A 72,089-nucleotide genomic window follows, 5' to 3' on the forward strand; every position below is an offset into this window, starting at 1 on the left:
GCACCCACACACATATAACATACATTCACATAGAGACAAATTTACACAAATAAAAATAAAAACTTGAAAATAAATATAAATACTGACTTTGACAGTCCCACCTTGTCTTCACAGACTGAAGTAAAGCAATTTTCATATCTAAAACCTTTGGGCAGACTCCAAAATAGCTTAAAAGCCTGAAGAACTGCATGAGTGGCCGAGACCCAAATCCCTTCCTTCCTAGGATCTAGTCATCAGAGGGATTGTCAGGCATATCGCTGGACTGAGAGTCACTAAAGTATGAGTTCTGTTAAGAATTAACTTACTTTACAGTTTCAGAAATTTCTGTGTGAAGGACAACCATCTAGATTGATTTAATGAGATGCGAGAGGAAACTAACAGCCTGTGGCAAAATCAAAGGGAACGCCTGAAAATCTGCCCACCCATTGCCCAACATTCATAACATACAAAAAAGATGCTCAGAGATGTCCACCATTAGTGACCCCAAAACTCAGAAATACCTGAGTAACCATCAGAAGGCAGCAGATGACTTAAGGGCAAACACATCAATACTACCACCATTCAGCCACTAGAAAATAAAGACTTGTATTTACTAGAGTGAAAACATTTGAAAGAAAAACTGTGGAGTGGACATAATTTTGAAAGCAATATGAACCCAAGTTAATCACATAAAAGGTTCATATTGGTTTCCTATGAAATTACTATACATACTCTATAAACACATATAACACATGCAATTGCATAGAATAAAAAAATTGAACAGTAGTATCCTATGTTTTAAGGAGAACTGAACCTTAATTATTCAAGGAGAGGTCATGAAAGCAGCCATTCAAGTGTACTTTATATGTTTTGTATTGTCTGTATCTTTTTATTAGTTGTATTTTTTGTATTAGTTGTGTTTTTTTTTAATTATATACAAATAATACCCAAAGCCGGAGCACATGGCATACGTCACTGGGGTAGCTCCAGGTGTGAGCATAAGTCTTACTCTCCGTTAGGACTTGGCAAGTCTGAGCATGTTTATATGGATGAGTTGCTTGGAATCTGTTTTTGTTAAAGACACAGAGCCCCTGTGAAACACTTTTGTCCCAGGGACCTTTTGAGTTCTAGGATTATAAACTCTAGATTTCACATACTTTGTTTATGTGGTGATAGGAGTTGAAGCCAGGACCCAATATGTGCTAAGCAATCATTCTACCAACTGAACTGTGCCCTAAGCCCTTGGTAGTTCTTTTAAGAAGAGAAGAAAAACAAAACCGAAGATTATCTATCTATCTATCTATCTATCTATCTATCTATCTATCTATCTATCTATCTATCTATCTATCTTATGGTGATTTATTTTAATACAAAGAAAAATAAGAGAACTGGAGGCACAATAAACAAAGAAAGTTTTTGCATATGAAATTTTGCATATGTTAATTTGCATAGGCTAGTTTTGGTTCAGAAGGGCCCCTCTGAGAAAGTGGTTTTTAGAAACCAGAGCAAGTGAGTGTCTAGAGGGAGGAATGGGTGTAGGGGAGGAGGAGAAGAAACAGCTGGTGCTTGGGATGTCCAGAGCATAGGTAGCAGGTAAGTCTGGCTGGAGTCACAAAAAGTGCACAAAGAGCATTTGAAGGGTAAGGAAGGGGAGGGACAGGGCCTGTGGGCTGTAGGAGTCTGGGCTGTCTTCTGAGAGTTGATGGAGTGATTAGACAAAGATGTAATGTTCAGCAAGGTCATCTTGGCTACTGTTTGAAACAGGCAGCATGGGATGGGTGCTAGAGAAGGAGAATCAGGTAGAAGGCTCCTCTACAATCCCCACCAGAGAAGGTGGTGGCCTGGTGACACTCAAGAGTATTGACAAATGTGAGCTATTTATTTAGCGTGGTATATTGTCCAGCTGAGACTGTGGCAAATGCAAAAGCCAAAGAGTAGCATGGCTTACCTGACAAAGAAACTGGGTGACAGAAAATGACTTAACATGTCTTCTCATACACATCCTCTTCATATGCTGCTTAACACGTGGTAGTTGTTCAAGTGATGTTCGTTAAGATCTGTAAGGTTTCCTGACTTTCTTGTCAGTGTGGTCACGAGTGTGCCACCTTCACGACGGTGTCGTGACTGCTTTTCCCTTCACACTTCTGTCTGTCTGTCTGTCTGTCTGTCTGTTTCTTTGTTAGCTTATGAGACAGGATCTCACTATGTAATCTGGATGACCTGGAAGGAGCTATCTAAACCAGGCTGGTCTTAAACCAGGCCACCTCTGCTTCAGGAGAGCTGCAGTTAAGAGAGTGTACCACTGTGCCTGGCGGCACACAGGATCTTAAATCTGGAATCTGGTGCTAGCTTATCCCCTATGTTAGGGGTGTGCAAGTGTTGAGTGCCAGGTTGTGTCTGTGCATGCACACATGTATCTGTTGTTTTATTGGTACAGAGACTGGAAGGAAAGTCATCACCCTATGTTGGTTGTACTTGGTATTTGGGTTCTTTACAGTATTTTAGTGTTTATTTATTTAAATTTTTATGTATATAGTTGTATTAATTATTGTTCTATTGCTGTGAAGAGATACAATGACCAAGGCAAGTTATAAAAGAAAGTGGTTGAAGATATGGGTACAGGGGAAAAATTCCTGAATAGAACAGCAATGGCTTGTGCTGTAAGATCCAGAATTGATAAATGGGGCCTCATAAAGTTGCAAAGCTTCTGCAAGGCAAAAGACACCTTCAATAAGACAAAAAGACCACCAACAGATTGGGAAAGGAACTTTACCTATCCTAAATCAGATAGGGGACTAATATCCAATATATACAAAGAACTCAAGAAGGTGGACCCCAGAAAATCAAATAACCCCATTAAAAAATGGGGCTCAGAGCTGAACAAAGAATTCTCACCTGAGGAATACTGAATGGCAGAGAAGCACCTGAAAAAATGTTCAACATCCTTAATCATCAGGGAAATGCAAATCAAAACAACCCTGAGATTCCACCTCACACCAGTCAGAATGGCTAAGATCAAAAATTCAGGTGACAGCAGATGCTGGCTAGGATGTGGAGAAAGAGGAACACTCCTCCATTGTTGGTGGGATTGCAAGCTTGTACAACCACTCTGGAAATCAGTTTGGTGGTTCCTCAGAAAATTGGACATAATACTACCAGAGGATCCAGCAATACCTCTCCTGGGCATATATCCAGAAGATGTTCCAACCGGTAAGAAGGACACATGCTCCACTATGTTCATAGCAGCCTTATTTATAATAGCCAGAAGCTGGAAAGAACCCAGATGCCCCTCAACAGAGGAGTGGATATAGAAAATGTGGTATATTTACACAGTGGAGTACTACTCACCTATTAAAAGGAATGAATTTATGAAATTCCTAGGTGTATTAGTCAGGGTTCTCTAGAGTCACAGAACTTATGGATAGTCTCTAGATAGTAAAGGAATTTATTGATGACTTACAGTCGGCAGCCCAATTCCCAACAATGGTTCAGTCGCAGCTGTGAATGGAAGTCCAAGGATCTAGCAGTTACTCGTTCTCACGCAGCAAGCAGGCGAAGGAGCAAGAGCTAGACTCCCTTCTTCCAATGTCCTTATATTGTCTCCAGCAGAAGGTGTAGCCCAGATTAAAGGTGTGTTCCACCACACCCTTAATCCCAGATGAAAAGGTGTAGCCCAGATTAAAGGTGTGTTCCTTAAACTCGGAGATTTAATCTTCTGGAATCCATAGCCACTATGGCTCAAGATCTCCATACCAAGATCCAGATAAGGATCTCCAAGCCTCCAGATAAGGGTCACTGGTGAGCCTTCCAATTCTGGATTGTAGTTCATTCCAAATATAGTCAAGTTGACAACCAGGAATAGCCACTACACTAGGCAAATGGATGGACCTGGAGGGCATCATCCTGAGTGAGGTAACCCAATCACAAAGGAACTCACACAATATGTACTCACTGATAAGTGGATATTAGCCCAAAAACTTAGGATACCCAATATATAAGATACAATTTGTTAAATGCATGAAACTCAAGAAGAACGAAGACCAAAGTGTGGACACTTTGCCCCTTCTTAGAATTGGGAACAAAACACCCATGGAAAGAGTTACAGAGATAAAGTTTGGCGCTGTGAAGAAAGGATGGGCCATCTAAAGACTGCCATATCCAGGGATCCATCCCATAATCAGCGTCCAAATGCTGACACCATTGCATACACTAGCAAGATTTTGCTGAAAGGACCCAGATATAGTTGTCTTTTGTGAGACAATGCCAGGGCCTAGCAAACACAGAAGTGGATGCTCACAGTCAGCTATTGGATGGATCACGGGGCCCCCAATGGAGGAGCTAGAGAAAGTACCCAAGGAGCTAAAGGGATCTGCAACCCTACAGGTGGAACAACATTATGAACTAACCAGTACCCCAGAGCTCTTGACTCTAGCTGCATATGTATCAAAAGATGGCCTAGTTGGCCATCACTGGAAAGAGAGGCCCATTGGACTTGCAAACTTTATATGCCCCAGTACAGGGGAATGCCAGGACCAAAAAGTGGGAGTGGGTGGGTAGGGGAGTGTGTGTGTTGGGGGAGTGTATTGGGGACTTTTTGTATAGCATTGGAAATGTAAATGAGGAAAATACCTAATAAAAATTTAAAAAAAATAAAAGAAAGTGGCTAATTGGTGGTTTGCTTACAGTTTCAGAGGGTTAGTCCACGATCATCATGGCAGAGTATGGCATTAGATCATCGCCAATGACATACTACCTCTAACAAGGCCACACCTCCTAATTCTTCCTAAACAGTTCCATTGAGGACTACACATTCAAACATATGAGCCTATGGATGCCAATCTTATTTTAAACACCACAAGGTAGTTTTGTCTACATGCTTGTCTGTGTACCACATGTGGCACTGCTACCCACAGAGGCCAGAAGAGGGCAGTAGATTTCCTAGACTGGAGTTAGAGATGGTTGTAAGCCTCCATGTGGGTGATGTAAATTGAATCTGGATCTTCTGAAAAAGTAGAAAGTATTCTTAACTGCTAAGCCATATCTCCAGGGCCCTATTCTTCTGTTTTTAAAACTATCTGAGAAATGGGTAATGAGAATATTAGGAGGTGTGGAAAGAATTCAGAAGAGCTCTTGGCTGGAAATCTCAGCCAGGTATATACACACACACTCACACACACTTGTTCATCACACATGCACATGTACACACACACACATGCTTCTTCATATACATACACAAACACACATACATATGTGCACACACACACACACACACTATCCCTCCCTACTTTGCTACCTGATTATTACCTGAGAATTTGGGGGTCAGAAGCAGGAGGATCATGAATCACCACCTAGCTTGAGATACATAACAAATTCCAGGACAGCCTGAACACAGAGACCCTATTTCATCTTTGTTTTCTAAAAGACAAGTTGCATTCATGTAGCCGTTAGCTGATAGAGTTAAATTCATTTAGCAACAATCCCTCTCCAGGCTGGGAAATCTGTGGAAGCCTTAGAGTTACCACGCTCAGTCTGAGGGCAGGGAGTGGAGAATTGCCAGCCATCTTGCATGCCCTCACTGACACAGTGGAACCCTCCTCGAAGAAACAGAGCAAGGCAGTCTTCATTGACTTAGCACTCACTCTCAACTTAAAGTGACACAGAAGAACTTTGCATTTAATTACCCTCCTAAACTTCAAGTCCATAGCTCTTTACTCGAGGCCTGACAGGTACAGAGAGCTGAGAGCTGGGCTTGGAAGAGCACTGCACATACAAGGAGACCCATCTTATACTATTAACACTCAGCGCCTCCTTATCTGCGGTGCTAGAAAAATTCTACGATTCGAGAGTGGTCATACTTGCTTTGTGGGTAAGAGTCATGCTACAGTTGTGTTTTAAAAGATTTTTAAAGCTACCCTTCTATGAACAGGTCCATTGATGGGTACATGGGAACCAGAGAGAAGTGTGGGGGGGGGGAGCCCGGGGGATACGTATAAGAAACATGTGATGTTTCTGCAGTGGTTTGAAGGCTAAGTTTGGTCATTATACTCTTGAATGTGAAAATCCTTGTGGCATAATGAAAAACACACCTCTGTTGTGCCTCCAAAATGAATTTCAAATACTGAACTGTCTTCCCAGGGCTGAATGAGCTCCACAGAGTGTGGATTTGCTCCACTTCACATTTCCCCAAGAACACAGGGACAAAAATAAGGGAGCAGAGGGATCTGTGCTGCTTTGTCCCTTCTGTTCCTATAAACCCTTCCCTTCTGCAGCATCACCTATCACAGTCTACTTCCTGAACCCACACATAGAACTTATCTGCAGAGAAAAGAAATATTCGTCATAATTACAAGTCTTATGAAGCAGTGAGAAGACTGTCAATCACCCAGGAGAAAATGATGAGAGACTGGAGTGATTTGAATGAAAATGGTGCCCAGAGACTCATATAGGGAGAGGCACTATTAGGAGGTGTGGCCTTGTTGGAGAAAGTGTTTCACTGGGGGGTGTGTAGAAGTTATTTCCTGTTCTCCCAGAAGTAAGGCTCAGACTCAAAACATATTTACAAATACCTTAGCCGTATGGCTAGGCTCTTCTCTTACTAAATCATAACAAAGGTAACCTAATTATTTTAATCTACATTCTGTACATGGCTGGTTACCTATACTCAGGTACCATGCATCTGTTTCCTTACATCTACCTGGGTGAATTTTCTGCCTGGCTCTATCCCAGAATTCTTTCTGCTTCCCAGATGTTCTACCTTTTATTTCTAGCCTAATCCATACAGGGCATAGACTTTTTAATTGACAAGTGATTCATCCATACAGTACACAAGATATTCTCTCTACAGGGGTAAGCTCTGAGGTCTCAGAAGCTCAAGTCAACTCTCTCCTCCTGCTGCCTGACAATCTATATGGAGAACTCTCAGCTCCTCCTGCACCATGTCTGCCTGCATGCTGCCACACTTCTTGACACCATGACAATGGACTACACCTCTGAAACTGTGAGCTGGACATAATTAAATATTCTCTTTTAGAAGAGTTCCTATAGTCATGGTGTCTCTTCACAGCAATAGAAATCCTAAGACAGAGACATCCCACAAAGGTTGAGAGATGGCTCAGAGGTTAAAAGCACTGGTTGCTTTGGCAGAGTACCTGAGTTTAGTTCCCACCACACATATGGCAACTCACAGCCGTTTCTAACTCCATCTCAGGAGATTCAATGCTCTTTTTGGTCTCTGCAGTCACCAGACACACACTTGGTATGCGTACGTACATTCAGTCAAACATATAAAACAAAAATAAGCAAATCTTTAAAAATACAAGATATTCTATAGAAAATGTAAATACTTAAAAATAGGAAAGCAGTTGTTTTCTGTTGCTGTGATAAATACAGACCTAAAGTAACCTAAGGAGGAAAGGAAAGGACTTAAGTTTATCATCTAGGGAAGCCAAGACAGAAACCTAACGGCTGGAATAAAACAGACTACCAGGGAAACCCTGCTGTATTGGCGAGCTTCCTGTCAGCTCTACACAAGCTAGAGTCATCAGAGAGAAGAAAGCTTCAATTAAGAAAATGTCTCCAGGGGCTAGAGAGTTGATGGCTCAACAGTTGAGAACAAGGGCTGTGCTTTCAGAGGTGCTGAGTTCAATTCCCAGCAACTTCACGGGACAACCACCTGTAATGGGATCTGATGCCCTCTTCTGGTAGACAGCTACCGTGTACTCATACACATAAAATAAAAATCTTTTTTTTTTTTTTAAATAAAACACCTCCTTAAGATCCAGCTGTAAGGTATTTTCTTAATTAGGGATCAATGTAGAAGGATCCACCTGTTGTCGGTGGAGCCATCCCTGGGCTGCTGGTCCTGGAATCTTTAAGAAAGCAGGCTGAGCAAGCCAGGAGGAGCAAGCCAGTAAGTAGTATCCTCCGTGGCCTCAGTATCAGCTCCTGCCCTGCTTGAGTTCCTACCCACAGTGCTCTTGATGATGAACTATGAACTGTGTAGTGAAATAAGCCCTTTCCTCCCCAGGTTGCTTTTGGTCAGAGTATTTCATCACAGCAGTTACAACCCTAGCTAAGCTCTGCTTACTGGCTTGTTTTCCCTGGTTTGCTCATTTTGATCTGCTGTAATTTATTAAAATTTTTTAAATAAATAGATGTTGATTATTTCCCTTCCCCCAAGTCCTCCTGTTTACTCCATATTTCTCCATTTAGCCACCTTTATGTTCTCTCTCTCTCTTAAAAAAAAAAAACACCCAAAACCAAACCAACCCCCCAAACCCCCCCAAAACATTTCCTACATCCATCAAAAATAAAAATAACGATACAAAATCGCTCACACAGATTTTCCTATAGGTAAATTGATGGAGGCGATTCCTCAGATGAGATTTCCTCTTCTCAGTGGTATCTAGATTTGTGTCAAGTTGACAAAAACTCTGACGATGCTATAAGATGCAAACTACAAATCAAAACTATACTAAGAGTTTTTCCTTTACAGGCTGTCAAACATCAAAGTTTAGAAAATGGATCAGAAACTGTCAAACTACCACTGACTTCACCTCTACCCATGCCATGTCGGACTTCCAAGGATGGCCTGGATGCTTGGAAGATGCCCATTCATTCTCGCCCAGTCTGGTATGTCTCCTGCTTCTACTCTGCCCATACCCTCACCAACCCTCAGATCTAGGCCTGTCCCACAGATCTGCTGCTGGGCTTCCAACCTCCAGGCTTGGGCCAGGCTGCAGAGCCTCTGCATCAGCCCACCCCCCTGTATGCCCTCCTGATTTAACCCTGCCTATGGCATGGCCAACATCCAGGGAACATGGCTGGGGAAGAGGAGGCAGAAAGATTGCAAGAACCAGAGGATGAAAAAGTCTGCAGTGAGATTGTATCTCCTAGAAATGACTGGGAAGCCACATCTGTCAAACGTCAACAGAATGGCTACCTAACTAACACCCGACAAAGATAACACTAAAGGACATGCTAACTGGAAGGAAGAGATCTCATAGTGCTTCACTTGAGACTAGATGGACAGGCAATTAATGAGTGCTGAGAGACAAAGAATTACTTTTTCTCACGGACAAGCCTCTAATCTGTTACCTAGTACCAAGTGCCCAGCCCTGAAACTATGCACAAGAGAGCAACAGCAGTTGAAGGCAGCTGGCTGTAGTTCTCTATGTTCATATACATAAAACTGACAATTAAAGAAAATAGGAATGGATTTGAAATGGGGACACAGGAGAGTTAAAGGAAGGAGAAGGAAGAAATGATATAATCATAATTATTATAATTATGAACTTTAATATTTGATTTTAAAAATAAAACACCAAACAAAACAATCTTAACAGTCACACATGTGGCAAATCAATAGTGTAATCCAAATATCATTCCAATAAAAAATTCATTAAGTATCCTGTATTGTTATAAAAAGCATTGTTTGTCTTGAGTGGGAATAACACCCTTTCAAGGAATTACTGAGTTCAGTGTGTAAAATCATTTTCTTCTTTAGCTGCAAAAATTCATATCTAAGTGTTCTCTAAAATACTGAGTATATATATATATATATATATATATATATATATATATGGATATTTGTAACTTACAAGGTATACTTGTGTGAAAATGCCCTTAGTGATGCAGTACATGTGCAATGAATATACATGACAAAATTATGAAAGAGGGAGAAAAAAAGAGGGGAAGAACAAAGAAGAAGGAAGGATGGAAGGAGGGAAGGAAGGAAGGGAAGAAGGGAGGGAGGAAGGAAGGAAGGGATGGAGGAAGGGAGGAAGGGAGGAAGGAAGGAAGGAAGGAAGGAACCCAGAAATATTTAAGCACAGAAATTCAATAGAAACAAAACTGCCATATGTATTTTGAACCCCAAGGTCTGGACACTTACACAACCTCCAAGTTTCTTGAATTAATAGGCTTTACTAATCACACTTTCAATCCTTTTTATATTCAGAAAAGTGGGTGAGATTGTTGACTACCTGAAGCTACTCATAGTCAAAACTGAGTGTGATGTGACAGCCTTGATAGCTGTGTCTGTGTGGAGTATTATCCTCACAAGGAGAAAGTTCTCTTCTATCTTAGAACAAGGGGTGCCTGCCATCATCACAAATAGAAATTATGAAAGTTTTTTTCTTCCTTCTACTGTATGTATGTATGTATGTATGTATGTATGTATGCATACCCTAAATGAAGCCAAACAACAACAAAACTGTATTTCACCATATTTAAGATATTTTAGACATTCCAACAACTCAGACAAATTATATTATCTAGTATTTTGCTCATCAGTTTATGTGTCTGCACTCCTCACTGTATTTTAAGCCATTTAAAGACAAAAGGACTTGTTGCCTCTATATTGTACCTGTTTCTAGACTGGAAGGTAATGTCTAAAAAGTTGTTGTTTGAAATAATCAGTACATTTACAGTGTTAGTTGAAAACAACACATAAGATAGAAGTTGAAAAACAATTACCCACGACTTCATCTAAAACAAAAAAATGACCAAGAAAATAAAGAAAAATGAAAAGGAATCATCGCTTACTGATGGTAGAGTACCGTGGGAGGTGGAGTTGTAGAGAGCCCGCCCAGCAAGTATGAAGCCCTGGCTTTAGTCCCCGGAACACCATAAACCTTGACATGGCGGCAAACATCTGTAATGTGGGGAATGAAAGCAGGACGATCTGAAGTTCAAATTTCTTCTTTGGTCACATAGTGAGTTCGAGTTCTCACTCAATCAGTCTATTGATCAATAAGCAAACCATCCAGAAATCTCAGCCATAGAAGTGGTGCAGAGACTGCGCAGGGGTGGAAAAGAACCGGAAGTTACACCTATGCCTGAGCTCCAGGGAGCTGCTCCACAGGTCAGGAGCCAGCTGTCAGTTGGACGCCCTGTCTTTCAGCAGCACCAAGCTTCAGAAAAGGACTGGGAAAAAGCTGTACAAGGACGGCCATGATGGGGCGGAGCTGAGAAGCCACCTAGAACTGCAGTTTGGGACCTAAGTTTGAGATACTCAAATAAAGCGTTGAGAAGAGGGAAAGAGGCTTAGAAAGAACTGGCCAGTTTTCAGAGCACGAGGAGATGTCTAATGCCTTTGCCAGCATCCGCTAAAGCCCAATGTGCTCTTCAGCGCTTTTGGAACAAGGAAGAGTTTTTGTGGTTAGCTTATATTAGTAATCAATGATGACTCATGAGACAGAGATTAATGTGATAGGAAGGTCCAATATTACCCAGATTACAGAGGATTAAGGGTTTGATAATGTTGGTCTTTAAATCAAATGATTGAGGAAAGTGATATTGGGACAGAGACCATTTATCTCTGCTGCATTAGACACAAGTGAATTGTCCTGTCGGTGCCACAACACTTTTTTGAATTGTAAATGTACGTTTTGATCACTGTGTCCACACTTTTTTGTTTTGTTTGTTTGTTTGTTTGTTTTTCAAGACAGGGTTTCTCTGTAGCCCTGGCTGTCCTGGAACTCACTTTGTAGACCAGGCTGGCCTCTGCCTCCCAAGTGCTAGGATTAAAGTCGTGCGCCACCAGGCCTGGCTAAAAAGCTTTGTTCCTTTTATCTTTTCTTTCTTTCTTTCTTTCTTTCTTTTTTTTTTTTAGTATTATTTATTTATTATATGTAAGTACACTGTAGCTGCCTTCAGACACACCAGAAGAGGGCATCAGATCTCATTATGGATGGTTGTGAGCCACCATGTGGTTGCTGGGATTTGAACTCAGGACCTTCAGAAGAGCAGTCAGTGCTCTTAACCACTGAACCATATCTCCAGCCCCATGTCCACACTTTTATTGCAAGCAAGACACTAGTGGAGCCGGTTATTTTCTCTCATCTGTAGTTGGCTGAAATTTTTATCATACATTAAAATTAATTTTTGTCAAATAAGATTTTGATATCAGTTGAAACAATCCTTTGGACATTCCCTTTAATTCTGCAAACAGTGAAATCTGTTAGTTGATATTTTCAATTTCTTTTGAGATTTTATTTCTTTTTATTTTATGAGTATCAATCTTCGCCAGAACTTATGTCCATATGTCTCATTGCCTGAATGTATGTTCATGTACCACATGTATGTATACAGTGCTCACCATGTGGGTGCTGGGAATCAAACCTGACACTCCTAAATACTGAGCCATCTCTTCAGCTCCTGTTGATTGAAATTTTAAAGCATGAAGTCATCCTTGCATTCTTTAAAATTTATTTGACCATGATATTCCATCCTTTTTACATTTTGCTAGATTTAAACTGTTAGCATTTTGCTTAAGAGGAATCAGCTCATATCTCACGTTTGTTTCTTGTTTGTTTGTTTGTTTGTTTGTTTTTGTTTGGTAATGGCTGCAGAACACATAGATAACCCATTCCCTCCAGTGACAGCAGTCACTTCTCACAACCTTCAAAAGGAAATGCTGCTCAAACCAAACGAAGGTACACATTTCCAAATTTTAAGAGAATAAATAAGACAAAATCAGAAAAAAAAATCCACAAACATCAAATGCCATGTGTATTTAAAGCTATAGATGTTAAGATCTGTGTACTTAAAACAAATTTCTGCATTAACTGAAATTCCAACCAAAGGGGGGCGGGGAACTGGAGGAGTCTAGTATATTACATTTTAAAACTAAATGTTGAAGTTGCAAATTAGAAATGAGTTGGCTAAATGACCACACATTCTTGGAATGGCTCTTAGAAAACTCTAACAACATCAAATACTAAATTTGGACCAGCATGGTGACACAGTCAGCAAAACCACTTGCTGCTCAAGACTCGTGACCTGAGTTTGATCCTTGAAATGCACAGAAAGGTGGGAGGAGAAAACTCTATAGAGGTGTCCTGTGTGTACCTTATACATGCTATGGCACACACACCATTCTGTCACACACACACATACATACAAAACATTAAAAGTGAATACACGTTCCTTAAAAATTCAATAGGCTAATATTGTCTCTATTGTCCTCTGTGCTTGCTCACTTTCTTCCTCTGCACATCTTGATAGAATTAATGTTCATCCAAACCCATATCCCTCTCTCACACCTCTCTGACCTCACAATATTCATTTCTAAGATTCCTTGTAACTAGGAAGCATTGTTGCCATGTCGCACTTTAAGATTAATGGGTGATAAAAAAAAGAGAAAGAATTACAATGTAGAAACAATTCTGTTAACCTGTGTCTTGAAAGTTAAATTAAAAATCCAGAAGGAAAGTGTATGAACAAGTAGTTGACTAGAAAGAGAATCAGGGTCTGGGGAGATGGGTCAGTGGTTAGAGCACTCTTGAAGAGGACTTGGGCTCAGTTCCCAGCACCCACATGGTGGCTCCAGGGGACCTGACACCATCTGCTAACTTTCACAGGCACTAAGCACACACATGGTGCACATGCAAACATGCAGGTAAGGCACTCAGACATATATAATAACATAAACCTTTAAAACAAAAACAATGAATGATGAAAGTATTTAATTGTGTAGTTACAGATAAATATAAATGAAGACTATTGAACATTTTTAATAACAGACTGCGAAAAATTAGAATTACAAAACCTGATGGGAATGAAATTGAATCGTTTTGGAAATAAAACTTAATAGTTGTTATGGATAGCCCTGGGGTTGCTTGTATTTTGATGCTAATTCCTCTCTCCTGGGAAGGGTTGTGAATAAGGAATGAGCCACACACTGAGGTGACATCTTGTGAACCAGCTCCTAGTGAATAAAGGAGCCAATCACTGCTGAGTAGGTGGGACTTCTGGGTTGGATAGGGAAGAGAGGAAGCAGGAGAGAGAGAGGGTCTTTTTGGATGGGGATCACATGAGGACAAAATGTAATTACAAATGTCTCCTAGTTTCAATGGCGTCGCCACTAGAGGATTTAGATTTAATAAGGCTTACAAAATTAGAAGTTTGGTTGTTACGCCCAGCGATTGAGTTACCATTGTTTCTGAACTAAGTTTGTATTGTGTTTTGTTTACCTGGCATCAGAATGATCATGCATGTCATTAAACACATGTGAGACTGACATTATTAGCAAGTTGTATTTGATCAGATCTTTCAAGTATGTTCATACAAGATTTTGCTTAAGTAGTAAACTTCTGTACTCAAGTTCGACAGTTGGTGGAGGCAATAGTCTCTAGTGTTTTAGTCAAATAAGATCTCATTGAATGTAATCACATAATAATAGATACATCCTTGGTTTATTTTTCTGAAAAGAAACTATTGGATTTATGCCAAAAGCAAAAATGTATACATTGTCCCTTCAAGATATAGTTTATTTGAGTGCACATCTAGTAGAATAGCTTTGTATCACATATAAGAAATGCTATGTAATTCCAGAACTTGTAATTAAATAATATATTATTTATATTATATAAAATAATTTATATTATATGAAATATAATACATATAAATATATAAAAAAGAGATAGGTATGTGGAAACAAAGATTTAGTTGCTACCACAATTTAAACATTTTTTTGCTTTCTTGCATCTTGGGTATTTTATCCTCAAAATCAGTTTTTGAATTTGAATATATAATTATGGTCTTGGAAGAATTCGATATATATTTATTTCTTGGAATCTACTACACAGAATTTTTAGCTGTTGTGAAAAAATTATATTTCTTCTTTGTATAATAGTCTCAAGTTTTTGTTTGACTATGATTTAATAAAATGTGGGGGGGTGAGTTGAAGATCTACTCTGCTGAAGACAGTATGTGTCTTATGATAGGAAGAATAATTAATGAAATATTTTGGAACCTGTGGCTGTAAATCTTTGAAGTGCATAACCATCACATTCAACATATGAAAGTGGCCCAGTAAATATATATTGAATAAATGATTATGCATAGTGTCCTATCTCTGCCTCAGATGTTTATGTAGCTGATCAAACCTGTCAACTCTGTCAATTTCTTTTCTTTTCCCTTATTAAGTTATAATCTCAAAGTGCAGAATCATAATAAGAAAAAGGATAGGAATGTTTCTACTGTTGGGTTATAGAGGAAAGAGGACACGAAACACTTCATTGAGTCTGACTGCATTTGAGAGTGAGACACAAGATTCACAGGACTGTGAAAAGTAAGCTTAAAATACAGCAGGCTTTGGGATCCTTGAATAGCAATGGGTGCTGGGCGGAAACTTTGAAGACAATAATTTTAAAACAAAACAAACTAGTCCTTTAATTATAGCATAATTATCCAGATTTTGAACTGTGAATTCACTTTTACTTTGGTCTTTTAAATAAATTATGCATGTTTTCCATATGGAGCCCCACACCAAAACTCCTTTTTAATCTGGGAAAGCATTTCCAAATCTGAGTTTTTAACCAGGCTCTGGGATATTAATTTGACTTCAGATTCCTCCATAAACTCCACGCTTAGAAATCTTTTTGAACTGTCCCTTGGGACACACATGTTTGTGCTGCACATATTCTGTCTTTTAATAGTAACATTTAGAAATTCAGTAGGAAAAAAAATAATGCCCTTGTAAATATGATCTCTTTTGCAAATATTCAAACATAAAATGTCCTCTGCCTTACCCCCCACCAGGTTTACATTAATAAGCCACCAATTGTAGCCTAGTCATCCAATTCGAAAGAACCTTCTGACTCCAGTATTGTGCACTATTTATTCTGTTGTGCATTTACAAAGGATTAAGGCATAATGCAGTTTTAATTAACTGAAATATTAATGGCAAAAAGCTTTTAAGAGAAAAAATTTTTAAAGAGTTACTCATCACAAACATGGTTTCAATAAAAAATTATTTATAAAGCTGCATAGGGAACCAGGAGTGGGTAATTAAAACAAAAAATAAAATCAACATTTTTTCCTTTTCTATAAAATCATTAGCTCAAAAAACTTCATAGATAACAGGAAAAAATGTGGGTACACTCTTTGGGGGGGTTATGAGTTAATTAACAAAAGTTGAGAGGGATTTTTTTTGGTTGGTTGGTTGGTTGGTTGGTTTTGGCTTGTTTGTTTGACTGCTTGCTTGCTGCTTGCTGAGTTCTGGTCAGACTTCTTATGGTAAGTGTGTAGACCCCGAAGGAGATCTGTATTCAGCCACCCAGAATCCTTAATGGGTCCACACTCTGTGATCGTTAATGCCTTTCTCAGTAACCACTCAGCATCCAGGAACGCGAGCTAATGAGAGGAGGAAGAGTAACGAGGCCAGACCCGCAGCACTGCTTTGCCATCAACTCTACTGCCCAAGCACACACAGCAAAGTCATGATGTTATAATTTATCCCTTAACAGCGTTTCAGTACTGACAATGAGCCAGTTTTGGTGGCTTTTGATTCCATTGGAGTTGCTTTTAGCTTCATTTAATAGAAAGCCACTAATAGTGGCTTAAGTAAAGTCTTGTGTTTTTTCAAATAAAGAAAGCCCTGTAGCCATTAGAGTGATCACCATGGATTGTACTTCCTCCCCGTTTTCTGTTCAACATTATGCCATGTTAGATTTTCATCCTTGCAAGAAGGATGTTCCACCTTTAAACACCACACCTATAGTTTTACTTTGGAAAAATAAACACGTGAATAAGACTCACACATGACAGCTGACTCTAGCCTTTTGTCAACAAGGGAAAAACAGATTTTTTAAAGAAAAATTTATATATATATATATACATATATATATATATATGTATACACACACACACACACACACACACACACACACATATATATATATATATATATATATATATATACTTTTTTGGTTAAAGATTTCTTTATTTATTTTATGTATATGAGTACTGTTACTGTCTTCAGACATAACAGAAGTGGGCATTGAATCCCAATACAGATGGTTGTGAACCACCATGTAGTTGCTGGGAATTGAACTCAGAACCTCTGAAAGATCTTGTAGCTGCTTGTTTTCAAATGCTATTTGGGTTCCCCCCAAAACCTGTTTGTATCAGAGGGTCTGCACATAGCTTCTGAGAACCTGCCCTCAGTTGGTTCTGACTGGTAAATAAAGATACCAGCAGCCAATATCTGGGGAGGACAGATATGGGATTTTAGGATTCCTGGACTTAGGACTGGGAGTAGGAGGAAGAGGAGATCTGGCATGTGGGGAGAGTGTGGAGAGAGGAGAGACACAGAGGCCACCAAGCAGTAGAGAAGCGAAGAGAACACCCTGGGCTCTGGGCCATAAAACATCCCAGAAGGCTGACTAATTGGAGTTCAGAGCAGCCAAGATGGAACATAGAAATTAGTAAGTCGTAACTCAGAATTATTGGTGGGAGGTAGATTCCAAAAGCATGGAGGTTAGACAGCTAACTAGCTTTTGTGCTGCATAAGGCATATTAAAGCATAAAGGAGTGTGTGTGTGTGTGTGCTAAATTTGGGAACATAAAGCATTGAGGCAGGTAGCAACCCTGCACTGGGATTTACTAAAATAATGCTACTACAAGATCTCTCTAACCCGTTTATTTACTTTTGAGGCAGAGTCTTATCACGTTAACTCTGGCTGGACTAGAATTTACTACATAGACCATAGAGTACTTGGCCTTGTACTCATAGAAATCCACCTGCCTCTGCCTCCTGAATGCTGGGATTTGACACGGCACATGCCTTCTTTGTTTTGAATAACTAGTAGACTTCTATTTATATCTCATTGACCAGAATTAGTTCATGTGGGCTATTTCTACTTGGAAGATTATTCTGAGAAACTGCAAACTTTTTGTTTGTACATTTTGCTTAGCTCCATAAAATCAGACTTCCACTGAGAAAGAAAGCAAGGGTTGAGATCAGAGTGGCCTTCATAGCAGACTATTGGCTGGTTTTGTTGGCCCAGTAAACAATCTCCATTCTATTTTATTTCAAGATATGCTGATGTCCGTAGTTGTGTTCTCTTGTGATAGCAGATCTAAATAGTTCTTATCACAAGAAAACCTTCATTTAATCTTACCTTCTTTCCCACAGGTCTATACAGAGCTTCAGAGATTTCTAAATATTCTCAGTGTGGTGCAGTTAGTCACAACAATGATACATCCATCGAATTTAGTTATGACACAGCCCCACCTCACATTGGCACAAAGATTTCAATGCTGAAAACCACCTATTCATAGGCTCTGTCTTAGATTTCTCTTACTATGTCAACCATCTAAGAATATCAACTTCAAGTGAGAGAACATTTATTTTGACATCCAGTTTTAGATTTATCAGTCCATAAAACATGGTAATATCATGTGGAGTGTGGAGCATACCAAACTCTCTGCTTTCTGGCCAGGAAGTGAACAAGAGAAAGAGGAAATGGGTGGAGTCTCTCTGTCCCTGTCCCCATCCCCTCCCCCTTTCCCCTCCCCCTCCAGACTTGCCCCCAATGGCTTAATGACCTCAGACCTCTTAAAGGTTTCCTACCTGTGGGAATTCCTTTTATCATTGCTGTGGCCAAATACCCAATGAGAAGTGACTTAACAAAAGAAGGATACAGCACACACAGTGGGAAGCCCTGTTGGCAGAAGCAATAAGCAGCTAGTCTCATTGTGTTTGCTGTCAGCAGGCAGAGACTGGGGGGGGGGGGGGGGGGGGGGGAGGCACAGGGAGAGGGGGAGGGGGAGGGGGAGGGGGAGGGAGAGGATTGATGGCCCTCATCTGGATTTCTATTTTTCTCTCTTTTTTTTCATCCTGGGTTCTCAACCCATGGGGTGTTACCACCCATGTTCAGGGTACATCTTTTTCTTCTCCTTTTAGTCCTTTCCAGAACAACCTCAGAGACACATCTTATGTCTCCTAGGTGAATCCTTTTCTTTTTTTTCTTTTTTTTTTCTTTTTCTTTTTCTTTTTCCTTTTCTTTTTCTTTTTCTTTTTCCTTTTCCTTTTCCTTTTCTTTTTCTTTTTCTTTTACTTTTTCCTTTTCCTTTTCTTTTTCTTTTTCTTTTTCTTTTTCTTTTGTAGGACATGATTTTAAGATTTTCAACTGTTAATATTCAACAAACAGAATAATTATTTTAAGATACATGTTGTTGTTATGTCTCCTTTTTCATTTCTGATTTTATTAATTTAGATACTGTATCTTCTGTGCCCTCTGGTTAGTCTGGCTAAGCGTTTATCTGTCTTGTTGACATTCTCAAAGAGCCAGCTCCAAGTTTTGTTGATTCTTTGTATAGTTCTTTTTGTTTCTATTTGGTTGATTTCAGCCCTGAGTTTGATTATTTCCTTCTCTCTACTCTTCTTGGCTGTATTTGCTTCTTTTTGTTCTAGAGCTTTCAGGTGTGCTAGTGTAAGCTCAGTTTCTTTTTGGAGGTAGTTAGAGCTATGTGTTTTCCTCTTATTAATGCTTTCTTTGTGTCCCATAAGTTTGGATATGATGTGTCTTCATTTTCATTAAATTCTAAAACGTCTTTAATTTCTTTCTTTAAGTTATGATTGAGTAGAACGTTGTTCAGCTTCCATGTGTATGTGTGCTTTTCATTGTTTTTGTTGGTATTTAAGACCAGCCTTAGTCCGTGGTGATCTGATAGAGTGCATGGGATTATTTCAATCTTCTTGTATCTGTTGAGGCCTGTTTTGTGACCAATTATATGGTCAGTTTTGGAGAAGGTACATGAGGTGCTAAGAAGAAGGTATATTCTTTTGCTTTAGGATGAAAAATGTTCTATAAATATTTGGTTCATCCATTTGGTTCATAACTTCTGTTAGTTTCACTTTGTCTCTGTTTAGTTTCTGTTTCCAGGATCTATCCATTGCTGAGAGTGGGGTGTTGAAGTCTTCCACTATTATTGTGTGGGGTACAATGTGTGCTTTGAGCTTTAGTAAAGTTTCTTTTATGAATGTCAGTGCCTCCCCACCCCCTCCCACCCCCCGCCCTGCAGAGCTCCCTGGGACTAAACCATGATCCAAAGAAAACACATGGTGGGACTCATGGCTCTAGCTGCATATGTAGCAGAGGTTGGCCTAGTTGGTCATCAATGGGAGAAGAGGCCCTTGGTCCTGTGAAGGTTATATGCCCCAGTATAGGGGAATACCAGGGCCAGGAAGTGGGAGTGGGTAAGTTGGTGAGCAGGGGGTGGAGGGAGGGGATAAGGGGTTTTCAGAGGGGAAAATAGGAAAGGGAACATCATTTGGAGTGTAAATAAAGAAAATATCTTAAAAAAAAAAAAAGAATGTGGGTGCCCTTGCATTTGGAGCATAGTTGTTCAGAACTGAGAGTTCATCTTGGTAGATTTTTCCTTTGACCAGTATGAAGTGTCCTTCCTTTTTTGATAACTTTTGGTTGAAAGCTGATTTTATTCGGTATTAGAATGGCTATTCCAGCTTTTCTCTTGGGACCATTTGCTTGGAAAAAGGTTTTCCAACCTTTTACTCTGAGGTAGTGTCTGTCTTTGTCACTGAGGTGTGTTTCCTGTATGCAGCAAAATACTGGGTCCTGTTATGTATCCAGTCTTTTTTGGGGGAACTGAGTCCATTGATGTTAAGAGATATTAAGGAAAAGTGATTGTTACTTCCTGTTGTTTTTGTTGTTAGAGGTGGAATTATGTTTGTGGGGCTATCTTCTTTTGGGGTTGTTGAAAGATTATTTTTTACTGTTTCTAGAATGTAGTTTCCCTCCTTGTATTGGTGTTTTCCCTTTATTATCCTTTGAAGGGCTGGATTTGTGGAAAGATATTGTGTGAATTTGGTGTTGTTATGGAATACTTTGGTTTCTCCATATATGGTAGTTGGGCATTTTGCTGGGTATAGTAGCTTGGGCTATCATTTGTGTTCTCTTAGGATCTGTATGACATCTGCCCAGAATCTTCCAACTTTCATAGTCTCTGATGAGAAGTCTGGTGTAATTCTGATAGGTCTGCCTTTATATGTTACTTGACCTTTTTCCTTTACTGCTTTTAATATTCTTTGATTAGTGCATTTGGTGTTTTGATTATTATGTGACCAGAGGAATTTCTTTTCTGGTCAAGTCTATTTGGAGTTTTGTAGGCTTCTTGTATATTCATGGGAATCTCTTTCTTTAGGTTAGGGACATTTTCTTCTATAATTTTCTTGAAGATATTTACTGGACCTTTAAGTTGGGAATCTTCACTATTTTCTATACCTACTATCCTTAGAGTTGGTCTTCTTAGTGTATTCTGGATTTCCTGAATGTTTTAGGTTAGGAGCTTTTTTGCTTTTTGCATTTTCTTTGACTGTTGTGTCAATGTTTTCTATGCTATCTTCTGCTCCTGAGATTGTCTCCTCTATCTCTTATATTCTGATGGTGATGCTTGCATCTATGACTCCTATCCCTTTCCTAGGTTTTCTAACTCCGGAGTTGTCTCTCTTTGTGGTTTCTTTATTGTTTCTATTTCCATTTTTAGATCTGGGATGGTTTTGTTCATTTCCTTCGCTTGTTTGATTGTATTTTCTTAGAGTTAAGAGTCTCTTAACTCTTTAAGAGACTTTTGTGTTTTCTCTTTAAGGGATTCTGGCTGTTTACCTGTGTACTCCCATATTTCTTTAAGGGAGTTATTTATGTCTTTCTTAAGTCCTCTATCACCATCATGAGAAGTGATTTTAGATCTGAATCTTGCATTTCCGTTGTGATGGTGTATCCAGGACTTGCTATGGTGGGAAGAGTTAGGTTCTGATGATGCCAAGTAACCTTGGTTTCTGTTGCTTATGTTTTTGTGCTTGTCTCCCACCATCTGATTATCTCTAGTGCTACCTGCCCTCTCTACATCTGATTGGATATAGCCTCTCCTTTCTAAGATCCTGGTTGTGTCAGAATTCCTCAGAGTCCAGCTGTCTCTGTGATGCTGTGATTCTGGGATCCTGTGATCCTGAGATCCTGGGTGTAATAGAGCTCTGGCAGTAATAGAGCTCTGGTGTAAACTGCCTCTAGGACCCTGAGGTCCTGGTGTGACCAAGATCCTGGGATCCTGGGATCCTGGGATCCTGGAATCCTGTGGTTCTGGGTCTGTTAGAGCTCCTGGGAGTGGATCTTCCTTAGGGTGTTGTGGGACTGGCTGTGGAGTTTGAGCCCAAGGTCTGCTCTGGGCACTGGCTCAGACCGGAAGGAAGCTTCTAGGTGATTCCTAATTTAGTTAAGTTGCTAAGAAAGAATAACTATTTTACCTTTCAAAATAACAGGATTTGGGGGGTTAGTATTTAATACATGGAGGACATTACACATTCAAACTATGGTACTGAGCTAATTAGATATCTGCATTAAATTAGAAAATGCCTCATCCCTTAGTGTTTCTGCAGCAGGTAATTCAACAACATTAATTCAAAAATAAATGATTGAGAGACAGACTAATGGCAAACCAGCTAGAGTCCATATGCAGTTTTGCAAGTAATTGTTTTTCTCAAAACAAAGTTATATCCATTGCTTCATGCATTTCTGGCTTCTTTAACACATGAGAGACAGAGTTGGGTAAGACTGTTCTACAAGACCCAAAATACCTATTTTCTGGTCTGTGATCTAAAGATGGGAGGATCACTTCTCTTTTTAAATGATTTATTTATTTTTGTTTCACGTGCATTGGTGTTTTGTCTGCATGTTTGTCTATGTGAACGTGTTGGATCCCTTGGAACTTGAATTATAGACAGTTGTAAGCTGCCATATGTGTGCTGGGAATAGAACCTGGGTCCTCTGGAAGAGCAGCCAGTGCTCTTAAGCACTGAGCCAATCTCCACAGACTATCATGAGGGTCACTTCTAAACATGTAGCAAGTTCATTATTTTTTCACTTTATATTTGAGACTTGTCTAAGCAAAGGTACATAAAACTTTGAAGGGCTTGATAAACACAATGGGAGTTAAGCACGGGGATTAGTGAAGAAGGTAGTTTTGAATGGGTAACAAGGTGAGCTTTGAAACATCTGGACTATCTTCATCAATCAACAAGGTACTACTATCAGTTCCCATTCATAAATCAGTAATGTAATTCCTATCTAGGCCATTTGTTCAAGATTGAAATAGCTAGCTCTTAAAATAATAGCATGACATTTTTTTCCTGAGTCAAGGAAGTTATTATACCCCCATAATTGCAAACAAAATTAAAGCTTTACCCCATTGTGTTCTAAGAATATTTTAATTCATGTTACTATAATTATTTGTCTAAATATTTTGTCTCTTACTTAACCTGAAGCATTGGCTTACCGAGATTTTCATTTTCACTTCCTGGCAGAATGTATGAATCACAGCAAGTGCTCAAAGCACAAGTAACAGAAGAGCTAATTAGTAACAGATTAGGGTTCTAAAATCTATTTTACTAGTTAATAGAAAAGAGAAAAAAGTGGTTGCTTATTACTAATGTTCAGTAAAGGGTTAACGTTCCCCTAAGAGGTTGGCCTTTACCCTTGTCTCCTCAGAGGCAACCTTTAAACTCCTGAAATGTCTTTCCTGACAAGATTTTTTTGTTTGTTTGTTTGTTTACCTGGGACCCTGTGCCATGCCAAGTCTATGTTAGTGAAATGATTGATGGTGGGAGAAGCCATTCTTCAGCCAAGCATTATTAGCTTGATCTTTAGAGGGGTTGAAGGCTGAGGTCAGTATTACATCCAGTCAACCATGTGGATGTGGCTGAGTCTTAATAAAACCACTGGACAAAGGTCCCTGGCTGATGCTGTTACCACACATAGTCCTTAGAAGACTGAATGAAGTACACAAACCCTCTGTGTGAGGAAAACAGAAGGTTCCCAGTAAACTTGCCAAGATCCTGTTCAATGTGCATTTCTTCTTAGAATCTATAGTTTTTTGCTCTGATAAACTGTAATTCTGAAGCTTAGAGCTTTTATGAGTCCTATCGAACTACTAAACTCTCAGGTAGAGATGCCCCAACCAACAACAAATGTCAATATTAGGGCAGTGTTGAGGATGTCAGCTGGGACTTCAACACATTCTCTATATGCAAGGGATCGAAATAAGAATGTCTTTATTAAGCTTTCAGAATAAAAATGTGAGCTTGCTAACATTTAATAATCATTTTAATGATAAACAAGTAGAGAACAAATACTCCATCTAAACATCTAGAGAAGAAAATAATTAAGGGGACCTTAAGGTCATCAAGTCTAGAGCTCACCACTCATTCACCATGACAATACTATAATCTCTCCACCATGCTGTGGATCAAAGTAGCTATTGCTAACTTCCAGTCAAGGTCTTCATACCGTCATACTTGAGCCTCTGGGGAGATTTAATTTTTCGTCTCTTTGACACCTCTACTTCTTTGATCTTCAGAACTTCTGTGGAAGTGAGATATCAGTTGCTAAAGAATTGTCTTTAATATGTACTTTTGCAAAAAAGTTTAGCTATTTAGCAAGCTGGTCCCATTCTTCTAAATAAACATTCCCAAATATGAAATGTATAATTGGTCTATACATTAGGATTCTGAGAACTACACAGTGTGTCAGGGTAGGAGAGCTTAATAAAAAGAGATGGTTATTTTCTTTATCCTTTAGAACTTTAAGATAACAGGGCATGAGGAAGAAATACTTCAACAAGGTCTTTAGTGCAGCAGTGTAGAGACAGTGTTGATCACCTGTCACAGGTAAGACATGGATCCAACCCATGAACCACAGGGTAAGCAACATGGTCCAGAATCCAGGTAGACTGCAGGCACAGCACCAGCTACCCCAGCACTCAGTTTCGAGGAGTGATTGCTTCACAGATACTCTGTGATCCTCCCAGCTCTTATTTTCCCTTGAGTGTTAAACTCAGTGACTTTCATAAGACTTGAGTTTCAAAGTGAAGCCAGGAGGACATACCAACTACTGTTCACACTAGAGCAAAACTTGGAGATCCTGACTTTCACCTGCCTTTGAGGACAGAATTCCTCATTTAGATTTGATTCTCCTCTGTCTCCCTATAAGTCAAATATAGGTTACTGTATAAACCCAAGGGGTCAATTTTCAACATCAGTCTAAGTGGAAATTTTATATTTGGTCTTTGCAGTTCCCAGAATGATTTTTTTCTCTAACGATTGGAGGTGGGGTGGGGAAGAAATCTTTGATTTGACTTATTATAATTGGGGAAAGAAAAACAGCAACCACCATAGACGCAGGCTCAGTGAATACCCAAGACGATCGGCAAGTTGAGGAGTTCAGAAGTTAGCATTATTTATTTATTTATTTATATGACAAATATCATTATGAATTAAATTCTAAAGTGCTGAAAGGACTTATTAAATCTTATCTTTCTGTCCCTTAGTTTTGTTTTGTTTAGTGGTGGTGGCTATTCATTATGCATTTTTCTAGTAACCCAACTACAGAAACACCATTCTGGTAGACCTTTGCAAATGTCCTGGAACAGTTTCAATACAAGACTCTACCATGTCTCTGAAACAAACATCTGATTTCATACTGGTTTTGGTATTTTAACTCATGTACATATCTCAAAAATATTATAACTTAATCAAGAACCATTTGAGAGTATAATGACCATTTGGAGAAGTTTTAACAACAGAAAAAAGAGAAACAGAGTTTAGCCATTGCTCTTTAGTTTTAAATTGATAACAGAAAACTTCCCTATGTAGTTTGAATTCTAAATTTACCTCCCCAAAAGATTTGTCAGTAGCTAGAATTTTTAAAGAAAAAAATTAAAAGGTAGACTTATGATGGACCTCCCTTAACAAGAGAGATGGAACAGAAGAAGCAGGAGAAGTAGGGAAAGGGAGACTGACACAGAGGGGCTTCAGGTAGACCACAACACCCAGCTTTCAAGGCTTGTAGATCAGTAAAGAGAATTGTCTGCAAACCATTTGAACAGGTCCAAGCACTGCAGTTGCCTCAGTGTGCCTATATTTGAACATTAGGAAGATTGTTTAAGTGTCTGGGGTGGTTCACCCAATCTGTAATTTCACTTTTGCCCTTAGCTGCCTTCCTTCTTCTCATTTCATTTCCCCCCATCTCTTTCGGAGTTTTTAAAAAGTTAATCAAGAAGGCTGTTAATTAGAAGATGCATCCAGGTTGAACAGTGAACCTGAAGAGTCTAGACAACAAAACAGGCGTATTCCAAAGATAGAAAGAGTGAGCAGGCTTGGAAGCCACAGAGAGTGTAATAGGTCAGGGAAGTGAGGAGAATCAGCTGAAGGGCTGCTCCAGCAGCAGACTCCATAGTGTGGGAGGAGAAGCAGAAACCTCATTCCAAACACTGGAGTTCTTGGTGAGAGAGACAAGGAGTCAGACCCACAGGTCTCGCCTGCGGCTCTTGGGCCTTCTATGTAGTTGCAGGTTTCTAAAGATAGGAGTTGATAGGCCAGCAGTGGGAAGCAATTCCCTGGCTCAAACAGCTCTGGCCAGGCACCATTTTGAGAGAAAACTGTCATTTAAAACTAAGCAAACGGGGCTGGCGAGATGGCTCAGTGGATAAGAGTACTGACTGGTCTTCCAAAGGTCCTGAGTTCAAATCCCAGCAACCACATGGTGGCTCACACCCATCCGTAATGAGATCTGATATTCTCTTCTGGTGTGTCTGAGACATTATCTGTCAGATCCCTGAGATCTACATGGTGAAAGGGAAGAAGATTCCTGTCAATTATCCCCTGACGTACCACCCCATCCCATCCACTCACAAATTTAAAAAAAAGTAATACCCCCACCCCCAGAAATGTAGACTCAATCTGCCCCTGAGGCTGTGGAATGCAGAGCAAGGGGAGGTCAAGCTAAGTTCAGACAATGGGCTCAGATTGGGCAGTGCCAACAACATGAATAGCCTTCATTTGGTGACTATACGCTGACCAAATCACCTGAAGATAAAGCAAGAGCCTTTGGTGTGATCAGTACAGAGACTGAAGTGGGGGTGCACACTTGGTACTGATTTGCATCCGCACACCCTTGGGGGACACCCAATGGTTAGCTATTTAGCCACCAGAGGTGCTACAAACTATGGGAGAATCTACCTGACTTATAGACATCAAAACTAATTGTAGTCTACAAAGGTTCCTGATAGGCAAGAAAGAGAGATGAAGATCACTGTGTAGTACATCTGACTTGACCAGTCTAGGCCTCAGGACTCTATGTGGTAGGGAAATAAGAGTCTCCTAGTTTAGCTGGCACCCCTATCTTCTTACTACACCCCATTTCACTTGATGAAGCTGCTTCAACATCGCATGTTTGTGTGTGTGCAAATGTGTATGGGTATATTCACATCACATATTTATGTGTGTGCAAGTATATATGGGTATATTCACTTTGCATGTTTGTGTGTGTGCAAGCGTGTATGGGTATATTTACACTGCAGGTTTGTGTATGTGCAAGTGTGTATGGGTATATTACATTGCATGTTTGTGTGTCTGCAAGTGTGTATGGGTATATTCATGTCCCATGTATTTTTTATATCCAGGGACCAGAGGACACCACACCATGGCTCAGGTTACACTCAGCTCCTGGAACACATGAAGTGTTAGGTAGGCTAGTTGATGCCCATCTCTGCCTCCCTCCCTGGGATTTATACATGCATCAGCACACCCAGCGTTTTAGAATATGGATTCTGGAGCTAAATTCTGCTAAACCTGCATATAAGGTAAGCAGTGTATCACGCTAACTCCTCGACTCTCTAAAATTTGTCACCCTATGTGTTTCTCCTTTTATCTCTGCACTGTCATCTTAGTAGTATTTAAATTTTCTTTTTATTGTATATTGAAAAGATGTTTCTGGTGTTAATTTTTATTTACCTTTCTCTGTTAAGGGTCTTTTTTTTTCTGGTTGGCCTAGACTCACTAAATAAAACAAAATGTCTTCAAACTCTCAGCCATCCTCCTGCCTCAGCCTCCCAAGATTAGAGTCATGAGTCATTGACCCTGGCTTCAACTACCTACCTTGGTTGCTATATTGTTTTAATTTCAGGAAAACAAAATTTTTAAAATTTCTTGCTTTCTAGGTAAAACACACATTCTTCTCCATTCCTTCTCTCTTAATTAGCCCCTTCCTTCTTTTCATCTTCTTCTGCCCCCTTACATTATCTCATTTATTCTTTCTGCACGTACTCTAAGTAATTTTAACTTCATGTCACACTCCACACTGTTTTTCAGATTTATTTTATTTCTAAATTGTGTGTGTGCACGTATGTTTGAGTGTGGTTATGTGCCTACGTCCTCAGAGTTAGCAGACTGCTTGGAGCTGGAGTTACAGGAGGTTGTAAGGTGCGGGTGTGAGGAACTAGATCTAGATCTTCTGCAAGAGAGCAGCACATGTGTTCTTAACCATCATGCCATCTCTCCAGGCCATTTCTATTACTTCTTCTGTATGGCAATTGGTGATCTATTTCTTGGCATACTTGATTTTGAGTATAATTCTGTATCTTGTTTGATGTGGTTGTTGTTGCTGCTGTTACAGCAGTTTGGCTTTACTTAGAGCAGTGTTAGGAATTGAGCTCTCAAGAGTCAGCTGTTCACTAATAACATCCCCAAATAAATTCAGAAGAGATATCCAAACTAACAGATGTGCAAATCATAACATAAAAACAACAAACATGTAAAGGCAAGACATGATGCCTCCAAGATATCATAGTCACTCCACTTCCAAATCCAAAGATGACAGAACTGTTGAAATGCCAATGAATTAAAAATTCTACTTCAGAAAATAATGGGTGACTTTAAAGAGCAAAAAAAAATTAAGCAAATGAATGAACTAAAAATATCAATTCAGACCAGGCATGGTGGCACACACTTTTAATCCCAGCACTCAGGAGACAGTGGCAGGTGGATCTCTGTGAGTTCAAGGCCACCCTGGTCTACAGAGTGAGTTCCAGGACAGCCAGAGCTACAACAACAAACAATACAACCCTCACCTCTACAAACAAACAAAAAAGCACTTTAGGACTCTGGGGGCAAAGTCCTCCGCACAGATGAGAAAGTCCTAACATGAACAAAAATGTGAAGAAAATGAAAATCTTGAGAAGACACAAATACACAAACAGAAATGTTGGGGCTACTAAACTCGTTCAAATAAAAACAACAGAAAGCATGGCAGCAAACAGACTCAAACAGAATAAAAAAGAATGTGAGGTATGGAAGACAAGGTCAAAAGTATTATTGACAGACAGCAGCAGAAGAAAACAAAGAAAAAACAAGTGAACAAACAAATAAACAAAGGCACAAACTCTGTATCTAAGAACTCAGGGACATGATCAAGAAATGAAACCCAAGAGTCCAGGAGTCAGAAGAGGGAGCTGACGTTAAAAACTAAAGATGTGTGAGTTCCATGCTATAGAATCACAGCAAAACTTTCCTCAATCTAGGGAAAGAGATGTACACCTGAATATAAGAGGCATATATAACTCCAAAATATGACCAAGGACACATTATATTCAAATGTCTAAGCTAAGAGAGATACTAAAAGATGCAAAATGACAACTCTCTTACAAAGGCAAACATATTAAAATAGCATCCATTCTCTCACTAGAAATTTCTAAAATCTAGGAAGACACGCAATGATATGTTAAACTAGAAACAACTTCCAATCAAGATTACTATATCCAACGTAGATTTTATTTAAAAAAGTAATGGAGATATAGACATTTTAAGACAAGCTTAGACTTAAGCAATCCATGACTACCAAGCTAGAGCTGGAGATGACATGAATGAGATTCTAATCACAAAAAAGGAGGAAGCAAGGGGACTGTTACCATGTGAGCACAGTGAAGACTACACGTCATGAGAAGATAGACCGACGAAGGAGAACTAGGGGGAGAAACAATTGTGTGTAGTTCAGTAAACCAGCAAACCGCTAATACAAATAGATAAGAAAGAAAAGCATAAACAACATTCCAGCCAACTGAAAAACAACTAACAAAGTTATGAAAACCAGCAAACTTCGGTTAAGTTTTAAAAACACTAAATGTAAATAGTCTTAATTATCCTATTTTAAAATGACGACTAGCTGATTAGATTAAAGAACAAAATCCAACTATGTGTTGACTATGGAAAAACACATCACAGAGGCAGAGATGGGGAGTGAGGTCAATCAGACGCAATCCCCCAAAGAAATGTTGGCTGCATTTATACATTTGATGGCACAGGATCCATGCCAAATCAGATAGAAGACATGAAGAATCGCATTACATATTAGTAAAGAAAATAAGCCATTAAAATAGCACAACAGTTGTAAATATGTATGCAGCAAACATTGGTGAACTTAACCCCTTAAACCAAAAGCCACTACTGGACATAAAGATTGATAGAGTCAGGTAGAGAAATATCAGTAATATCATGTGATTCCATCTCTCCCTATCAACAATAGGTAGATAGATTGTTTGGAAAAAATAACAACAAACAAACAAACAAACTTCCAGGTTAAAGTGCAACATAAATCAAATAGACTTAATAGCTATCTTCAGATTATTTCAACCAATAGCTATAAAATATATATTCTTCTTAGTAGCCTATGGGCCATTCTTCATAATAAATCACACTTTCTTGTACATTATTAGACCATAGTAGAATAAAATGAGAAATTAATGGTAAGAGAATCCACAGAAACTATATAAATACAAGGAGATTGAACAACACACTTTTCCTGGGTTTGTGGCACATGCCTTAAATCCCAGAAGCACTCACGAGGCAGAGGCAGATGGTTTCTGTGAGTCTGAGGACAGCTTGGACTGTGTAGTACTTTCCAGGATGGTCAGAGTTATGAAGAAAGATGAAAAGAAACAGAACAAAAGAAATCAGCAACAACAACAACAACGAGACAAAGAGAAAACCGTAAATAACAACAAAACCAAAACCAAGCCAAACAACTAGAAATCTTAGATTCAATAAATACTTTAATCAGAGTAGCAGCTTTCAAATCAGAATGTAAAAGTTTTCTCTGGGAGTGGTGAGGTAGCTCAGGAGGTGAAAATGCCTGCTCCCTGCCTGATAATTTTGAGTTTGGTCCCAAGTACTTACATGGTGCAAGGAGAGAACTGTTTCCCATAAGTTGCCCTCTGACCTTCACGAATTCATCACAGCACGTCTGCGCCTGCCTCCCCAACTAAACAACTAAATAGACATAAAAACCAAAGCAAAGCAAAACAAAACATTTTCTATATACCAATAACAAACATGCTGACAATGAAATCTGGGAGAGGGTGGAGAAGATCCCACTGGAAATAGTTTCAATAAAAATAAAATACCTAAGGATGAAATTAAGGAGAGGAAAGATCTATACAATGAAAACTGTAGGATACTAAAGAAATTGAAAGAAACAACAGGAAACATTAAGATCTGCCATACTAAGGAGTATGCAGAATCAATGTATTGGAATGTTGTGTTACCCAGCACAACTTAGAGATTCAACACAATCCCTAGCAATATTCCCATCCCATCACCTCACTGCTGCCTTAGAGGAAGCTGAGGACCAAGAAGAGGAACTGAATTTGACTTGGGAAGGCCTCCAGAGTCTTGGGGAGTTCAACAACTTCCAGTGGTTTTAGCAAAAGCTCCTGACCCAGGGTGGGAATCTTCCCAAACAAACAGTGGTGACCCCCATCTCAAGACAAAGCAATAGAAAACAAAACAGCAAACAGCAAATAAGCTGAGGGTGCAATGGGGATGTGAGCAGGGAGTGTGAGCATGAGCAACAATGCACTAAGGAGACAGTTTGCCATACTAAGGAATTCAATGCATAAGTTATTTTGTTTCCAAATGCAATTACTCTATCACTAACATGCTTCAAAATAATGTTAAAAGGTTTTTACTTTTTGAAAAATTAAACTACATAATGATGGCCTTTATTAATTGCTGCTTTAAAGATTGTCTGCTGTGGGTGGAAGGTCAAACATCTGAGAATATATAATCAGCATAAACTGGACTGGATGGAGGAAAACTTAAAAGAGAGGACATGAGGTTGGGTTGGAAGGGAAGGGAGTATATCTGGAGGGAGCTGGGGGGGGGTGAATATATAATCAAAACAAATTGGGCAACATTCTCAACTAATAAAGTATTTTTGAAGTGTGCTTCTAGATTTTTTCCTTAAGTATATGTAGTCTCCAGTGGAAACCCTTAATTTTGTCTTTGTCAAATTTAGACACAACATTTAGAATAAAAGTCTTTATGGTTGTTTACTATGTTTATGACTGCCGACCTATCTTTGGGTTCATTAAATGCACACATATAACAACATTTTGCTTCTTTATTTAATGAAAGGAAAGGATGAAAGCAATCAGTATATTTTTGCAGGGCGGCTTGCAGGAAAAGTCCAAAGCACTGGTTTGGACGCTAGGACTTAAATAAATCAACAAAATTGTTTGTTATTTTAAAAATTCTGATGAAATCAATATCATTATTTGTGAAAGCTTTTAGAATTCACATATACATACCTACCCATAAATATTTACATTTATATGTGAACTGGAGTCTTACTATATTACCCAGTATACCCCAGAAGTCTTGGGCACAGGGGTCTCTTGGGTAACTAGACTACAACTATGTGGTACCAACCTGGCAGAATAATTAAAAAAAAACTTACAAAATCCAAGAAAAGTTCATCATTTCTGTGTTGATTTTATGTCTAAATAAAATGTATTACTAAACATGCATATCAATTATTATACATTCTTGATGTTAAGATGGCATACTTATGTAGATGCAGCAATAGTGTGAAGATTTTTGTCTCCTAGTTTAAATATAAAATGTCACTTGATGACTTTGATAATACACATTTTTTTGATTTATCAAAAGCTAGGAGATTTATCCAAAAATAAGCTCTTCCTAGAATAATTATTGGCTAAGTACTTGCAAGTTAATTTTGTGTGACACCTCAATATAGAATTCTACTATCATCCAACCTACTTTGCTTTAATATGTGAAAAGTTAGCAAGAGATGTTCACATTTCTCACTGAAGCATATGAGCAGCTTCCGTTGCCTGCCATCCAGTCATCTTCCATATGACAATCAACCAGGCAATCAGCTACTTTAGGGAGACCACCAGATAAAGATCTACTGGCCCTTCAGCAGTGGCCATGTGTGTAGTGTCAGCAATTAGCAGAGCAATAGAATTCCAAATGATGCCTGTTTGGCCTGGAGAAGCCAACACTAGCCTTTCTCCACCACACATTTTTAAACTACTCTTGATGGGTTCTAGATTCTGTGGGATGGTTAATTAACACTAACCATCACACCAATGGGGCTTTTGCTGGAAGCAGAAATGACCTGTCATCTGTAGTGTCCACCACAGATGCTACTTACTGTGTGTGACAAATAAGGCTAGTGTGACAGGGGAAGAAATTCTCATTTTAACTAACTTAAATCAAGAAGTGACACGTGACTCCAGGCTATAAGAGTGGACAGTGCAGATTCTGAGCACACACCGTTTCTCATTCTGCTTAGGGATTTTTTTCCCCAGGTCATTGACCTTCTTTACAAAGCCACATAACGGTCTTTGAGAGGATGGAGAACGACAGTCACTCATGTTGAAGGGAGGTAAAACTTAGTTCTTGTCATCTGAGGAACTAGTTTCAGTATTATGAGAGTGATTTCTGCCTCGTTTGCAGGCTGGCAGAGCTTTGCATCACGAAACAGAGATTAACAGCCCTGTTCTTCTAGCTCTACATCGGTCAAAGATGTCCACTTCGTTCAGGAGGAACTGAGTGGACACAGTACAGATTGTGAGCACAGCTCCTCATTCATGGGTATCCACGAAGAGTCTGCCATGTGGCAAAATGTTGTGTCTATTTTCCTTTATAATATGTTTGCATAATTTTAGATGCTCTAAAGCCAGATGTGTTGCTAAATACTGTGTCCTCAGAATCCAGAAGATATAAACAGGGGGATCAGGGGCTAGTAGCTAGCATGGTCTTATGTACATTTCAAGTGAGAGTGGATGAGAGGCTGCCGAGGTTGGCACCACAGTAGTCCTAAACCCTACCACCACTAGGATATCGGGGGCAATACTGACAGTAATGCTTGATGGTCTGGTAAGAATGTCTATTGCTGATTTGGGTTATTTTGGAATATTGATTCCCAGTGTTTGTGGCCCATGAAAACCACCTAAGGAGAATTTAAGAGCTCAAATGCAAGACCATGTCATTCAGAATTTCTAAGGAAGGGACTCTGGCATTAGTATATTCTCAAGGTCCCTAGAAAATTCCAAAGAGCACCTGAAGACAGAACAGTCACTTTTAGGAAATAGTTTAATGTAAGCAATGAGTTATATTAAAAAGAGAATGAAGTGTTTATCATAGCATTCAAAGGGAAAACATGATAATAACAAGCCTGGAGTCAGCCTGGGGGGCTTCCAGTCCCACGGCCTTTTTGTACAGGAAACATTTTCATTTGTGTTTGCCACAAGAGAGAAATTAGTAATTGATGTGAACTTCTAAACTCTTACATTTTCAATATACCTAAAAATTTATCTATGTATCTAACTATCTATCTATCCATCTATCTAGCTAGTCTGTGTGTGATACACATGTGACTATGAACAAGTTTTGACATGAATGTGGAGGTAAGAGAAGAACTTTTGGGAGTCGATTTTCTCCTTCTACTTTGTGGGTCCTGGGGATGTAACCTAGGTTTTCTGTTTGGTGGCAACTACCTTTACCCTCTGAGCAATTTTTCTAGGCCCAATTTACTTTCACTGTTTCAACCCAGTCAGACAAATCACTAGTAAAGTCTTAATATCATTAAGAATTAGTTCTGGGAGTTGAAAAGTTGGTTCAGCTGTTAAGAACCCTCATTGCTCTCACAGAGTTCAGTTCTCTGTGTATGCATGGTACCTCATAACCATCTCTAACTCCAGTTACAGGGATCTCATGCCTTCCTCTGGACTCTGAGGGCACATGTACTTACATGAACACAAACTTTCCCCCACATATACATAATTTAAATTTAATGAAATAAATCTTCAAATGAAACATTTTATTCTGTTTAGGCAGAGTGATACATGCAGAAAATCCCAGTACTTGGGAGAGATTAAGGAAAGAGGGCCAGCACTTTGAAGCCAGTCTATGCTATATGTCAATTCCTGTTTCAAACAAACAAAGAATCAATATTTTGAGCACGTATACAATTCATTGACAATTCCTCTTTAAAGAAAGCATTCGTTTGACACATTTTGGAGATTATTACCACTAATCAAAAATAAAATCTTGTCTTTGAATATCTTAAGTTTGAAAGATTGTATGAGAATTTAGAGTATTGTACTCTAGGCTTCAACTTGGAAAGTGATGTATTTGTTGTGTGTGGAAGACTGCAGAAAAAGTCAGATGGCTCATTTTCCATACATTCTGATGGTCATCACGTTGGTCAAGCCAAGTCTACTGCACTCTTGGAATCAGAGGCCTTAAATCTTAACTCTCCTGGTTCAAGGAACTCAAAATTGACAAGATTCAGGGCAACTGTATATTTTTTCTTCTCTATTTAGTATGTTTTGAGGCCTCTCACTCTCTCAAGGCAGACTGACATTCCTGTGTGTGGTGTATAACTCATGATCTCTGGTCCTCTGTATTAGTCCTTGACAGGAGACCCTGAAAACACATTGAAGCTTTAAGAAGGACAGAATCACTCATCAGGATGGGAGATTTACAAGCAGCTTTATGTGACAATGAACCCCAGGAATATATACATTAAGGATTTGAAGAATCTTTATTTACTATGAGAAAGATCTTCTCCAGTAAGCAGTTTTTATTTCTGAACATACAGCTGGACCTTTCTAGAAAACCTCACTATCACCATCCCCTGAACCATTTGCATCATATTCTTGGTTCATTCTGAATTTTGCTCTCCAAGGCTCCATGCAAAGACCAATAACTGGAACTCTAAGAAAGCAAAACCCATATCCACAGAGTATGAATAAACCTATTTCCTGGGACGTAAGCCTAAGTTCTGAAGAGTTTCTCAAGTGAAGAGCTTTCTGGCCTTTAAGTAAGCAGCTAATCGTAGGAACGTATATTCCTGCTGAGGGAAACCTACAGTAAGAACGAGGAGTCTTTCATTTTCTCAGTTTTCTTTTGCAGGAGTGTCAACTTGGCCGTACCTCTGGAAGTTCCTAGAGAGGGGTATATCATAGTCTAGTGAAATGACAGCAGCAGACCTGTGAGGCTGCAGGAGACGGGCTCGTGAGGCCAATCTGAATTTCTGCAGCTGGATGCTGGCACTGAGTTCATGGTGGCAGATTCATTTCACCCTATCTTGGTGAAGAGTCTTACTTTCCCCTATGCCTCCATCCTTTCTTTCTCTCCTTCCCTCCTTTTACTGTAGCAACACCTGAATATTTAAGTTAACATTGTATCGTATTAGCATTTGAATATGTAAGTTAATGTCCTACTGTGTGTAAGGGCAAATAAAAAAAATCTCTCTTTGGGAGGTATGAATTATTTACAATAAGATGACCTTTCTCCTAGGATCTCTGCTTCTTAGTTTTTGTCAGCTTGGTGTAAACTAGAGTCATCTGGAAAGACATAACCTCAATTGAGAAAATGCCTCCATCAGATTGGCCTCCGGGGAATTTTTTGATCAACGATTAAAATGGAAGTGCCCAGTAGGTGGTACCACCCCTGGGCAAGTGGTCCTGAATTATATAAGAAATCAAAATGAGCAAGCCATGGTGAGAAAGCAGTGTTCCTATGCGGTCTCTGGTTCAGTGTCTGCCATGACTTCCTTCAGTAATGATTGTGACCTGGGAGTGTAAGTCAAGCAAACCCTGTCTCCTCAGGTTGGTTTTGGCCACAGCTGTTTTATCACAGCAACAGAACAAAGATCCAAGGCTCTTACATAGAATGTGTAGAATGCAGGCTGGGTTTCTCTTAGCTACAATAGCAGCTTCTCTGCCAATTTCTTTGCTCTGCAATCTCTATGCCCAGTTTTTCTGCCACTCTATTCTCAGAATTCCAAAAGCAAGAGTTAATAATGTCACCTTAAGAATATTCCTTGTCTTCCTATAGACCCATAGGATGAAGTCAAAATTCCTTAAGAAACTAGTGAAGTACCTTTCATATCTCCCCAACTTCCCTTTTTGTCCAAGTTCCCCAGAAAGTCTACTTCTCCATACACTACCTAAGAAGGAGAAGCCTGGTGATTTGTCAAGCATGCCTCTCCAGAACCAGTCAGTACAGAGGTGGTCAGGCATTACACAGCGTAGGGGGAGGGGGCAGGATGAGCTGGCAAGCATAGCTTTTTTTCATGAGGGAGGGGCCTGGGAGCCGCTACTTAGCTCTAGTCATTTGTTGCCATGTGGGAATGTGGTCCCAATCTTGCCAGATCTTCAGATTTTTTTCCCCCAAGAGAAGCCAGAAATCTGGAATTTTATGAGAAATCTTCCAATTTTTAAATCTTGGCAACTAATTCAAAATATTTTTAAAACACTACATGGGCCAAAAAAAGGAAAAAGTCTGCCAACTGAATGAAGTGGGACATTAGACTGTGACCCCTTTCATAAGAGGCAAAGACTGTGTGCTATCTGCTAAGCTTTGTGCTCAACCCACACCAGACTTCCTGTGCTTCACCAAGCACACCATGCACTGAGAACACCTCACCAGTAGTGTCTTGCTGTATCCTATTTTCTACTTGGAAACTCCTACCCATCCTTCAGGACACAGTAGAAATGCCCTCTTCCCTAGTGAAGTCTGCCTTTTCTTGGGATGCAGTCAGGGGTCTTTCCAGACTAGACTGTTACCTGTACCATCCATATGGCAGCCCTATGGATGTGAGAGGGCTCTTCTATGGATTGATACTGGCACCTAACACAGGGTCTGGCACATAGTAGGCTCTCACTAGATGTTTGTTGAATAGATGTATTCCCATCAGTAGGAATATATGAAATTCCCCAAGGAAATAAACACTTTTCAATTCCTCCCATCTTTGCCATGTTGATTTTAATGTGGTAGGCAAACCCATCTGTGGATGTGGGTGTCCTTTTGCAGTTCTGCACTGCGTGCAGACTGTACTCTTTTGCAGCCCCATGGAGCTCACTCATTACCACAGTCATTGGCTTAGGGTTAAGCATGTCTTGGCAGATGGCTAAGGAAGCACCCGTCTTCAGTGGGTAAATTATTCAGATCAGCTTTTAGGAAGTGAAGGTGTAGAAGAGTTGTCTCCTCAATCACCTTGGAATCAGATTTATAGAAATAAAATTGCTGAACAGTGGCCCAGGTATTTTCTGTGAAAAAAAAATATGCCCACTGATTTTGTCTATTTCATTTCTAAAACTGTTCTGGGCCCACGTTTGATGTATATTATAAGAATAATTCAAGTTTAAATGATTTCATATGAAAAATGAAAGCCACTTGAATCCGTACCTACCTCTGTTAAAGTAAAAACATAAGGCCTTCTAATTCTTAATTTCCTGTATACAGCCCATACTTTCTAACAAACATGCTTGTCCACATAATTTGACCACACATGAACCCACACGAAAAAAGCCCACAGATTCCACACACACACACACACACATGCGTATAAACACAGAAATATGCTAGGCACTTTGCATAATCATCTCATCTGCTCAATAGTAGTTCAAGAAGAATTCCCCTCTGGAAGAGGATGTGCTCACATGTTAACTAAGAAACTGCATTCTCTTGCATCCATAAATATATACACTCCTCTTTTATTTCTTTGAGAATTTCTACATTTTTCTAAGATTCAGACAAAACTTGTGTGAAAATGTGAAAGGATTTTGGTCAAAGAGCCACCTGTTCTCCTACCTTGTCAACAGAAGTTGACTCTTTTGTTCAAAATCTGACTAGAATTAGCGGAATCATGTAAGGCCTAAGAAAGATAGCACATACCCCTGACTACTATCATTCCTATGAAATTATACAAATTTTATTTCTTTTATAAGACAATTTCAAGGACACAATCCAAAGGGTAGCTGTATTTCATAAAATGAAAATCTTAAATAATTAAAAATATTAAGAAGTAAAGCAGCTTCCAATTTAGTTTTCTTTCCAATCGATCAGAACAAACACACACACACACACACACACACACACACACACACACACACACACACTCACGTGCGCGCACATGTGTTTTCATCTTGGTTGGCAGTAGATTTTGCAATACTAGGTTTCCTTTGAATGATTACAGAACACTGGTTGTTTCTCCCCTTACAATGACTTCCCCTAAAATACACCACTAATAGGGTTTCTTAATTAGGGCCTTGAGAACCCCAGAAAAAGGTCAGGGCAACATAGCGTGCTATGCTTGGCAGAGAAATCCAGCCACAACACAGATGGATCTCCTGCTCCTACCCCACCCAACACACAGGACTCCAGAGGCACACAACGTGCTCAGTCATCAAAGTGCAGACAGGAACAGAATGGCGGCTCAGCCGTGGAAAGAACAGACAACGCAGGCATCCATCCGGCGGCGACATTCAAGGCCACTTACTGACTGGTCATTTAGTGATCAGTGAGCATTAAATACAAATGGGTTTGGGGGTACCCTCTCCTCAGATCTGTCCCCAGGGCATTTGAAAGAAACACAGAAACAGGAAACCTTCCTTTCTCTGCCCTTTCTCTTGAAACCACTCATCAAAGTTAAAGATTTTCCTTTCTTCTTACTAGTTTTTAAAAAGTCGCTATCTCTCTGTCTTTCTCTTCCTTCCTTTCCCCTTTCCCTCAACCCCTCTCTCCCTCCCTTACCTTATTTCATTTCCTCTTTTCCCCCTTCCATCCACTCCCCCTCCCCTCCTCCTTTTCCTCCTCCACCTTCTTCTTCTTCTTCTTCTTCTTCTTCTTCTTCTTCTTCTTCTTCTTCTTCTTCTTCTTCTTCTTCCTCTTCCTCCTCCTCCTCCCCTCCTCCTCTTCCTCCTCCACCTTCTTCTTCTTCTTCTTCTTCTTCTTCTTCTTCTTCTTCTTCTTCTTCTTCTTCTTCCTCTCTCTCTGTCTCTCTGTCTCTCTCTCTCTCTCTCTCTCTCTCTCTCTCTCTCTCCTCTCTCTTTCTCTGATATAAGTTCTTGCTATGTAGCCCAGGCTGACCTAGCAGAATCTTGCACCCAGCCTTCTGAATACTGGAATTACAGGCATCTACCAGTAGGCCTGGTTTCCAAGAAGGGTTTTCTGATTATCTCTTGAAGCAGTTCAGAAGATCCTCACTGGAGAGGCTTTAAATTTACTATGAAGACTTGTGTCACAGAAAACATGAAATAAATTTGTCTGCTTTTTCTCTTCATCTGTCTTTAGTTACCGAGGCTTTAGCCACAGACCTAGTGGGTAATGCAAAGCTGTTTCTCCTCTGTTGTAGTGCTGGCCCCCTCTCTTGTCTATTTATGCTCTCAGTGTATACAAATGGGATGATAATTTAGATTTTCAGAGCATGGAAGTCCTAATCTGAAGGCAGGGAGTGGGGCCTACTGCTTGGGCTAATGGATTCTAGGCTGTACTGTGACCTGTTCTTCCCTCACCTTCTCTTGGCCCTTAGAGCTGTGCACCATGCTTCATCTTGGTAGCTTCCTTGTCCTGTGGTGGTTCTTCATTGTTCCTACCTATTCACCATAAAACATTTCCAGGAATTACTTATGTCAGCACAGCATTAGATACAACAGAGGAGCTGTCTCCAGCACAACCGGGAGATGGGGAAAAAAATATCATGAAGCAAATAGATAACAGTTCTTTCTCATGGTTCCAAATGCTGGGTCACCCAATATTAAGATCCAGACAATCTGGTAAGGGCCCATTTCACAACTCCTAGAGAATACCTTCCCCATTTGCATATAAAGAGGAAGAGGAAAACAAAATTCTCAGACCCCTATAAAATGGCACTACTCATCTGAGTCTTGGGAGCTCCACATTCAAGATCTTAATGACTTCTGAAAGGCCCCGATTTTATCACCATCAATATGGTGATTAGGTGTCAAAACATGAATTTTGGGGAAGATACAAGCCATCAAGCAACAGCAGGTATGGGACAAAAGAAATCAAATCAAAAGACAGTGAGGACAAATAAAATGAGCTGTACCAGAGAGAGAGAGAGAGAGAGAGAGAGAGAGAGAGAGAGAGAGAGAGAGAGAGCGAGAGCCCTTTAAGAGAACTCTTCGGCTCTCATTCAGGGGAGCACAGTTTCAGCTCTCAGTGACTGTAACAGGAAAACACCAGACAACAAAGGTACTCAGAATTTCCACATGGGAAACTGTAGCAGGTCATATTTAGACAGGAAAAAAAATCCCCACATCTTTCCTTTTAAGGGAAGTAAAACTCCTTCGGTGTACTGCTGTGGGAGTCAAGAGTTGCTACTAGGTTGTAAAGTTTAAAAGCTCTGATTAGGACTCCCAAACCAGGAATATAAAAGTGCAATTTCCCCTTCCCCTCTGAAGACATATTTATTGGCATCTATAGTGAAAGGGGAAAAAAAGGGCTTGAGAGATTCCCAAATGTATCCAAATAAGCAGTTGAGAATACACAATGTGCATATGCCACATCAAAAGAGGTATTGTAATTTAAGGACTGTGGGGTAAAAATAAAACCCAAATCTGCCACAGTTGCAGAGAAATGTGTTTAATCCTTGTCTGAGTTATTTGGTATGAAACATTACCCAACCCCCACAAATCTTGACACAAATCTTGGTGGAAAGCTAGCCAGACCATTGGGCTCCTGCAGGCCCTGGTGGTAAGGTAAACTCGTCTTCATTCTCCTGGGACCATCATGTAACTTGAAAGAAAGGCTAAGCAGACAGATGGTTGTCTGTCTGCCCTTGAATTTCCAACATGGGGATGGTCCTGCTTGTGCTCAAGTTGCTTCAGGAAGCTTGCAAAGATGAGTCAGATAGGGCAGCTCAGCTGTACCTGGGAGAGAGGCTCCTAAGACTGTAGCACAGTGCCTTCCCATGGGGCTCCAGCTGTGGTTAGGATCATGAGGACTCCACATGGCACTTGCTGAAAGGAAGAGCTTTCCCCAAATTCTATTTGTCATGCTTCAGTGCCAAACAAAAAAAATGATTTTTAAAGTTCCCATTGCACATGCCTATGATGATCATAAGGCACAGAAGAAATTGTTGACATAGCAGTAGAGCTAAACTTGGCCTTCTCAACATTGTTATATGTTTACTAAACATCTCCTCAGGTCTGTCCTTGGATCAACTCAAATAGAAATGTGTAGAGTGTGCCTGAAACACTAGAAGAAATCCCACAGGCTAGACAGTTGCTAACACAGGAGCAGACTCACAAGTGCCATAATGGAACCTATTTGCAAAGCAGCTAGGGCTAAATGTCAGAGTACAAAGTATCTCATTTCCCATGTTCGCAAAAGGGTTTTATGAAGGCACCTTGTTGGTACCATGTGTCTTCTCTCAGTTAGTTCTTTCAGCAGAGACTCTCCTCCCACCTTTGGAGAAGGCAGAGTCTCTGGTTGAGAACATCATCGAAAACTAAAAGGGAAAAAGAAAAAGGGGGGAAAAAATCCCTAAACTAAAAATCCACCAGTGGTCATTTTAAACTCCTAAACACTTACTTAGCTTTGAACTCATGGGTTTGATTTAGTGTTGATGAGATCACCACACTGAAAGGCCCTAAGAAACTCTTTTGAAAAGGAAGAACAAGCCGTGTCTTGTACCTCCAGCTCACTCCAGGACAGGCCCTTAACTTGGTGATGTGGGATCTAAGACCTACAACACAATTACTGTCACTCCAGACTCTTTGGCCAGGGACCTTTAGGTGACTTTTAGAGAGCTCAAGGGGATAGTGTGAGTATCATTGTCTGGCAAATGCATTCGAAGGAAGTTGACAAGATTATTTTGGTGGTCGGGATCAGCAACTTGTGCTCAGAAGGAGTATACAAGGGAGTTAGGCATACAGGGTTGAGACAGGGTCTGCAGTGAAGTAGGGGGATTAGGGGACAATGACAGCTTCCCAAGACTGGGAGATCGGTGCTTGAGAGGGTACATACAAGACGTGTCATTCCGGTGAACTTTATAACAAGTGGGCTACTGATAGTGGGTTGCTCAGAAAAGCAAAGGAAAGCTTGGCATTTGTGGCATGAGCAATATGAAAGTTATCAATTAAAATTCCCGATTCCTGCAGCAATTTTTAATGCAGTCCTTACCTGAGGCTGTCATAAGCTACTACAGATTGACTTTGGGAGTAAGGATATTAAGCTGATATGTGGAGACACAGGGCTGAGAAGAGGATGCTGAGTTTTATAACATGTTTTCCCTGAAAGCCCAAGATTGACAAATCAGCGGTCTGTGGAGTCCATCAGGTTATTAGCAAGAAGTAATTAGGAACAAAGACCCTGCGTCGCTATGGTGCCTTCCTCATGTAAGCACATCCATTGCGACCAAATGAAGGAAGCATAGAGCAATGGGGGTTTCCTTCCAGTATGGAGTACTTCTAGCATGACACGGAATTCTTCAGGATTAAGACCTGATATTTGATATTTGTCATTGTGATATGAGGAACCGAAGATCAACAAAACTCTATCTCAATATTCTGATTGCTCAGACTAAATACCAATGACAACTCTGTTAATTGAGACCATGTCGTAATCCCCCTTTTGTGTTCATTTAGAGATGGCTCATGTGAGAATGTTGTTGACACTGTAAATTATAGTCAAAGGGAAGCTGTGGTTTTTTTTCCTTATTTTAGTGTATTTATTTTATTTTATCTTATTTTATTTTATTTATCTATTTGTTCTCTTTATTTTTATTGATTTTAGCCAGAGACAAGAATGACTCTATCTTAAATTCCATCACAAAGGAATATGATAATACTGGAATCCTATAGTTCTTTAAGATTTTACCTAACAGAATTTTGTCTAGGAATTGACATACTATGTATTTCCTCTGAGGTAAATCTTGGCTTGTATTTATTCTTCTGATTATTTTAATATTAAGTGCAAGCATAGTCTTAAATTCCAACATACATATGCTTTTAGAGTTCAGTGTCACTTATGATCAATAATGTTGAAAAAATTAGGAATAGACAATTCAGATAAAATTTGTTGCAATAATATGTTTTAATTTTTAAATTAATAAAATATGCCTAAAAAATAAAAATAAAATATGCCTAAAATTTAAATGAAATAACGTCCTCACCCCTGAGGAATATTAAACACAGAAATACGAGTCTGTCATTTTAATTTATTTAATTGTTTTTTATTTAAAAATGACTGACTATACTGAGATCTGTTTAATACAAAGAAAAAAATTCTCAGTTTGACTATCATAACTATACTACATTGAAGTAAACAGTATCTTTAAATGATTAAAATTATGCCTTACTTCTTTAATGAATGATACATTATATATATATATATATATATATATATATATATATATATATGTGTATGTGTATGTGTATGTGTATGTGTATGTGTGTGTGTGTGTGTGTGTGTGTGTGTGTGTGTGTGTGTGTGTGTAATAATTCTTATGCAATTCGGTGTTAATCTCCGTAATTTAGAAAGTGTGTGTTTCTGGACTATTCAGTTTCATTTGTGCGGGTAGGGAAATGGCTAGGATGTTTAACAGCTACATATGTAGAAACGCGGGTGAAAGCTTTATCTACACCCTCAGTAAGGAAGCCCCAATATGAGTGAAAAAAGAGACTAGCTAGAGATCCGAGAAGACAACTGAAAACTTCCTTCGGTGCATCTGACACTCACACTATGACTTCGGAGACCACTCAGGACACAGAGCAGGGACACCTCCCACAGTCTGGACACAAGGCTCTATTTCTCTTTGACTCTGTGCAGTTGTGTGTTTTCCCTGAAAAATTTGGCCCAACTCTTGGTTTCCTCCCCCTTGGATTCCATACCCTAAGTTTTTTCGGTAATGCTAGAAGCTGGCCTGGATTCCCAACATTTCAACGATCCTAATTAAAGGGGGTGTCTTTCTCCAGCTGGCAGATGGTGCTGCCGCAGCCTGATTCAAACAGAACCGTGTCTGTGAGGCCTTTCCTGTCAGAGATCTACCAGGAGAAGCAAACACACTAGGCACACCTTCCAAAGCAAGAGATCCGTGAGTGACAGGCTTTGAAAGGTGGTGGTGGGCGGGGTAGAGGCAGACAGATGGTGAGGGCGGTGGGAGGGGTCCAGGACTAATGACACACTTGGAAATCTTTTCCTCTAGAAGCTCTGCTGTATCCTTTTTTTCAGGCGCCTTATAAAGGTTCACAGAGGAGTCCAGCAGACCTGGCCATGGATACCTGCGGCTCTACCGTCTGATTTCCTTATGCACACAATGGAAGACACAATTCAACTCCATCAGAGGAAAATGCTGGCCCAAAGACTCATGCATGCAAAGAGATTATTATGTACCTGATTAATGTAAGATGCCCATAATGATACTATATTGCTAAATCTAAGTTAATAGACTAATTTATATCTATCCCAAATATTGGAGACATAAATCATTTTTAGAGAGTGTATACCCAAATATTACTGACCCAGGTGGCCTCATAGCATCTTATCAGACGGCTGTCTACTCAATATAAAAAAAGTACTTATCTGATTGGTTTCCATTTGGAGTGCAATCTTATTTTTTAACTTAATGATACCTTAAGGTGTTATTTAAAAAAAAATAGACTGGATTGTAAATGCAATGCAAAATTTAAGCTATTTTTTTGTTGTTTTCTTGTCTGTTTTTTTTTTTTTTTAAAGTTTAGCTTCTCACTAATTTTATTGTATTGCTATAGGCCTAGTAAACCCTCCTGCAAATGTAACTGTAAAAGTGGAGGCTACAGGCTGGCACTTAGCCCACGGGTGGCACTGTGGTAGCTCTCCACATTTTTGCATGTTTCTTTCTGTAATCCTCTTTAGAATTAAGGTCAGACTTCAGACATCAAACCATCCTAGAGTACTTTATTATGATCTTGGTTGGTGGAAAATGTGTATTTCTCCTTAAAGCACACCTGAAAAGTGTAAGACTTTAGCAGCCCATGAAAATTGTTCTTAGTTGCAATAGCTTAGCTAAGTGTGTGCTTTGCAGTTTGTGCTAGAATCCTAATTTATGATTTTGTAGTCATTTACCAAATGGAAAGTGGTAACACATTTAGGGTTAGGACATGAAACATCTTATAAGTGACTTAAAATGGTAAAGTATCTGGGGAAAGAGGCCCTCTTTTCTTCTTTCCCTCCAACTTTTCTAAAAAAAGAAGAAATACAATCACATTAATTTCTTAAGAAAAAAAAACTATTTATGGCAAGTTTTTTTGGTAAGGGGATGTAACAACTAGAGCCTTCAGCCCCTGCTGGTGAGGTTTTAAGTTGGGGCAGTCATTTTTGAAAATTGTTGAGCAATCTCTAGTAAGCTGAAACACACATATTTCATGACTCAGCAAATCCTCACCAGTAATGATACCTATATTCAATGAAATGCATTAAAATGTCTCCTTTATGCATAACAAACAAGGGCTGTAAACAACTCAAAAAAACCAGCAGTTGACTAGCTAAATAAATTGTAGTATTTATACAACCAAGTCACCTGTGCCAATAATAGAATACAACACCACAGTATACAGCACAGTAGATGGGGCCCATGAACATAGTGTTGACTAGGAGTAGATGCCAAAGAGCATGCACTTTGTGGTCCATCTTACCTAAAATTCAAAGCCAGGAAATGCAACCAGCACGTAGCCATATAGGGAAGACAGTGCTGGGAAGAACAGAGGCAGTTTGGTAGCACGCACTTTGAAGTGATATGGTGTGAACCATCCTATGAAAAGACATCTAGGATAGAGTTATGATATGAGACTGTGTGCACTTGTGTATTGTGGCAGAGCCTTTCCCTAATGAATAAAGATTTCAAGGAACCAATCACTGGGTGAGTAGGTCAAACTTCTAGGTCAGAGAGAGAGGAGGAGGGCGGCAGGAGAATGAGGACTTCCTTTTGGACAGGAGAGAGCATGGAGTCCCCGGGGTAGGTGGCAGATCCTCGGGAAGATTTATAACTTAAATAGCTTACAAATTTAGGATGCATGGATTGCTTTTTAAATATTTCATGCAACCGTGTATATTATGACATGAGACTGTGTGCCCTTGTGTATACCAATGTTCTACTACTGTGTAATTAAACATATATAACAAAAGGTCTCTTGTATAGACTATAACAAGTAGTTTATCATTTGAAGGGACATTACGCTAGTTTCCTAGATGCTCTCTGAGCCTTTGCACACTTCGCTGTTTCTTTCTTGCCCCCATTTCCCTCTTCTATAAGAGAGAGCAGTAGCCAAGGGGCTCCTCAGTTTTGCCTTCACTCTTCATTGCCTACCAGCCACAGAATCAACAACACACCCAACAAACTTCTTGTGTCCTGGACTGGACAAGGGTCAGGTTTTCTGGGGCAGGGGGGCTTCCAAAGCTAAAGCTACTCTTTCTTCAAAAGATTCTTGGGCAGTCTGATAGAAAAAAAAACTTTAAAAATATTTTTAACTTTTTCTTTTTCTTTTTGAGTTTATAATATAATTACAACATTTCTCCCTTTCCTCTTCTCCCTCCAAACTCTCCCATATTCCCCTCCTCACTCTCTTTCAGACTCTTGGCCTTTTATCATTAAATATTATTTCATGCATATCTGTATGTGCAGAAATAACCTGCTCAGTCTATAAAACCTTACTGTATGTCTGATCTTAGAGCAAACTATTTGGTATTGGATAACCAGTTGGTATGCTTCTACAAAAAAGATCTTTTTTTTTTTTTCTTGGTACCTACTATCCCTTTAATGTTGAGCAAGAATGTGTCCTTAATCCTAACAAAAATTACTAACTTAGCCCTAACATTACAATTGAGGTAAGCAATGTAAAGACACAGGACCTTTCTAAGGCATCCATTAGGGCTTTATGCTTTTGAGATGCCAATGGTGCGATTTGGGTGTTTGATTGCCTACTACACCTGACCTAGTAAACTGAGGTTCTGAACTCTTCCTTGCTCACTAGATCCTGATGAGGAAGTCTGCCCTGAATCAAAGGCAAGCAGATTGTATGAGGCTTTCTGTGATGTGCTAGCTATGCCCCCTTCCCTAGGCTGAGAGCTCCCCTAAACCATGAGTCTGGCCCTGCCCAGTAGTGGAGGGGGAGTTATGTTTCTTTAGAGACCCTTCCTCTGGATCCTCCTTTTTTACTTTGGGACCATCTACAGACGTTATTAGGTTTGAGAATTTGCTGAAATCTCTGTTCCTCTCATTTCCAAGAATTTTCCAAAATAGCAAAAGGATGTTGACTTCCCACCAGGACTCAATTGAGTGTAGCAAGTCCAACAGTTTTCGGGAAGATGTTTCCTTCCTCTGTCTGACCACATTCCCCACCCCCACAGAGCAATGCTGTGGCTGCAACCAACACTTATCCTAAATTCCCCATTTGAGGTCCCGAACTTTTTGCATCTTGAGGGGAGAAAAGAGCAGACAAAGATCCCAGAGAAGTGGATTTGTGAGTGGGTCAGGAAAGCAAGAAGGAGACGACCACGGATGGCTACACAATCAGGAAAGAAATGAGAAGTGTACTCAGCAGCCAAGGAAATCTTAGTTTTCATCATTCCTCACCTAGCAGTGACACATGACAACTATTCCTGAGGTTAGAGGTTGGAAATACTTTTAGGTCAGATTTTTCATAGAGACTAACTCCCCTCTGGGCCTGGATCTATGCCAACAGCCCGCCATATCCTCACCCCTCAACACCTGAGAAGCAGATTAGCATCCATGCCCAGTCACTACCAGATCTGATCTGTGAGTACCATGGAGGAGAAAGAAGAAAACAGTCAGATGTTCTGGAATGTACTCCACTGACAAGTATTCGCCACCGGCTCAGAGCGGAGTAGCTGAGGGAGTTGGCTTCTGAAGACAGATCTGTTGGGGTTTGGATATGAACTCCCTCAAGAGGCACGTGTGGAGGGCTCGGTGCTCAGCTGGTGATGCGTCTGTGAGGGCTTGGCTTCCAGGTTGCTAACCATCTGACTAGATTTCTTACTGGTCATCTCCCAAGCTGAAGGGGGTTATTCGAAGACTGCGCTCAGCCAGAAGTACAGGAAGTGCTTTACTGTGCCTTCAGAAGCTCTATCCCGTCCCTGTCCTTCCTCGTCATTCTCTCTTTCTCTGTCTCCTGCCTCCCCATGAGAGAAGCAGCTTTGACCTACCTAGCTACCCTGCAGGAATCTCTGCCCCACGGGCCTAGAAACAATGAGCTTAATCCGCGAACCCAAATAAACCTTCCTCCTCATCCCTTGTTCTCTCAAGCATCTGATCAGATTTCATTACTGAAGTCTGATGGATAAAACTTCTAACCCTTGTCTCAACTCTCTTAGTGCAGGTTTAGGGGAGATGCAGAACACTACACCTAAGGGTGGACCTGGATGAGCTGTGATCCCCGGCCTCCTGGCTCCTTGAGTAAGGCCTTCTTGTTCAGAGGTGCTGTCCTGCCAGGGTTTTCCAGATGCTTGCACGGCCCACTGCCTATCATTTAGCCAAGCAAGGGTGACCCGCTGTTTTGGTTTGCCTGCTCCAGTCAAACCATGCGTATGCGCCCCTGCCCCTTCCAGGAGCTTTTACCCTGTCTGTTGTTTTTCTTCATAGGGACTGACTTCCAGCTTGCTGATATTGAGCCTTGCTTAAGAGACCAGTGTATACCCCTTAGCAGCCTAAATGTGCTCTCTCCAGAGAGCCATGTCGACTCCTCTTGAATAAAGGTTTCTTCTCAACACCACCGCCGCCCCCCTCACACCAGCTCCAGTCTGTGTATCCTTGTTTTGCGTGAAAATCTACTGTTGCTTCACACCACAGGACTCAGCACTCAGAGGCACTTAATATGTGTAAAATACTGTTCTGTGCTGTACCCACTTCCCCCACGGTCCCCCCGCCGGGGCTAGGGAGCATGTGGGCGAAGGGGGCTTCCATCTCCTAGAATCGCTTCACACACTGACAAGCACCGTCAGGACCCCACACAGAATGGCTTTGAGAAAATAGCTCAAAGAATTGGCTCATATTCCTATCCACGGTCCAGAACATCTAAGGGGGAAAATGGACCAAAGTTGTCATAAAATTAAGGAAATGACTGAGGAATAAGTTATAATGATTGAAGATATTCACGCCGACTGCTGGGGTTGCTTGTACAGGTGCTGTAGGGTGGGAATAAGCATACACACAACGACAAATGATCCGTACAGTCTGCTTGTCCATGTACAAGCAGGGCCTATACGGGATGTTTGGAAGGTAACGGAAAACCACCCACAGTTCCCCTGGGCCAGCTCACGGGTCTGCAGAGAGGAAGATCTTTTACTGGAGTGAGATAGGGCCCCAATATTACCACAAGCTCTTTATAGACTTCAGGCCTGCTCGGCAGGGCCAGTGATAATTGAGCCCTCAGCAGTGCTGAGCTGATGTGTTAGGGGTGAGGGTTTTGCACAGGAGTTGGGATATGCAGGATTTAAAATGAGCTGAGTTAGTAGTCACCTCACACTCTCATCAAAGTCTGCTGCCTAACTTGGTGCACCCATAGGTCTTAAAATCCTTCATCTGTATTAGCCAAGCACAGCATTCCCGAGAGGACTGCCTCGACGAAGACCTGGGTCATTGGCAGTTAAGGTTTTGTCATGTCTTACTAAAATAACTAATGAGATTTCAATTTAATGAGTGAAAAGAAGTAATCTTAGCAACTGAAAAATATCCGACTTACTATTTTGAGTTAACTGTAGTATGAAGGCTGGCCTCTTCCCTCCCTTTCCTCTCTCTCTCTCTTTCCCTTCTCTTTTCCCTCCCTCCCTCCCTCCTTCCCTCCCTTCTCCTCTCCCTCCCTCTCTCCCTCTTTCTGTCTCTTCCTTTCTTTGGCACTAGGATCAAGCTGTGTAGCTCAGGCTGGCCTTGAATATCCTGAATTGCTAGGAGTATATATAGGCTTGCAGTACCAGGATCCAGTTTCAGCTTCTCTTTCAAATGAGTTATTAATAAATAATATTGTTGGTGGTATAATAAGTTGTCCTTGAGAGAAGATGAATATGAAAAATATCCATAAAGTTTTGGGACTGGGGAGATAACTTGTCAGTAAATCTGGGAAAATGGCTCAGTCAGTGAGGCTGGGAGATGGCTCAGTCATTGAGGCTGGGAGATGGCTCAGTCAGTGAGCCTGGGAGATGGCTCAGTCAGTGAGGCTGGGAGATGGCTCAGTCAGTGAGGCTGGGAGATGGCTCAGTCAGTGAGGCTGGGAGATGGCTCAGTAACTAGGATGCAGAAGAGAGTTCGATCAGTAAAGTGAGTGCCAGCCATGTGAGCATGAAGATCTGAAGTTAATCCCAAGATCCACACAAAGCCTTTTCTGGTGGCTTGCGCTTATGACCCCAGTGCATGGGAGGCAGAGACAGGAGGATTTCCGGAGCTCGCTGACCAGCCAGCCTCGCCTAATCCCATAAGATACAGGACCTACTGAGAGATTCCATGTCAAAACCAAGCTTTACAGGTCCCGAGGAGGAGTCCTAGAGGCAGGCCTCTGGCTGCTACATGGACACACATGCACACACGGACACACATACACTCTCACACTCATACAAACACACACACACACACAACTGCCCCCAGGAAAAAGGAAACATTCTCAAAATGATTTTTAAAGATCAAATTATTAAAATGAGAATGCTGCCTCATGACTTTTCTACTTGATGCTAAATCTGAGTAATGTTTGGTCTCTTACCTTTAATAACTTTAAAACTTGCTTTCTATCTGCCAAGGAAACTCTTGCAAGGAGCTTGCTGTCCTCTTTTTAGGCCTCTTTTTTTATTCATCTTTAATAGTCATAAACACTTCAATTTTCTCCCCTCTTCTGCTGGAAAAAAGACTCATGCTTTTCACTCCTTCCCTTTAGGGAAATAAATTAACCAAAATGTAATATGATATTTAAGTGAAGAATGCTGCTGACATTAAACGGTCCACGTGGCCTTACATTATGTTTCCCATTTCATTCTATGCATTTTTCTAATACAGGCCAAAGCTGGTGTTCATGTAAATTACTCTGGTTTTATAGAGCAGAGTGCCGCCCTCTTTTCGAAACCCAGGGCTCTCGTGCAGTAATAGAAAAAAAGACAGCAACAAAATAACGGGCATGGGCAATCAAAGTATCATTATAGGTACATTATGTGTGGGGTGTTAAATTGGTAGAAGGCCTTTATTTTTAATTTCTGCTCATCTGTTCACCATTATTAAGCGAGCTTAGATACGGAGGAGATTTAAGAGTGACAGAGGGTAATTATACACTTTAGGAAAAGATATTTCTCCTCATAGGTCTGGAACTACACTGGGCAAAAAGCCTGTGTAGGGTTTTATGCAGAGCCTCTGCATACATTCTTGTTTGGATATGAACATATTTTCATTCTATAGTCTAGCTTAGGTTTCATACAATACCATTTCTGTTAGATTTCTGTAGTCTGGCTGGAAATCATTACAAAGTTTTCTTTAGAGGTATTATTTTAATAAGTGCTTGTCGATTTTGCACTTTACACTAAAAAATAATTCATAAAAGCAGCTGATGAAATTTTAAACCTTTAGTTATGGGGTTTTTTTTTTTTGTTATTTGAGAAGAAGGGAATGTTTTAAACTTAATTGGAAATTTTATTTAGCTCCTGAGTGATTGAATGCTTTGAATGGGAGGACCTATAAGAACCTGATAGTTTTATTGGCGTATAATTAGCAGAAAAATAAGGTATATATTTAAATTGTATATTTTTTGAAGTATGAATAGATTTAAACTGCAAGCTTCTTATACATTTATATACACATGGCATCTCTTTTGATATCCACACACTCCAACAAGTGTATAGTAGTGAAGTGTTTTCAAAATCAAGGTAGTGATTAGAGTCTAACTCCTGAAATCTTCTGATATTTTCCTTATAATGACCCCATTGATTATTTTTCTCAAAGCCCACGGCAGGCCCGCTGAGGCTGATTAGCTACCATTGAGGTGGTGCTGAACTTTTTAGTTTTACTAATTTGTTATGAATTTTAAATCCTACCTTTCCAACATCTCACACTCCTCTCTTTAAACTTCTTAGTTTTACTTGAGTGGAATCATACCTGCTCATGTCTGGTGTCATCCACTCAGCAAATATTTTGCGGTAAATCTGTATTGATCTTTACACCAATAACGTACCATCCTCTGTTGACACGTATCTCTGTATTGTGTCAATGTGTTAAGTGAACCCAATTTTAGGCTGAGCCTGGATCGATATGTAGTAAACTGCAACCGAATTCAGTAATGTGAACAGATTACAAGCCAACTGAAGATTGTCTTCTTAGACCATGTAGCTGAGTCTCACCCAATCATAGCAGCTGAGTCTTAGCCAGTCGTAAGTTATCAAGTGACTAGAGTCCAGAAGAGGGTAGATGCTTCAACATACCAAGTTCAGAGAAGGCAAAACTTCAGCTGTGGCCAGTCAAACCATGTCTATACCCCATATCCTTCTGTCTGTACATACTGACAGCCCTCATTAGGAGTTGAAATAAGCTCTGCAAAAATTAATTTATTGAAAGCTGTATCTTGGGACTGGAGAGATACCTCAGCCTCCCTCCTCATGTGGAGAACCAGTTTGGTTCTTAGAACCCATGTCTGGAGGTTCACAACAGCCTGGAATGCAGCTCCAGCAGACACCGTGCCCTCTTCTGGCCACCTCAGGCACCTGCACACATGTGACAGAGAGCCACACAGAAACACACATACATAAATAAAAACAGAAAGATTTTCTTTAAAAGAGAGAGATCTCGTGTGTTCATAGACCCTTAAATTACTTCAAGTTTTTGGCTATTACAAATGAATTTGCTATTGATAATTTTATTTGTGTATGTGTCTATATTTTTCTACCCTCAAGTCCATATGAGTGTATGTGAACATGTGTCCATGGGCATCTGTACCTGTCCTGCACACCTATGCATGTGGAAGTCATAGGGGGTCCTGGATGCCTTTCTATATTACTCCCCATTTGTTCTTTGAGTCAGAGTCTCTCTCTTGTGTTTTCTCTGCTAAGCAGGAAGGCAGCAAGGACTAACTCTTTCTGTCCCTCCTCAGAGCTGGGATAACAGGACTTTGAAGACACTCAGCTTACTACACAGGTACTGGTCCTCATGATTTTGGATCAAGTGCTTTTAGTCATTGAGCCATCTCTCCAGCCCTGCTATAGATATTCATTTACAGATCAGTGTATGGACATACACTTTTCTTTCTTTGGAATATAATTAGGAGCAGATTCACATAGTAGGTACATGTTCACCTTTTACAGGAACCAGTAACTGTTTTTCCTGACAGCCATGCCATCATAAGCCCCATTTACAGTGTATAAGTGCCACTGCCTTCCTCATCCTCACCAACATTGGATGGTCAGTCGTTTTCATTTGAGACACCCTTTAAAGGTTCACCATGATATCTTATTCTACTTTCCAGACTTTTAAAAATTATTTTTATGTGCAAACAGGTTTTAATTGCATGTGTACAACTATACCATGTGTATGCAGTATCTTCAGAAGTGGACACAGGATCTCCTGGAACTAGAGTTACAGATGATTGTGAGCCACCGTCTTACATTGGGAAATGAACCCAGTCCCTCTGCAAGAGCCTTCACCCCAGAGGCGCCTCTTCAGTTCCTGATTTTGCTTTTAATTTGCATTTCTATAATAACTTATTTATTTGGACCTTTGGGTTTTCCAATTGGGTATGTTATAATCTTATCTTTTATCAACTTTATTTTCATTAATCTTCATTCTTATTGTTACTATTATACCATCCCTTTTGAATTTTAATTATTTTTATTTATATAATATTTAGTTATATGTTCATATAGTATTATTTATATACTTATAAACATCTATATTATTTTTCTATTTATTACATTTATTTATTATATTTATACTTTTAAATTTTAATAAATTTGTCTATATTAATCTTATAGCTAGAAGTCTCCATATGCGTGCTTGCTCTAGCTCCCTGTAGATTAAACCAGATTCTGTGAATAGATAATCATATTCTCTGTGAATTCCCACAGTTTTACGTCTTCTTTTCTAATATGGATGTTTGTTGTTTATTTTCTTCTGTCTGAGTGGTTGCAGGGGTCCAGTACTCTGAGAGGGAGCCCTGGTGGCAGATGGGCTCTACTTATGTCTATTTTAGGGACAACATTAAAATTTCTCCTAATAGGGATGCTAACTCTGGGCTTTTCAAAGAATTTCTTTATCAGATTGAAGAAGATCTGTTCTGTTTGTTTCTGTCTTTCAACGAGTTTTTGTCAGGACTGGAGATTAGATATAGCAAAACAATCTAATATTGTTTGAATAAGCATTTTAAATAGAATTTTGACTTCAATCGATTCTTGAGTAGTTTAAAACATAACATTTTAGAATTCATGATTTTTTTTTAAATTGATCTCTTGAAAAGACTGGTGTTGAATTTCCATAGCATTATATGGGCTACCTAATATGCCCTTTAATCCTACTTGTGTAGGATCAGGACATTTTTGTTCTTTTGTTCATATAATCACATAGAAATTATCATACGCTTTAAGGAATTGTGTCTTGTGTTTGTATTATTTTAAATTATACAATATATTTATAATTGCCTCTTCAATTAAATTATGCCTTTAAAAGAAGGAATTACGTTTAACCTATCCATGTCTCCCCAACATCCAGCACAGTGTGTGGCTTTCTTAACAGCAGTTGCACAGGCTCACTCAGTGACTAAAATTGATTCATTGTCTCTCCTTCTCCTAAAGTGCATTTAATGATCTCAGGATTTTGGACTTTTGAAACAGGAGAAAAGAATAATGTGACATATTTTCTCAGCCATCACGCCTTTAGTGTCTAAGCATCAAATAGCCAGAGGAGAAGGAAGCTGTTGGAAGGGGTTCGCTGGTGCTCTTACAGTTTGGGCTAGCATCAGCTGTACGTGGAGTCTAATTGCATGTACAATTGAGCACAAGTCCAGTCCATTGAATTCACGTTTACTCTTGAGAAATAGCAGGTGAGAGGGGATGACCTTCAAGAGCTCTTGTGTTCATGGATATTAACCAGGAGTCTAGGTGTCCAGAGAACCTGAGGTATCTCATATACCATGTGCTCCTGCTTCTATAGAATCATGCTGCTTTGTCCTCTTGCTCATATGATTAGTGAGACATCATTTCTGGGTTCTGTGATATTGAGAACTGAACATGGGCCTTGCCCAGGCTGGGCAGCTGTCCTGCAGCTGAGCCACTTCTCTACGCATTATTTTTACTCCTTAGTTTGAGACAGGGTCTCACACTGTTGCCCATTGCAGCCGTTCTGCTCCCTCAGAAGCCAAGATGGGCCTTAAACTCGAGCTCTTCCGGTTTCCTACCCATATGTCCATTCACAAAAGTGGAGATATAGAAGAAGACCGGAGGCACATTAACATTAAAGATAGAACTGTGAGTAATTTAGGCTTTTTTTTTAATTTTTATTTTATGTTCATTGATGTGAGGGTGTCAGATCCCCTGGGACTGGAATTACAGACAGTTGTCAGCTACCATGTGGGTGCTGGGAATTGAACCTAGGTCCTCTGGAAAGGCAGTCAGTATTCTTAACTGCTGAGCCATCTCTCCCAGCCCCAATAATTTAGGCTCCTAATTTACTCTGTGATGTTAATATTTTAAAAATTCTCTTTGTAGGAATCTAATTATATCTTGAGAAACTCTAAATTTTACTGTTAGCTAAAATCACTTAAAAATTCTTTATTTTATGTGTACAGGTCTTCTGCATTTATGTCTGTGTACCTACCATGTGTGTGCCTTGTGCCCACTGAGGCCAGAAGAGGGCGTTGGATCCCTTGGAACTGGAGTTATAAATAATTGAGAGTAAGCATATGGGTTTTTAAAATCAAATTCAGGTTCTCTAGGACAACAAAAAGTACTCTTAACAACTGAATGATCTCTCCTGCCACTATAATTTTAATAATAATAAAAAACTTTAAGTGTCTTTATTTTAAATTAATAATTATTTTTAACACAGGATCTTACTATGCTGTCCTGGATAGCCTGCTAACTTATTATTTAGAACAGGTTGGCATCAATCTTGCAAAGATCTACCTGCCTCTGCCTCCCAAGTACTGGGATTAAAGGCACAGCAACCATACTCAGCTTATATTTATTTTTAAATTAGTGTACATAGCAACAGACTCCCTTTGGCATTTTATGTATACTTTTAAATGCTTCTTCCCTGCACTCACACACACTAACCTTCTGCTCTAGTGTCCTGTCTTCCTGCTCTCATACACCTGTGTTCTATGTTCCCTTTCATGACAGTCCTCCATTTCGTACCTCATGGTCTCTTGTTTCCTGGCCTCTGTCCACAATCTTGAGCAATTAGAAGCTAGTATTTGCGTATGCAGCATTGGTCTTTCTGAGCCAGTGTGATCCCATTTAATGAATTTTCCAGGTAAAGTGTTTATAAGTCACTTAAACACCATGGATGTAATGGTCATGGTGTTCCATGCCAATAAGCAAGTTACTGTTTTTGCATAACACAGCCATTTCATCCCTGTCTTATAATGTTCAGTCTATGGCCCTGAAATCTGCAGTGAATGGCGGCATTTCACCACCTCTATCTGCAGAGGAAGATGATAGTGTTGTGTATGGTATTAATGTTTAGCAAATTCTCACACTAGAGCAGAATAAGCATTGAAGAAAATAAAAACGTTGGGTTCACTGCCAAGAACACAAAAAACTGAAAGTGGAATGAGCAGATCCAGAATCTTGGAGTATTTGAGACAGCACAGGGCAGAGGTACCACCTTTGGTCAGAAGGTCACCCACTCTAGTCAGAAGCTATGGAATCAAGAGCAGTGACACCGATAGCCCTGTCAGTGGCATCCCGAAGGTGCCAGTTAGGAATCCTCAGCTTCATAGCTTGGAAGTAACTCACCCCTTTAATCTCAGCACCAGGATGCAGAGGCAGTAGGATTTTATTTGAGTTAGAGGCTAGCCTGGTCTACATACACAGAGAGTTCCGAGACAGTCAAGAGAAACCCTGTCTTGGGAAACAAAATCAAAACAAACAGAATCGCCAGCTTCTCTAAAAATGCCACGAGGAATAAAACAATCTTGACTGTCCCACAAATCACTGGTGTTAGGAATGGTGGGCAGTGGAGCTCCATATACATCTGCATTTAGTCACCAAATTTTATATAAAAATAAGTTTTCTTAGTATAAATCTCCTTGCAGCATAAGTATTGACCAATAATAAATGTCAATATTTTGTGTTTACCCACATGCGATATATTTTGATATTAGTAGCTGAACAAGTAATTTGCATTATAGATTGTCTTTTTTCTCATTAAAAATTATACAGGGTTATGTAGGCCATTTTCATGCAAGTATATAATGTGCTTTCTCCTTACATTCTCCACCCACCCCCTTGTTAGTCCCCTTTCTTACCCAAGACTCATTCCCACTTTCATGCCAACTGTCATATAAGATTTTATCTGTCTATAAAGTTTCTAGGACCCACAAATGAAATTTTTGAAATGCGAAAATGTGTAGTCTTTGACTTTCTGTGACTGGCTGAATTCATTTAAGATGATGATCTCCAATTTCATCTACCGCCCCCACCCCTGAAACCACATAAATTCATTCATTCTTCTTCATGACTGACTAAAGCATCAGTCATGCGTGTCTCCATATTTCATCTCTCCACTCTGTGATGGACACCTTGGCAGTTTTCTAACTTAGCCATTGTGAATAGTGCCACAGCAGGCACTGATGTGCAAATGTCTGTCAAACGGGTTTCAAAGAATGTGAATACCAGCATCCATAGTCTCAACTGTGCCTCATTAGACAGCAATTGATTAATGTTTTACCTTGCAGAAGATTTGACACTTTTTTTTTAAGATAGTTGCCACTGTGTGTGCTAGCTAGTTTTATGTCAACTTGACACAAGCTAAAGTCACTGGAGAGGGAAGAGCCTCAGTTGAGAAAGAACCTCCATAAGATCTGGCTGAGGGCATTTTTAAATTAGTGATTAACATGGGAGGGCTCAGCCCATTGTGGGTGGTGCCTCCACTGGACTGGTGTCCTGGGTTCTTTAAGAAAGCAGGCAGAACAAGCTACTGGGGTGCAAGCCAGTAAGCAGCTCCCTCCAAGGCCTCTGCTTCATTCCTGCCTCTAGGTTCCCACTCGTTTTGAGTTCTTATCCTGGCTGTCTTTAATGATGAACAATGATGTGGAAGCAGAAGCCAAATAAACCCTTTCTTCCCCAACTTTCTTATTTGTTTGTTTGTTTGTCATAGACTTTCATCACAGCCATAGAAATTCTAAGTCATCAGCTTTCAGAAATGTATCAGAATTGAAATCACAAATAAAAATATACAATCTGTAACCCTGACCAAGACACTATGTAACCAGCAGAGCTTGAACTTGCAGTCATCCTGACTCAGCCTCCTGAATGCTGGGATTGCATTCCTGTAATAACAGAAAGCTCAGTTGGAGGCAAAAAAATTTTGACTAGGGAATTGTTGGTTAAAATAGGATGCCAGATGCAAACTTTGACATTCTAGCCACTTAGCAATAAAACTATTTTCTTAAAAACTATGAAATATAAGAACACATAATATAGATTGTTAATATAATAATGAACACAATTTCCTGGGCACCCCTCCCTTGCCACTCCCCTTTCCCCTGGTGAGGCTTTTCAAATCACACTCCTTCCTTGTTCTCACGAATGTAACTTAATCCTGAGTCTTATGTATTGAATTCCCTTCAGTTGTACCATTCATTTATGTTATTATGCATCATAATACTTGATTCCCATGCTTTTGAATTTTCTATAAATAAATTTAATAGTTACGTATTTGGTTTCTTTTACTCCACATTAAGTATGGGATATTTTCCTAACCTAATAACTTAGTTAGATTTCACTTTTTACTGCTGTGGAGTACTCCATTATTAAACAAACCAGACTGGAGATTCACCTAAGAGGCACATTAGAATTCTTTCCTTCAGTTTGCTCTGTGTGTGTGTGTGTGTGTGTGTGTGTGTGTGTGTGTGTGTGTGTGGTTGTTGTTATTGTTGCTGTTGTTGTGTTTTGTGTTTGGTGTTTTGTTTTAACTAGACTGGGCTTCTCTTGTAGCCCTGGCTGTCCTGGAATTCATTCTGTAGACTAAGGCTGGCCTTAAACTCAAAGATCCTCTAGCCTAGTACTGGGATTAAAGTCATATGCCACCACTGACCAGCTATTTTGGAAAATTTTTATTAATAATTTTATGTGGTGTCCAAGTTAGAATCACTTAAAAGAAATCTAATCATTTCCTCTTTAGAGAATCATGGAACTGTGTGGGTAAGAGCCATTTCCCGGCATGACCAGTGTGACTCTGAGTAGGCTACCTAGCTCTCTCCACCTGTCTCATGGGAATAACCGCATGGCTGTCTCAGAGGGGTGTCACAATGATTAAATGAGAAGATGCATGCAAGATACTCCAACTAATTTCTGGATTGTATTTAAGTGTTTGATATATGTGATTCACTGTAAGAAACTGAGGTTTGGTACAAAGTCAGTGCAAAGTCATTTGGAAAACAAAACAAAACAAAACAATTCCCAGCTGAGAACAAAATGTTTTTAATATTTCTGGAGAAAAAAAATGAGACAATTTATCTCTCTTGTGTGTTGTCTGTGACGTTGAATTTAACTCAAAATGTGACAGAAAAGGAAAAGGATGAAAGGAAAAGCTCTTGAAAGGCTGCATACTTGGCCTGTGGAAAAGTGCCATTACCGCCTCAGGCGTGTTGGCGCTGCAGACTTAGGCTGTGGTGTTCTGCGCTCAGCATAGAGTTCTGTAAGTGAACTCGGTGAATAGTTAGAGAGAAAGCCATCTTTAATAGCATGAAGACGGGGAAGCACTCAGAGATCGCAGCCATCTCCACCTTCTATGGAAAAGAGTGAGCAGGCATGAAGAAGAGGAAGTCTGCTCTCTCCACGACCATGGAACTTTCTGTCTAGGTAGGAGCTCACTTATTTGGCTACAGGACACCTTCCTATGATACAAGTAAAACAGAGACTCTGAGTGACCCACACATGGGAAACACAATTTAGAGCTTTAGAGGCAAGTCCTTTACTGAGCCTGAGTTATAAGTCTATGTCAAATGCAGAAATAAGCTCCACAAGCAAACATTCAAATCAGAGGTATCTTGCTATTAAGTTGAGATAAATAAAGTTATAGGTGGAAAGCCAGCTCACACACCAGACACAAACCACTAAATTCTACCAGGCACATGCAGAAGGTCATGCTTGCTTCTGCCCTGTTGTTCAGAGCCCTGCTTACCACAGACTACAGGACACTGCACATGGATTACATTTCGCTGACTAATGGTAGACTGGAAAATATACAAATTCCTGTACTACCTTGAAATTATCATGGCCTGAGTTACTTTAGTCAGTCTAGCAAAGCACAGATCCCTGTTCACAATTCTTACTGAAGGAAGTTAGCTTTCATACACATTCCCAGCTCAGCGTTACGCTCAGTCAGTCTTTTTTAAATATCCACTTTTAATATAATTTTTAGGCTTTTAATTTGTTTGTGTGTCAGTGTGGCTTGTCATGTATGTAAGTCAGAAGACAACTTATGGAAGTTGGGTTTTTCCTTCTACCACTGGGTCCAGATGTTCAAACTCAGGTTGCCAGGGTTGATAGGAGTGTTTTCATCTACCTAACCATCTGACTGGACATAGTCATTCTTTTAAGAATGGTATTTTATACTGATCTCCCCATTATATTGTTTTGCTTTTTAATGTTTGATAAAATAAAATTGAAGATCCCTAGAAATAATTCAGTGGCAAACCTTCCTGCTGCCTTCCTTACAGGGTTGGGAGCCCACAAAAGACAGCCCAGCTCTAGAGCCCTCCTGGTATTCTTGTTTTAGATAGGAGGAGAAAATGATTGGTTCCATCTCTAGATGACAATCTTTGATGTGATGGCTCATTAGTATTTTTAAACCTTAGCAAAAGCCATTCCCATTAATCCTGCTCCAGTCCTTCTTTTTTCCAGCACTTCTCTTTTAACATCCTTTCTGAACCTTCTCCAGCCTTTCCTCATTTTGAAGTTGCAGAAGCCACAAGTGGCCATAGAAATGTGGTAGCACTCAGTTAACAAGTGTCACAGGGTGGTAGGCTTCTTCAAGACCCATACTTTTAAAAAGAGAACATGGTGAATAAAAACCCAAATATAAGTACATGCCACTGAATAATTTTGGAGTATAATTTCTGATGAAAAGGTTATCACAACGTCATGTGAAGTTACTGTGTTTCTTGGACCTTATCTTGCCCATGCTCCCGTTGGTCTACTGTGTAACAGGATACACAGTTCATGTCTCTAAGCCATAAAAATGCAGGAATGAGTCCCATATGTACCTTGGTCTAGTCTTTCTGATGGAGATCCTGATTAGCCCCTTCGGCCACACAAGTAGAGTTAGCATGTCTTTCCAAACAATTCTGTTATGTTTCATTACTCTGCTTCCTTCCCATTGAGAGCTGCTGAAGTGGAAGGCTGCTTGCTCTCCTCCCTCCTCCGGGCATTCGACTTCTTGATGTTTGTGCTTGGGAACTCAGCTGCCATCCCCCTTCTCTGCCTTGAAAGTGGCAAGGAAGCACACACCACACCAGTTTTTAAATCAGTGTAGGTGGGAATTTTGAGCTAGACAAAGTTAGCTAACCTATCTTTTTTTTTTTTAAGTTAACTTAAATCCTGAGTTGGCTGAAAGTTAATTGGTAATTTATCTAGACCTGTAGGGTCACTGCACTATGCAAGAAGTGGGTGCATGTGTGTTCTTGGGGTTTTATTCAAGCATAGGCTTGGAAGTTCCAGCAAGCAGATATGTTGACCATAGGCTAGCAGCCTTCTCAATCCAATCTGCTATCCACCAATATTTTTTCTGACTCAAGAGTTTCACAGAAAGAGAAATTATCATCAGTTGCAAGATATGTTCATTCCTGACTTTCCCTCTTAACATCTCTATAGTTTTGGGGAACCCCCAACCCATTTGAACTTGTTTTCTCCAACATCTGTATAGTTTGGGGGAAGTACCTACCTGTTGAGTTTGTTTTTTCCAATACAGTCATGATGCTCTTTGTCACACATGCTATTTTGATAATCAAATAAAACAGTGATCAAAGATGTGCTGGGTAAACTATAACAGACTGAGATGTATAGCACATCTACCCTTAGAGGTACCTGGGTGGGCACGGGGTGGGGGAGTGATTTCCCTCCAATGAGCTTACATAAGTGGCAGACTGAGCCAGCGAACGGAATCAAACTCCAGACCTCTGGATTGAGTTTGTGAGTGAAGAATGCCTTTCACATTTCTAAAGGATTGTAAAAAGCAGATGTAAAACAAACTAACAAAGAATAATACGACTATGCAACAGGGACCTATGTCAGTTACCACAAATAGCTTACTTTCTGCCCCTTTCCCAAAGGAGTGTGCTGATCATTAGGAGCAGAAGTGAGCCACAAGACTGTATTTGCAGCCTCCCTACCAACCTGAGTACATGCTCAGCACTCCCTGTCTCTTCAAACCCTCTCCTAATCCTACACACAAAGAGATGAATGAAAATAGGCCATTATTTTGTTATCAACTCATGGGAACCAAGGCTCTTCAACCACACGCTAAAGATCAAAAGGACTCTCAGGTTGCACAGCTTAGGAGACCCTCAAATCTGTGTTCAAATTGAGCTGCAGGCACAAATTATTTTAGAAAAGACCAAAGGATTTCACATTTTGAGTTTTTGTTTCCCCTCTTATAATCTGCAGCAAATAGAATTATCTCGTCTCTCTCGTTTTCTCCTATCATGGCAATCTTCAAAATCCCTTAATCTAAACTGGTACTGGTGGCAAGGACATAATTAAATTGAACCACATGAATTCTGAATCAAGATTAAGCAAAAAAAAAAAATTAAAGCATTTATTGTGTTGAAATTTCTTATGCCAATTTTCTGCTAGCAGGGAGGAGCCAAAGGTCAAGGCTTTTTGCAGCGGACTTAGTGGCATATTAGTTACAGTAATTCAGCCTGAAAATTCCAGCAGAAATAAATACAATGGAATGTCATGAATTACAAGTGACCACAACTCTAATCAGCTCATGGGGGAAAAAAAGAAAGAAAACATGCATTTTCTTATTGACAGTTGATAAGCTTAATCCTGAAGCTTGTTTAGAGACGGGAGAGCAAGGGTCTCCCAAGGCTGCTGTTGGTTGAAGTGAACATTTTGAGCTCCCCTTTTCTGCTTCTGCCCACTGTGACAGGAAGGCAAAGAGAACTGAAAGCTATCTGTGCTCTTGCTTGTAGATTTTTATCGCATTCATTCAGTGGGTGTTCTCTGAGCCAGACAATGCCGGAAAGCACGGGAGGCAGTATGGTAGGCAGTAAGTAATAGAGTGACGGAAACCTTATGAATTATTTTGCCCTAATTTAGAAGCAACACCAAGCATCCTACCGTCAACCTGAGCATCCTTCTGCCATCGATCTTACTTTCGCCAGTATGTGGCCTAAGACTCATAACTGAACATGACTCCAGAGACTCACTTTGTGAGTAGAGTTTTTCCCCTCAAAAATCATGTAGAGCTCCTTTTAAAATTGAAGGATAGTGTCCAGATTTCATACGAGTGTCAACCCATAAGAATAATGTCAGCACTTACAAACCCTTTTGCTTTTTAAGACTAAATAATTAACATGGGGGCTATGGGGACAGCTCAGTTGGTAGAGTGCATGTTGTGCAAGTGTGAGATAATGAGTTTGAAGCCACATTAGAAAAACCAAAAAGCCACTGATGAGGAGGTGGGGCTGGGTGGATCTCTGACACTGTCTGGCCAGCAAGTGAGTTACAGGCAAATGACTTTTTATTTTTCTGTTTAAAAAAATAAGGCAGTGCTTAAAGGACACCCATGGTTGTCCCTGACCACCTTATGTGTACACACATATGTGAACAGACAGTTCCCCTCCTCAGCAAGCACACAGCTAAAAAGAAGAGCATAGCAGATAATTTTGCTCTACTTGAATAGCATCACTAGTGCCCAAAATTAAAAGAGATGTCATAGAGATAAAATCTCTAAATTATGTGATACAGGTCTCACAAATAAGGGCAAACAATCACATACACGACAAGGAGCGGTCTTCCTAAGTACACAAAGGTCTACAGATCCTAACACAAGCAAAACATGAAGGGAAATCACAAAAGAATGTTCTAGCAATCTATAAATAAATGGGAAGGTCCTCAGGGCTGTTAATGGATATAGCCATGTTAAATACAGGATAGAAAATTTTGTCTTTAATTTTTTCCCCCTTCCCTTTCTCCCTCTTGCTCTGGCCCTGCTTGCTTCAGCCCGGTCTCTTCAGCCCATAGGTTCTTTAGTTGTTTCTCATTATGGATGGTTTAGTTGTTTCTCATCATGTGTTTGCTGGGATTTGAACTCATGATCTCCAGAAGAGAAGTTGGTGCTCTTAATCGCTGAGTCATCTCACCAGCCCCTGTCTTTAATTTTAATTTTAATTTTTTAGTGTTTTATCTTCCTTTTTTATTGGATATTTTCTTTATTTACATTTCAAATGTTATCCCCTTTACTAGTTTCCCCTCCGAAAATCCCTTATCTTCTCCCTCCACCTCCCAACCCACCCACTCCCGATTCCTGGGCCTGGAATTCCCCTAGACTGGGGCATAGAACCTTCATAGGACCAAGGGTCTCTCCTCCCGTTGATAACCAACTAGGCCATCCTCTGCTACATATGTAGCTAGAGCCATGAGTCCTACCATGTGTTTTCTTTGATTGGTGGTTTAGTCCCAGGGAACTCTGGGGGTACTGGTTAGTTAATATTGTTTTTCCTCCTATGGGGCTGCAGACCCCTTCAGCTCCTTGGGTACTTTATTGTGTATATGTGTGGACATGTGTGTGTGTGTGTGTCTGTGTGTGTCTGTGTCTGTGTGTGTGTGTGTGTGTGTGTGTGTGTGTGTGTGTGTGTGTGTGTGTGTGGAGGTTAAGCGACAGTTTTTAAGAGTTGATGTTCCCTTACTCTGTGAATCCTGGAGCTTCATTTCATGTAGTCGGCTTGGTGCCAAGTGCCACTGAACATCTCGCCTGCCCGTTTTCACTCTTTTTTTTTTTTTTCTGGTGATAAAATGACACTATGTACAAAATTTGACCCCATAATCTTACTTCTAACATTTTGTTATAAGACATAAAGCAAGGACAAGTTAGTAAGATTAGACAAATGTGGAAGGGAATATGGAAGAAATTGCATTTGCACCTAGTAAAAACAAATTCTGGAATATAACTAATTACTTAAAAAGAGAGCGTAGTTCACCTAAAGTATACTGTATACTTTACATAGTGGAATATTGTATAGTGGAATATAACTTGAAATAATATGAAAACCCATTTATGATTTCTCAGTGAATAAAGGAGACCAGAGAAGAGTGTGTGCATTGTGATGTCATTAAAAAAGAGACAGATAATAAAAGAAAAAAAGGTTGGGGGGGGGGACCAGAGGGAGACATTCCAAAGGGTTTCCTATGGCTGTGGTTGAGAAAGAGAAATGGTGAATTTGTGTATGTGTATTTTCTTTTTCTTCTTAAAATTTGAAATATGTTGTTCCTGCAATAATAAATTTTTAATATTTTTAACTTGAAGAGACCAAATATCTGAACTCAGAGGGAAGTAGCTAACTAGGTGCAAGCACATAGTAGGTCTTCATGAACTGCTTTGCCTTGGTAAGCCTTAGGCATCTGAGGCTCAGCCTTCCCTTCTGCTCCACTCCTTTCTGCTTGCCTCTCCTTCCTGAGCAAGAGTCAGTAGTAGGTAACCTATCAGCAGCTGCGCAGAGTAGGACATTTCTGTCAGTGTGATACTTTACCTTGTTTCTTCCTTAAAGGAGCAAATGACAATTGTAAAATTAATAAATGGCAAACTTTCTCATTATATACTGTTGCTGCCCCTGCCCTTCCTGTAGCTCAGGCCAAGTTTCCATTATTCTAAATGGGAAACATCTTTGGGAAAGATGGAGATTTTGGCATAAAAATCATTGGTTAACATGTTCTTTCCGGGGTAAAGTACTCTGTAAAAGAATTAATAATTGACTCCATGTCTGGAGTCCTGAAAGAGTGGCTGTGTGTAGCCCCCTGGTGAAACCTATGATGCTAATGCTTATTTAGGCTATTAATAAAGCATACATGCTCATTATCCAATGGCCCATTAGCTCTCCTTCCAAGATGTGCTGATTCCATAAGAGGCCCACACTGTGTGTGTGCCATTCTTACAGAGAACAGAATGTGTTCTGAATTGCTACCAAGAACCATTTAAATTCTTACTCGGGCTATTTAAAAATTGAGTATCTGGCTCAAAAGAGTCGTAGTTTCTCTGCTCTACTGAGTAAAGATAGATATTGGCACTTCTCTGACACTACCATGAGCCAAACTCCACAGTAAGTGCCATTACAGAGATGGGATGCAGAAAACCGGACCAGGTAAGGGCCCTACATCAGTTTTAAAAAGCCATAACTGACCCACTCTCATGGAGTATGACATCCTGGTCCAGAAGCACAGGATACCGCTACCACCACGCTAGTGACAGCTGAATACCTCTTTGCATATGGGTCCCTTTTTTGAAGATCTTCCCAGTCTCACCTGCCCTCAGGTAACTCACCCTCTGCCCATGGAATATTGTTCCACTATACTCAGGAGTGGGGCACTGAGAAGGAGGTATGCTGTCCATCTGAGTCACCAGAGTAAGGACAAGTGTCCTTCTGTGTCCTCAGGTTCATTTTTTTACCAATTGAAGAGTAGACGTTAGAAAGAAATAATGAATTGTATCTATACCTACCACGTGATAACTCTTTTCCTTATTACTACTCCCTAAACAAGAAAATGACTATTCACATAGCCCTTAAAGTTATTAGAGACTGAGGCCTCACATCAGTATATATGAAAAGACAACACCATTTTATGTAAAGAATACCAACAACCACAGACTTCAGTACCTGAGGAGAGCCTTGGAATTGGTCTGTGTAAAAGGAAGGCAACATCTTAGGAACTGGTTGATACTACTCAAGAGAGAAGTAAGTAGAAAAAAGAATGGACCCACTCCGAGTTCTTGAGGGATGGAGGTATGGGGGCAGGTAGATTCCAATGTAAAGAGTCTGTACCTGTGATGTGAGCTCCAGAACTGCCGATCTGGCTCAGAAAATGAAAATAAACCAAGTAAAGGCATAAGAACGATCCTTAACAAGTTAAGTAAGCGTGTGTGTGTGCGCTTGCGTGTGTGTGTGAGGGGGGGGGTCAGGCGGAGGAGGAAGAGGAGGGGGAAACAAGGGAAAAGGAGGAGGAGAAGCAGGAGGAAGAGGGAAAGCTAGTATAGGAAAGGTAAGACAGTTTCTTTTCGCTTTCCCAGTGGAAAGACCCAAGGAGCAATGAATTTTTCTTCCAAATGGGGTGGATTTTAGTCTCTTCACTATGTAGACACTGTCTTAAGTCTGGAGATAAACTATTCTGTGTCCCCTTTTAGCTTAATTAAGTCACTAACCTCACAATGGCTATTTCAACTTTGTCAGGCCTCAGGATTCACATTAATAAAGCTCATCTTTTAATAACCAATGACAAAAGATAATAAATAAGATTTGATACTAAACTCAGAGAAGAAAACATGTTTAAGGACAGTTTAGGTAGCTGAGAAACCACACACATGTGTTACATGTCAGAGTTTCTTCAGTTGTCCTTTATTGTATATGTTGGGGAATTCATGTTTAAAAATTTGCCTTTTAAATTTTGTTTTGTTACCCATCTACTTTTTTCACCCATGTTTGAGTCCTTGTTATGTAACAGTGTTTAGGGCTGGGGATATACAACGTTGAGTAACCCTAAGTATTCACATTTTTTTTTCCATTTTTTATTAGGTATTTCGCTCATTTACATTTGCAATGCTATACCAAAAGTCCCCCATAGCCACCCACCCCCTCTCCCCTACCCACCCACTCCCCTTTTATGGCCCTGGCGTTCCCCTGTACTGGGGCATATAGAGTTTGCGTGTCCAATGGGCCTCTCTTTCCAGTGATGGCCGACTAGGCCATCTTTTGATGCATATGCAGCTAGAGTCAAGAGCTCCGGGGTACTGGTTAGTTCATAATGTTGTTCCACCTATAGGGTTGCAGATCCCTTTAGCTTCTTTGGTACTTTCTCTAGCTCCTTCATTGGGGGCCATGTGATCCATCCAATAGCCGACTGTGAGCATCCACTTCTATGTTTGCTAGGCCCAGGCATACTCTGACAAGAGACAGCTATATCAGGGTCCTTTCTGCATAATCTTGCTAGTGTATGCAATGGTGTCAGCATTTGGAAGCTGATTATGGGATGGATCCCCGGATATGCTAGTGTCTACATGGTCCATCCTTTTATCTCAGCTCCAAACTTTGTCTCTGTAACTCCTTCCAAGGGTGTTTTGTTCCCACTTCTAAGGAGGGGCATAGTGTTCACACTTCAGTCTTCATTTTTCTTGAGTTTCATGTGTTTAGGAAATTGTATCTTATATCTTGGGTATCTTAGGTTTTGGGCTAATATCCACTTATCAGTGAGTACATATTGTGTGAGTTCCTTTGTGAATGTGTTACCTCACTCAGGATGATGCCCTCCAGGTCCATCCATTTGGCTAGGAATTTCATAAATTCATTCTTTTTAATAGCTGAGTAGTACTCCATTGTGTAGATGTACCACATTTTCTGTATCCATTCCTCTGTTGAGGGGCATCTGGGTTCCTTCCAGCTTCTGGCTATTATAAATAAGGCTGCTATGAACATAGTGGAGCATGTGTCCTTCTTACCAGTTGGGGCATCTTCTGGATATATGCCCAGGAGAGGTATTGCTGGATCCTCCGGTAGTACTATATCCAGTTTTCTGAGGAACCGCCAGACTGATTTCCATAGTGGTTGTACAAGCCTGCAATCCCACCAACAATGGAGGAGTGTTCCTCTTTCTCCACATCCACGCCAGCATCTGCTGTCACCTGAATTTTTGATCTTAGCCATTCTGACTGGTGTGAGGTGGAATCTCAGGGTTGTTTTGATTTGCATTTCCCTGATGATTAAGGATGTTGAGCATTTTTTCAGGTGCTTCTCTGCCATTCGGTATTCCTCAGGTGAGAATTCTTTGTTCAGTTCTGAGCCCCATTTTTTAATGGGGTTATTTGATTTTCTGAAGTCCACCTTCTTGAGTTCTTTATATATGTTGGATATTAGTCCCCTATCTGATTTAGGATAGGTAAAGATCCTTTCCCAATCTGTTGGTGGTCTTTTTGTCTTATTGACGGTGTCTTTTGCCTTGCAGAAACTTTGGAGTTTCATTAGGTCCCATTTGTCAATTCTCGATCTTACAGAGCAAGCCATTGCTGTTCTGTTCAGGAATTTTTCCCCTGTACCCATATCTTCAAGGCTTTTCCCCACTTTCTCCTCTATAAGTTTCAGTGTCTCTGGTTTTATGTGAAGTTCCTTGATCCACTTAGATTTGACCTTAGTACAAGGAGATAAGTATGGATCTATTCGCATTCTTCTACATGATAACAACCAGTTGTGCCAGCACCAATTGTTGAAAATGCTGTCTTTCTTCCACTGGATGGTTTTAGCTCCCTTGTCGAAGATCAAGTGACCATAGGTGTGTGGGTTCATTTCTGGGTCTTCAATTCTATTCCATTGGTCTACTTGTCTGTCTCTATACCAGTACCATGCAGTTTTTATCACAATTGCCCTGTAGTAAAGCTTTAGGTCAGGCATGGTGATTCCACCAGAGGTTCTTTTATCCTTGAGAAGAGTTTTTGCTATCCTAGGTTTTTTGTTATTCCAGATGAATTTGCAAATTGCTCCTTCTAATTCGTTGAAGAATTGAGTTGGAATTTTGATGGGGATTGCATTGAATCTGTAGATTGCTTTTGGCAAGATTGCCATTTTTACAATGTTGATCCTGCCAATCCATGAGCATGGGAGATCTTTCCATCTTCTGAGATCTTCTTTAATTTCTTTCTTCAGAGACTTGAAGTTTTTATCATACAGATCTTTCACTTCCTTAGTTAGAGTCACGCCAAGATATTTTATATTATTTGTGACTATTGAGAAGGGTGTTGTTTCTCTAATTTCTTTCTCAGCCTGTTTATTCTTTGTGTAGAGAAAGGCCATTGACTTGTTTGAGTTAATTTTATATCCAGCTACTTCACCAAAGCTGTTTATCAGGTTTAGGAGTTCTCTGGTGGAATTTTTAGGGTCACTTATATATACTATCATATCATCTGCAAAAAGTGATATTTTGACTTCCTCTTTTCCAATTTGTATCCCCTTGATCTCCTTTTGTTGTCGAATTGCTCTGGCTAATACTTCAAGTACTATGTTGAAAAGGTAGGGAGAAAGTGGGCAACCTTGTCTAGTCCCTGATTTTAGTGGGATTGCTTCCAGCTTCTCTCCATTTACTTTGATGTTGGCTACTGGTTTGCTGTAGATTGCTTTTATTATGTTTAGGTATGGGCCTTGAATTCCTGATCTTTCCAAAACTTTTATCATGAATGGGTGTTGGATCTTGTCAAATGCTTTTTCTGCATCTAACGAGATGATCATGTGGTTTTTGTCTTTGAGTTTGTTTATATAATGGATTACATTGATGGATTTTCGTATATTAAACCATCCCTGCATCCCTGGAATAAAACCTACTTGGTCAGGATGGATGATTTCTTTAATGTGTTCTTGGATTCGGTTAGCGAGAATTTTATTAAGGATTTTTGCATCGATATTCATAAGAGAAATTGGTCTGAAGTTCTCTATCTTTGTTGGATCTTTCTGTGGTTTAGGTATCAGAGTAATAGTGGCTTCATAAAATGAGTTGGGTAGAGTACCTTCTACTTCTATCTTGTGAAATAGTTTGTGCAGAACTGGAATTAGATCTTCTTTGAAGGTCTGATAGAACTCTGCACTAAACCCATCTGGTCCTGGGCTTTTTTTGGCTGGGAGACTATTAATAACTGCTTCTATTTCTTTAGGGGATATGGGACTGTTTAGAAGGTCAACTTGATCCTGATTCAACTTTGGTACCTGGTATCTGTCCAGAAATTTGTCCATTTCATCCAGGTTTTCCAGTTTTGTTGAGTATAAGCTTTTGTAGAAGGATCTGATGGTGTTTTGGATTTCTTCAGGATCTGTTGTTATGTCTCCCTTTTCATTTCTGATTTTGTTGATTAGGATTTTGTCCCTTTGCCCTCTAGTGAGTCTAGCTAAGGGCTTATCTATCTTGTTGATTTTCTCAAAGAACCAACTCCTCGTTTGGTTAATTCTTTGAATAGTTCTTCTTGTTTCCACTTGGTTAATTTCACCCC

At 40.0% G+C, this 72,089-nt stretch overlaps 1 long non-coding RNA gene across 2 annotated transcripts; it reads left to right on the plus strand.

Annotated features, from left to right (window-relative positions):
- The first annotated feature begins 6,823 nt into the window (after positions 1–6,823).
- On the plus strand, positions 6,824–46,839 carry Gm38484. Of its 2 annotated transcripts, XR_865432.2 has the most exons (5): positions 6,824–6,976; positions 8,474–8,610; positions 27,244–27,423; positions 44,653–44,771; positions 44,909–46,839. It is a non-coding gene; the product is annotated as a predicted gene, 38484 (long non-coding RNA). The 2 variants fall into 2 exon arrangements; XR_373424.3 differs by lacking the exon at positions 27,244–27,423.
- The last annotated feature ends 25,250 nt before the right edge of the window (positions 46,840–72,089 follow it).

Source organism: Mus musculus, chromosome 1 (genome assembly GCF_000001635.26).
Source record: "Mus musculus strain C57BL/6J chromosome 1, GRCm38.p6 C57BL/6J".
NCBI lineage: Eukaryota > Metazoa > Chordata > Mammalia > Rodentia > Muridae > Mus > Mus musculus.